The sequence below is a fragment of the Erpetoichthys calabaricus genome, chromosome 2 (assembly GCF_900747795.2).
Source record: "Erpetoichthys calabaricus chromosome 2, fErpCal1.3, whole genome shotgun sequence".
Classification (NCBI taxonomy): domain Eukaryota; kingdom Metazoa; phylum Chordata; class Cladistia; order Polypteriformes; family Polypteridae; genus Erpetoichthys; species Erpetoichthys calabaricus.
Window position 1 is genome coordinate 80,977,529 of NC_041395.2, and position 72,089 is coordinate 81,049,617.

Below are 72,089 nucleotides of genomic sequence, written 5' to 3' on the forward strand. Positions count from 1 at the left end.
TGATTTGCTTATGGCAGCAGACTCTGGACAAACTAGCATATTAATTCTGTTAGACCTCAGTGCAGCATTTGACACAGTCAGACATGACATCCTACTGTCCAGAATGGAGAACATGCTGGGTATCTCTGGCAATGCCCTCCAGTGGTTCAAGTCCTATCTGAGTGATAGGCAAGAGTTTGTTAGTCTTGGCAACAGCAGATCCAACTCCGTGCCAGTCACACAAGGAGTCCCTCAGGGCTCTGTCCTTGGTCCTCTGCTTTTCTGTATTTATATGCTTCCCCTTGGCCATATTATCCGTAGTTATGGATTGGGTTATCATTTTTATGCAGATGATACCCAGCTCTACTTCAGTGTTAAAAGTGGAACTTCATCAGAGCTTTCTCAGCTCACAACCTGCCTTAGTGAAATTAAAACCTGGATGGAGCAGAACTCTTTAAAATTAAATTGCAATAAAACTGAACTCCTGCAAATTGGGACTAAAATGCAACTTAATAAAATGAGCTCCTTCCCAGTCCATCTTGGCAGTGATCTCATCAGACCTGCCTCTACTGTAAAAAATCTTGGTGTCATTTTTGATTCCTCCCTCACTTATTCCACCCACATAAATCACATTAAGAAACTTTCTTACTTTCACCTCCGTAACATATCCCGTGTTCGCTCCTTCCTCTCCTTCTCTAATGCTGAGAAACTTGTCCATGCTTTTATCACATCCCGCATCGATTATTGTAATTCCCTACTGGCAGGTGCCCCTTCTAATCTTATATCACAGCTCCAGCTTATTCAAAACTCAGCTGCAAGAGTCCTTACTCGAACCAGCAGCAGTGAACACATCACACCATCCTGCTCCGCCTTCACTGGCTCCCTGTGTCCTACAGAATCGAATATAAAATCCTACTAATAACCTACAAAGCTTTAAATAACCTCGCACCAAACTACATCAGTGACCTCCTCCATCACTATATGCCTGCCCGCCCACTAAGGTCCTCTGATTCTGGTAATCTTGTTGTGCCCCTCACTAATCTACACTCTATGGGTGACAGGGCCTTCAGCTGTATAGCGCCCAGACTCTGGAATGACCTACCAAAATGAATCAGGTCAGCTGACTCCATGAATTCCTTTAAAAAACAACTCAAAACTCATCTGTTCAGGAAGGCTTTTAGCTCTATTTGACTTTATTACCTTTCTCTCAGTTTACATCTCTGTCAAGATGCCAATGTAACCTGTATGTGTGTGCTAGACCATCAATTATGTTGTCTGTTTTTTTTTTTTCAGAATTTACTGTCTTAATCTTCTTTATTTATTTATCTGGTTTGTACAATGCTATATACTGTATATTCTGCCGCTCTTTATTATATTCTGTAAGTGCCTTGAGCATGGGAAAGGCGCTATATAAATAAAATGTATTATTATTATTATTATTTACCACTGTGACCACAGATCCATGATCTTTGCAGCTATGCGCAGGGAAAACTGTACAGCCAACCCAAACAAAATGATCAAAGTCTGGAATCAAACAAGATAAAAAGAAACTGTTAATTCTGATGATGCTAACAATCATCTGTACTTTAGATGCGGAGCTCCATCATATTCCAAAGTAGATCAATGAGTATCAAAACCTTATTGAGAAGTGGCTTACAGTAAGTATTCTTTAGCCTGGAAGTGGCTGGACAGAACAGCGATCGTACCAGACGTGATGGGAACCATGTTCCAGCTGCTTCTTTTCCACACTAGAGGAAACGGAAACCATGTTAATTTTAGTGCATTGCTCTTTTTCTTATTCCCTAGACAACCCGAACCATTACTTATTACCCTAATATGACAAAGTATATACATAAAACATAAAAATAACTACTTCAAATTCATTTAAATATTTTTTCAGATTCACTTAAAAAATAATGGAAAAATGTACCCTTTTATTGTATTATTTATCCAAAAACAAAATTTCTTGTCAAGAAATACATTTGATAATCATTTATACAAAATATAAGACTTATTCATAAGAACCAGAGCAGATCATTATCAACATTTTAGTCATCTCTAAAATGAGTCACTAGCGTTCTCATTATTTAGGGTTGTTAAGATAATGAATATTTTTCTATAACTGCACTTTCCTTTTCAAGTTGGTGACGTGGGAGTCCCTGTCTTGCACCCCATAACACAAGGCTGAGTCTCAGTACTTTAGCAAAACCAAGTTTATTCACCCTGAAACAGGAACAGCACGGTTATTTATTATATGGGATCTACCACTCTCCTATACACGGACACAGTAATCAGGCAGCGTCCTGTTCAGGTTAATGGCTAAGTAATACTGTTCCCTGCAGTTATAATGTTCCTTGCATCACCCATGGATGGCAGGTGATCATAGAGTGACCGCAAACTTTTCAGATTTGTTTTTGCAGCCAGCTGCCAAAGTGGTGGGAGCCCGTGGTTGTCCCGGCAACTGACAAGTTATCTTCCATAGATGCGGCGATCAAATTTTGGGATGCTTTTTGGCATGTCGTTCCGTTGAGGGGAGCCTCAAAGGAGTTTAGAAACCTTACAAAGTGATGACTTTTTTCGTGATGATTTCTTGTTCTGTGACTTTACCATCCATCATTCCTTTACATACCTGTACATTTAAGTAGCTCCAAATAAGTCGCTATCTCAGGTTAACAAAACATGGGGTCGGATGTCAACAAAATCAGAAACAGCAAAAACACAACTTTCCTAAGAACTTAATTTGTATTTCTTGAAAACTAGACTCATTTCATTTATGTTTTTAATGATTACAAAGGAACTGTCTCTGCAGCATAAGACACAAAAAAGACTTTAACAGCACTCATGCTGCACAAATACAGAGACCAGATACAGAGGTTGTTATCTCATAGAAACTACAGTACTAACCTTCTTCATCAACCTAATGGTGCTTTAATTTGTGGTTATTATTTTTCTCAGCTGAGGTATTATTGAAAATTAAACATTTATCTCGAGTCATGGCATTGCACAAAACTATAGCCCCATTTACCCGAGATGATCTCACTTGGAAGGAGACTGCACTGTTGAAATCTTTCATAGATCCCTTTGAATATTGTTAAAGATGGAAACTTAAAAACTGAATTTTAATAATATTTAAAAAAGAGGAGTAAAGTGCCATACATTGAGGAACCCCTTCAAACTCACTTCCCCCTCAGTTCCTCCAGTTGACCTACTCATGGATGAACCTACACTTATTATTCCTTTTATGTGGTCATCTATATTAACACTAGCAAAACAAATTAACTTGACTTTGCCTTTTTCTAAATGACTTGTAAGTCTTTCAGACAGAAATTCTCAACATTTTACTTGTAGCACAAAGCGGAAGAGGAGTATATAGCTCTAACCATAACACTGTCACCTTTTTACACATGAAGCTTGAGAAATTCCCAGGTTAACCACTTCAGGATTTGTTTGGTTACACATTTCTGGATGACATGGCATTTTCTTGTGACAATCCCAGGCATTGGTGCTGGAGTTCTGGAAAGTACACAGTAGTCTTATTGCCAAACTGAGCATCAACAGCCAAGTGCTTTATTATTTATATTTCTGCACTTTCAACAAGGCTTTGTTTTCAAAGCTTAAACAACACTGTGGATGGAAAAGACAAAAATCCAAAGAAGTCAAGTTCCAATGTTTTAAGCTACTACATTTTTAAAACTTCTGAAAGCTTTGCAAAACTCAGTTTCCATGTGACATGACAGTTTTCATCCCTGCTTCCCTGCCACAGGACCACACGGCTCTTCTTGCTGAAACAAAGTGCTTCCAATTTACTAACATGAAGCTGTTTTGAAGTGGAGAAAGCACAGCTGCATGCAGTAGTTCTCTCTGATTGGAAATTCAAAATATATTTGTTTCTGTTCAAATTACCAGTAGACAACTAAACATGAGTCAAGTCAGTTATATACCATTATATATCGCCTGAGTGATTGGTTCATTTGCATTATTAACTATGTGTTTTGCTTGTGTTTATTTGCTTGACCCCAATGACTTCGAGGGATTTGTTCCTGAGTACCAATCAATTCCTGGATTAGACTACATGTGTAAAATGGCTATTAAGCTTAAACAAAGCACACTGCCAGCCCACAAGAACTGAGGGATTCCACTCAACTGATTGTGCTTCATTGAGGAAGTTACACAGCCATATTAAGGCTGCAAGTAATCTGAAAGTAATAGAACTGCCTATTAAGATACTGACCTAAAAACACCTGGGGCCTCATGTATAAATGGTGCATACGCACAAAAATGTTGCGTACGCCCGTTTCCATACTCACATCACGATGTATAAAAACTAAACTTGGCGTAAAGCCACGCACATTTTCACGCCAGCTAAATCCTTAGCATACGCAAGTTCTCTGCTCAGTTTTGCAAACTGGCGGCACCCAGCGTCAAAGCAGTGCTTTTGTTCAAGTGTGGTTTCCCTTTCTTTTTTAGATGCACATCCCTGACGGCTTTATCAAATACACTGAAATTAACCACATATCGTTTATTAGTTTAAGGCATCCGATTGTGATTAACCTGTAACAATATAATGGTTCATAGAATGGCCAAACTATTCCAAATACCATAGCCGCTTTAGCGTTGTTACTCTCAAGTATTTATCCCACTGTATCTGAGTGTGGAATCACAGCTCTCAAGCAGCTGATCGGAAAGAGAATTATCGGTATACAGCATCAAGCGCACGCTGCCTCGCCCAATCGCTATTTGAACTGCTTCCATACTGCAAATGCTTTAAAGCCTTTCCTATAGGGACCTTGCGGTTTAGAAGCAGTTTCATCCCAAGAGCTCTAAACACACTTAATCAGTCCATCAAGTGCTCCTTACAGAACTGTTTGTACCTATAAGTACAATTACCTCACTGTAAACTTGCGATATTGTGCATATATATAAATATGATGATGATATCATTTTTAAGATGAAATGCAGCAAAATATATTTTTTACATTATACAAATATGTTAATAATTAAACATGCAAGGACTCAGTGTCGCAGCACTAGTGACAAGCTGGCACCCTGTTCAGGGATTGTTCCTGCCTCACGCTGTATTCTTTCTGGGGCTGGCGCGACACTGGATGGATAGAGTGACAGAATAATTAAACATGTACTACGGAGATATTTCAATGTTCCTTAAAAGTTTTGAAGAATCAATGTTCTAAGCTTACAGATGGCTTGACATCTATTACAAAGCTGACTGTGTGGTGATTGGGTACTTGGAGAAAGAAAAGGAAGGACAGGAATTGGGGGTTACTACGTTTGAAAGAGGCAGTACTGCTGCAATAAATTATTTCATCGAAGGTCACGCACAGTGCAGCAAGCATCTTGTGGGAGGCAGGAACAATTTCTAGACAAGGCGCCAGCTCGTCACTATCACTGTGCCACCGTGTTCACATTTTTAATAACATGCTTTAATTCCTACCATCATGAAAATGATATCAAGTATACATCTCAGTATTTAAATTATTCAGAGAGCTGTAATATCAGGATTCTGTGTCCTGTCGGATGAAGAGAAAGCCCGTTTAATAAAGCACGTAGTGATTCACACACATAGAGCACATGGAAGAACACATACAAAACAAAGCATTTAACATGCTACTTTAGTTATGATGGTATTTGAGAAACTAGTAAATTAAAGATTTTAAGATGAAGTTTATGATGTTCTACTTTAATGACAAAATAAACTATGTGATTAAAGTGCAAATTTCGAGATTAAAGTTCCATGCTTTTTTTCCCAGTGTATGCCTATTTTTTCTTTCTTTTCACTGTACCCTAATAAGCTTCCATTTGACACTCAGACGGTGGGCTACGACTCGCCTTTTCATGGCGACTTTGATATGTGACAACTTCTTTTTTATTTTTGGCACTGTGCAACTTTGTGAACTTGGACTTTCGAGTTTCTCCGACACTCTATGTCACTCGATCAGCTTCCTTTTGTTGTTTATACCACTGTTTAAACCAACACTTGGTATTCGCTGAAATTCTTCCCCAGTGCTTTTGCCATTGTCTTTTCACAGAACGCTGAGCTTAAGGGGTATTTATATTGATTTTCAAATTCAAAGAGGCGTAATTTTTGGAGGAATATGGGAGTGATGGCAGACACGTGCACGTGCATTACTTTTCACGCTGACCGGGATTTATGTAGCGGAAGAACGTGGAAGTTCTCCGCATAGATTTATGCATCTGGATTTTTTTGTGCGTACGAACATTTCCGCTTTTGTCCATACGCCATGTTTTAGTGTGAATTCTACGTACAGTGTTATGCATGAGGCCCCTGGGCTTTTAGACTTTTGGGTTGATGATAAAATTTAAAAAATGAAAAACATGTCTCAACACCAAATAGAGAATGGTTGAACAGGCCTGCAGCAGAGTGTTGATCATTCAGGTGTTTTTTGTTTCTTATTTTGATGGTTTGCTAATTGTACATATCACCTTCATAAACATTCAATGATGTCTTAAAGAGTGCTGTCTGATTATGTCATGCATTGGTGCTTTAGAGGGGAAGCAACCAAGATAAAATTGGTGCATCATAACTTCCTGTAAATTTTACTTGAGGTAGCCCTATAAATAAAGAAGAAGGAACACAAGAGCAAGAGTTTTCATGTGTAATCAATGACAATTTTTAACACAGGGTGTTAAAGCACCAACATAGAGGAAGCCTGTCTAGATATAGAATTCCGTAATAATCAGGATAGGATTGAGCGTATAGATGTAATTAAACCAACTGGATTTAATGACCACAATATAATGCATTTCACTGTGTTTTGGTAGAGCATATATTCAAAAACTAAAATGCAATAATTATATTTAATTTTAATAGGGTAAGCTTCGAGCAGGTAAAATCCTAAATAAGATAAAGTGTGGGGACATGTTTGAGGACATGTGAGGCTGGTTTAAATATGTTTTAGATATAATGCAGGACAAGTTCATTTCAAAAAATAGAAGCAGTAAAAATTTTGAGTAAAAATTTAAATAAAAATCTAAAAAAAAAAGGTGCAAAGGAAATAAACAGCATTATGAGGCATATAAGACTAATAAATCCAGTGCTAACAGTAGGACTTATGAGACCATGTCAGTAACCATTAAAAAGAGTAATAAGGAGGCTGAAAGCCAGTCAAAGGAAAATAAGAGGAGAAAGATGATCCAAAAATATTTTAGTAGTAAAAGGTGGTTAAGGTGGAGATGAAGAATATTAGGAGTAGTAAAAGTGAATTAAAATCTTAACAGTGAAATTGTGAATGCTCTGAACTTGTATTTTTCTGATCTTTACACATGTCATTTTCCTCCTGGCTGGTGTTCACAGTTGTGTTTCTTGTCTGTTTTGTCCAAATTTGTATAATTTATTTGTATTAATGTTTTTTATTTATTATGTACATTTTTCTTTTTGGTTATGTGTTAGTGGATTAGGCCTTGATTATATCCCTTTATGTTTAGTGGGTGGATCCCCAAGGGGTGGGGCCACCTGCCAATCACCGCCAAGAACGGCTCTCCACCCTTTTAAGGGAGGACCTTCCATAGTTCCTGGCGGTTCATTCGAACACTCCAAGGAGAGGATAGTTTTGTGAGTATCTTTTTCTTTGTGGATTTTTGAACCTGTTTTGACTACGCTTCTGGATTTCATATTGAAACCTCTGCTCTGTTTTTGACTTTGCTACTGCATTCTGCATTAGGACTTTCTTTTCTGTGTATTACCTTGCCTTTCGGCCAATTCCTTTTTGCTCTTTGGTGCTTTAGTGCTTGCGCAGCCTTTGGTTAAAATAAACTTATTTCATAAAGACTTTGTAAGGCCCTTATTGGTTTCTACTCCGGGCTTTTGACAGTGCCTCTATCCCCTTCTAGTGGGCAACTTTTGAAACTGTTTTAATACCTGTGCTTTTGGGATTCCCTAGTTTCATGACAGAGAAGTTGATAGCCTCCCAAAGGTAACCCTAAAGATGTACTTAGTAATTTGGAAATTGCAGTGGGAGAAGTACTGCATTGAGTAAACTGGCTGAAATCTAACAAATTGACAGAACCAGATAACATTTATCCTCAAGTACATAAGGAAACTAGTCAGTACATAAAGTATATAAATCCTTGGTAAATATGTATGGATTATCTCTGTACACTGGAGAACATTTTAAGGACTAGAAGCTAGAAAATGTTATCTCATAATACAAAATGGGTGACCAAAGTCTCTGTAGGCCATTAAGCTTATCAAACATCACAAGTAAATTAAGGGAAGGTATTATTAAGGAAAAGATCAAACAGCACATGTCTAGAACAGGAGTGCTAGCAAATAGATAGCATGAGATCAGATGGGGAAAGGTGTTTTTCACTAATATGCTGAGTTTTATGAGGAAGCAGCAAAATCATTCGATAAGGGAGATGCATATTTGCCTTGATTTTCACAATGTTTTCAATAAGGTACCACATGAAAGGTTAGTGATCAAAGTAAAACAAGTGGGAATTCAATGAGCACTGTGTAGGTGGGAGCAGAACTGGCTCAAATGCAGGAAGCACAATGTTGAGAGGAATTGTTTCAGATTTAGGTTATGTTTAAAGTGGAGTCTCTCAGAGATCAGTGCTGTTTTTAATATAAACAATCAGGATTAAGAATATGATAAATAGGGCCAGTTGTTTTGCAGATGACACCATACTGGGTTAATAAGGTAGATGATGTAGAATCAGCTGAATTACTGTAGAGAAACCTGGACAACACACAGGCCTGGAAAGATCTGTGGCACGTGAAACCTAATGTAAGTAAATGTAATGTGTTACATGTAGATAGTAGAAATGTTAGATATGAATACACAATGGGGGGACTAACACTTAAAAGTACTACTTATGAGAAAGACCTGGGAGCCATATTGGACTCCTCACTATCTACAAAAAGACAGTGTACAAAAGTGATGAAGAAAGCTAATAGGATGTTAAGTTATAAAACACAATGTGTGGAGTACAAGTCAAAGGAGGTTATGATTTGGCTGTATAAGACAATAGTGAGGCCTCTCCTGGAGTACAGTGTTCAGTTTTGGCCTTCATATTACATAAGACACATATCAACACTAGAGAAAATGCAGTGAAAAAGCAGCTAGGCTGATTTTAGGACTGAGAGGTTTATATGAACTATAAGGAACGCCTGAAGGAGTGGAACTTTTTCAGGTAAGTGAGCAGAGAAGAGATGACGTGATGGAAGTGTATAAAAGTATGAAGGGAATTAGTTAAGTGGATCCCAGTTGTTATATTAAAATAAATTCTGTAATAAGAACACATGGATATGGTTGGAAACGTGTTAAGGGCAAATTTGCACAAATGTTACAAAGTTTTATTTCACACAAACAGCCATAGGCACATGGAATAAATTACTAGATAGTGTGATGGAGATTAAGACTTTAGGAAGCTTTAAAATTCAACTTGTTGTTATTTTGGAGAATCTAGGTGAATATGATTGGCAACCTTGTTGAGGTGAATGGCCTATTCTCACCACTACTGTTTTAGTATTCTAATGCCAAGGTAAGAACTCGCATAAGGGCTGACTTAGAAATAGTTTCTTAGGATTCTCAGTACATTTTGCACAAAAGATAAAATTTATTCTACATTTAGAGAAAATTCCTCTTCTTTGTTATAAATTCTCTGCGTATATTAGGCATATTTCTGTCTATATTAAACATCAGCACTCTTAGCCTGCAATCAGTGATGAGCACTATAAAAAAGTAAATTCAAAATGAAATATTTCTTTGCATATACAGTAGATTAATATTGACATGCTAACTGATTTATAAAGAACTTTGTGTTTATTGTGTAAAATAGTGACTGCTTTATTGTCTTCTCTAGAAAGGTACTGTGCAACAGTGATCAGTATAAAATGATTTTCTATAAAATAATGAATGGCTTTCAAATATTATTCTTGATTCCAGAAACATGAATGGTGCTCACTATGAAGGCTCATTATTGAATCGTATTAATGTCTGATAGTTGGTACAAATGATACCCATTGATCCAGTGTCCTTGGTTCAATTCCTTCACCTGCCTTTGTTTTGTGAAGTTTTGTATCTGTCTGAGTGTGTAAAGTTTTGCCTTGAAGTACTCAGGTTGTTCTCCCACATAACCATAAGATGTGTGCGTTAGGTAAACTGGAGATTCCATTCTGGGTAGTGCTCTGGTGACGTACCTTAGCTGTTCTGGCCTAACAGCAAGCCTAAAATACTGTAGATTAAGCAATGTTACTAATATCTGACAAAGCTTTTTGGTAGGATTTTATTGCTGCCAAGTCATATGTCCTGTAATACAAATTTATTCAGTTTTTTAAAAACCATAAGACTTTTTTTTTAAAACGTGTATTCACTCATGTTTGCGAAAATCCTCTCCAAATGCACTGCACTTCATAAAACACACAAAGGCCATCTGCAGGATTGTAATTAAGCATAAAGTTATAATGACTTTACCACCCCCTAGTGGTGGCAAGCATTAGCATACCAAATAGAACATTTACTGTATTTAATACAGTGTACAGCTATTCTATGTGAACTAATATCATATAGTGAATAATGAAAGAATATTATATAAAAATGCTAAAAGAGTAAATGAATTCTGATTTGTTAAATGTTTGAACAAAGTGTCCATACTAGATGATCATCTTACCAAGTCAGGTCATCTGTCACAAAGGTTTACCTGCTTTGATCCTGCTGCGATGGCTTCTGTGCCTCAGTGACCCTCAGAGCTATGCCGTGCAGGAGCCTGAAGCTTCTAGTGGTGCTAACCAAGACAGACAAATAGAGAGTAGAGAACAGACAACCTAGTCCACAGGGTTAGTGGCTGTGAAATGGACCAGCAATCCATTAACATTAAAAAAAACAGTGTTACAGATACACTTACAAATGATCAAGGCAACTCAGGCAGGACAATTATTATAGGGATGTGGAATGTAGGAACCATATTCAAAACAGAAAAGACTGCACAAGTGACAGCAGGAATGAGGAACTATAATCTAGCCCTGCTTGGGATCAGAAAGACTTGGACACAGTCAGGTTAGCAACGACTCATCTAATGAGAGATGGTGCTTTATTCAGAACATGAGGAAGACTACTCCCCACACACTCAAGGAATGGCTGTAATGCTATCAAAAACAGAACAATAAGAGCTTATCAGATGGGAAGCCCATGTACCAAGGACCACCATACCATTCTTCCAATGCAAGAATAAGAGGAACAAACTGAACAGGATACAGTGCTATACACCACCAACCAATGACAGTGAAGAAGAAGTCAAGGACCAGTTCTATAATAAACTGTGGACTGTCTTAGATACCAGTCCAAAGAAAGTCTTCAACATCCTGATTGGAAACTATAACACTAAGATTAGAAAGGACAACAATGGGCGTGAGGAAACAGTGGGGCAAGAAGGACTTGGCGAAATGCCTAATAATGGAGGCAATGCGTTTTTAGATAGATAGATAGATAGATAGATAGATAGATAGATAGATAGATAGATAGATAGATAGATAGATAGATAGATAGATCTTTATTGTCATTGTCACTTTTACAAAGGAACAACGAAATTGAAGGTGCAATCGACTCAGTGTGAGGAATAGGAGTTAAAAAGACAAAAAGACAAGAAGAGAGAAAATAATAACAAACCAAATAGTAATAAATATACAAATTGCACTTGTTGACTCAAGGTCTAATATTGCACATTGGAAGAATAATATGGAGCAGTTTTATTTTGAGTTCAGGGCCATGATTGCTTTCGGATAAAAGCTGTTTTTAAGGCGGTTTGTCCTGGTTTTCATAGCTCTGTATCTCTTGCCCGATGGCAAAAGCTGGAAGAGGCAATGACCGGGATGTGATGAGTCCTGTGAAATGTCTATTGCTTTTTTGCGGCTTCAGGAGGTGTAGATTTGTTCCAGAGTGGGGAGGGTACAACCAATTGTTCTCTCCGCTATCCTGACGACCCTGTGGAGTGCTTTCTTTTCTGAGGATGTGCAGCTGCCGTACCACACACACAGTCCGTACGTGAGCACACTTTCGATGGAACAATGATAAAAAGCAAGGAGCAGATTTTTTGGGAGGTGGTTCTTCCTGAGAATTCTCAGAAAATACAGTCTCTGCGCGCCTTCTTTAGCAGCTCCTTGGTGTTGGCGCTCCAGGTCAGGTCATCCTCCAACTCCATACTAAGAAACCTGAACACCGGAACCCTCTCCACACAGGCCCCGCCAATGATGAGTGGCTGGATGTCAGTTTTGTTTTTCCTAAAGTCAATAACAAGCTCCTTTGTTTTTTTGGTGTTGAGGAGCAGGTTATTGACTGTGCACCACTCTGACAGTCGCTCCACCTCATCCCTGTATGCTAGCTTTTCCATAGGTGGATTCAGCAGACCACTCCACCAAAAACCAGATAGACTATGTCTGCAATAGCAAGACATTTATAAGATCCTTACAGGATTTAAAAGTAAGAAGAGAAGCAGATGTACTTTCAGACCACCATCTGGTAGTGGAATTACTAAAGCTGAAATTAATTAATGATTGGACATGAGCATCATCTGAACATTGGAAAATTGACACTAGAATTCTGAAGGATGAATTGAATTTTCAAGACTTTAGAGTGGCAGTAAGTAGCAAGTTTCAAGTGCTTAAAGAACTTATGAAAAAAGAAGTCACAACAGACATTTTGTGGACCAGAGTTAAAGAGACAATTGTTTAATCATATCAGTAAGTGCTTGACCATAAGAAGCACTATCACAAGGAGTGTATTTTGGCAGATACACTGTTCAAAATACAATAGAGAAGGGGGAAGAATGCAGTGGTGAACAATAGCTGAATATGTGCAGAAAAGGCAAAGTCACGGGCAGAGTATGCTGAAGCAAAGCAAAATTTGCAAAGCATTAGAGCAGACAAAAGGCACTAAATAGATTGACTGGCAGCAGAGGAAGAAAATGCAGCAAGACTAGAAAATATGAAGGACTTGTACCATCATTTATTGTATATTTACATAATGCCAAATGTAAAAATGTTATTTTCTTCTCGAGTGGGTTTTTAAGTTGCAAAATGTGAAATCACTTGTTTAAATTGCAAATATTTAACTTAAAAAATGGTAAATTCCTCTGCTAAATGCTCAATTTACATTAAATGCTAAATACCCATCTTAAATGCTGAATTTCCCTGCTAATAATAAATGTCCAATTTTAATGCTAAATGTCTCTGCTAAATGCTATATGTCACACTTAAAAGCCAAATGTTGCATTTAAATCCGAAATTTCCAACTTAAATGCTAAATATCCAACTTACCTGGTAAATATCTCTGCTAAATACTAAATGTCCAAGTTATATACTAAATATCCAATTTAAATGCTAAAAGTCTCTGCTAAATGTCCAAGTTAAATTTTAAATGTCTTTGCAAAACGGTAAAGGTCACATTTAAATGCTAATTGTCCACCTTAAATCTTAAAGGTTGTGCTTAAATGCCAAATATCCAACGTTAATGCTAAATATCCAACTTAAATGGCTAAATGTCTTATTTAAATGTTTAAATGTTACAGTTAAATGCTATATGTCACACTTGGATAAATATTCAACTTAAATGGCTAAATGTCATACTGAAATCCTTAATGGCATATTTAAATGGCTAAATGTTCAACTTAAATGCTAAATGTCACACCTAAATGCTAAATTATGCACTTAAATGGCTAAATATCACACTTAAATGCTAAATATCCAACTTAAATGGTTAAATGATGTTCTTAAATGCTAAATATCCTAATTAAATTCTAAATGTTGCATTTAAATGTCTAAATGTCACTCAAATGCCAAATTCCATATTTAAATGGCTAAAGGTCCAACTTAAATGGCTAAATGTACAACTTAAATGGCTAAATGTCACACTCAAATGGCTAAATGTTGCACTTAAATGCCAAATGTCACATGTAAATGACTACATTTTACACTTAAATGCATAAATATCAAACTTAAATGTTAAATATTTAAACTTAAATACCCAACTTAATTTTTCTATATAAATGACAAGTTTACTGTGTTAATATTTCCTGTGGTACATAAACATTTCTGATTATTACAGTATATACAAATTAGTGTCGCACTCACTCTTCTATGTCTGCATATTCACTTAGAAAATGTGTGACAATAATGAAAAAAGATTATGCTCAAATCTAAACAGAGTACACAATATTCAGAGGTATCATGACAGATGTGGAAAAATTAACAGAAGTTATGCTGCTAGCTCAGTCTAATGCTGGACTATGTCACTTGAAAGTCTCGCATTGTGATGTTTCGTTAATGCTATCAAAGCATCCAATGAGGTTTTTAACCATTTTTCCTGTCTGTCGTTTTCCCTGTCACTTCCTTTTCAAATTGTGAGCTTTTATACCATATCAGTTTAAGCATTCAGATCATGAAAAGTGACTTTAAAAAAGCCATTAACTAAATCTCACTTTAAAACACATCTTGTTAGAAGATTCCCATTCAAACTGAGTCAATGAGTGAACTGTCGTGGTGGAGCAAGGTAGGCAATGCGCACATGAGCTGATACCATGTCTACTTCTACTATTGACACCAGTTTCATTAAAGCCCCACTGTGGCTGATAATTGTATTTCTGTTTTTCTTTATAAGTGCCTCGGCTCTTATAGCAAATGAGCTTATACTTAAGTGTGACATTTACCATTTAAGTTGGATATTTAGCATACATTACGACATGTAGCCATTTAAGTTGGATATTTAGTATTTAAGTTACTTGTTTAACCATTTATTTTGGACATTAATCATTTAAGTGCAAAATTCAGCCACAGGGGATGCACAAACCAGTGTGTTTCATCGTGCCGGTTCCAAGCCAGGATAAATGGGGAGGGTTTCATCAGGAAGGGCATCCGGTGTAAAATTTTGCCAAATCAATATGCGGACAACAATGCAAATTTCCATACCGGATCGGTCAAGCCCCGGGTTAACAACGACCGCCACCAGTACTGTTAGCCAACAGGCTGCTGGCCAAAATTGGGCTTCTGTTGGCCGAAGAAGAAGAAGAAGAAGGAGAAGAAGAGGGGGGAGATGTGTCTAGAGGCAGGAGGAGAGGAGGGAAAGTAAAGAGAGTGGAACTGAGGATAGGAACTTTGAATGTTGGCAGTATGACTGGTAAGGGGAGAGAGTTAGCAGATATGATGGAGAGAAGGAAGGTTGATATATTGTGCGTGCAAGAGACTAAATGGAAGGGGAGTAAGGCCAGGTGGATTCAAATTGTTCTATCATAGTGTGGATGGGAGGAGAAATTGGTTAGGAGTTATTCTGAAGGAACAGTATGTCAAGAGTGTTTTGGAGGTGAAAAGAGTGTCAGGCAGAGTAATGATTATGAAGCTGGAAATTGGAGGTGTGATGATGAATGTTGTTCGTGCATATGCACCGCAAGTTAGGTGTGTAATGGGCAAGAAAGAAGATTTTTGGAGTGAGTTGGATGAAGTGATGAACAGTGTACCCAAGGGACAGAAAGTGGTGATTGGAGCGGATTTCAATGAGCATGTTGGTGGAGGGAACAGTGGAGATGAGGAGGTTATGGATAGGTATGGTGTCAAGGAGAGGAATGAAGAAGGTCAGAGGACAGTGGATTTGCCAAAAGGATGAACTTGGCTGTAGTAAATACGTATTTTAAGAAGAGGGAGGAACATAGGGTTACGTACAAGAGTAGAGGAAGATGCACACAGGTGGATTACATCCTATGCGGAAGAATTGATCTGAAGGAGATTGAAGACTACAAAGTGGTGGCAGGGGAAAGTGTAGTTAAGCAGAATAGGATGGTGGTCTGTAGGATGAAGTTGGGGATCAAAAAGAGGAAAAGAGTGAGGGCAGAGGCAAGGATCAAATGGTGGAAGTTGAAAAAGGAAGACTGCAAGGTTGAGTTTGGGGAGGAGGTGAGACAGGCACTGGGTGGCAGTGAATAGTTACCAGACAGCTGGGAAACTACAGCAGATGTAGTAAGGGTGACAGCAAGAAGGGTACTTGGTGTGACATCTGGACAGAGGAAGGAGGAAAAGGAAACCTGGTGGTGGAATTGGGAAGTACAGGAGAGTATACAGAGGAAGAGGATGGTAAAGAAGAAGTGGGATAGTCAGAGAGAATGCAGAAAGTAGACAAGAGTATAAGGAGATAAGGCGTAAGGTGAAGAGAGGGGTTGCGAAGGCACTAAGGAGGGAGAAAAGGTCCTGTACCAATTGGCTAGACAGAGGGACCGAGCTGGGAAAGATGTGCAGCAGGTTAGGGTGATAGAGGATAAAGATGGAAACGTACTCACAAGCGAGGAGAGTGTGTTGAGCAGATGTAAAGAGAACTTTGAGAGGCTGATGAAAGAAGAGAACGAGAGAGAGAAGAGGTTGGATGATGTGGAGATAGTGAATCAGAAAGTGCAACGGATTAGCAAGGAGGAAGTAAGGACAGCTATGAAGAGGATTAAAAATGGAAAGGCCGTTGGTCCAGATGACATACCTATGGAAGCATGGAGGTGTTATGAGAGATGGCAGTGGAGTTTTTAACCAGATTGTTTAATGGAATCTTGGAAAGTGAGAGGATGCCTGAGGAGTGGAGAAGAAGTGTACTGGTGCCGATATTTAAGAATATGCAGGACTGCAGTAACTACAGGGGAATAAAATTGATGAGCCACAGCATGAAGTTATGGGAAAGAGTAGTGGAAGCTAGGTTAAAAAGCGAGGTGATGATTAGTGAGCAGCAGTATGGTTTCATGCCAAGAAAGAGCACCACAGATGCAATGTTTGCTCTGAGGATGTTGATGGAGAAGTTTAGAGAAGGTCAGAAGGAGTTGCATTGTGTCTTAGTGGAACTGGAGAAAGCATATGACAGGGTGCCTTGAGAGGAGCTGTGGTATTGTATGAGGAAGTCAGGAGTGGCAGAGAAGTACGTAAGAGCTGTACAGGATATGTACGAGGGAAGTGTGTCAGTGATGAGGTCTGCGGAAGGAGTGACAGATGCATTCAAGTTGGAGGTGGCATTACATCAGGGATCGGCTCTGAGCCCTTTCTTATTTGCAATGGTGATGGACAGGTTGACAGGCGAGATTAGACAGGAGTCCCTGTGGACTATGATGTTTGCTAATGACATTGTGATCTGTAGCAATAGTAGGGAACAGGTTGAGGAGACCCTGGAGAAGGTGGAGATATGCTCTAGAGAGGAGAGGAATGAAGGTCAGTAGGAACAAGACAGAATACATGTGTGTAAATGAGAGTGAGGTCAGTGGAATGGTAATGAATTATTATTATTATTATTATTAATGGTGTGGATGCAGGAAGTAGAGTTGGCGAAGGTGGATGAGTTTAAATACTTGGGATCAACAGTACAGAGTAATGGGGATTGTGGAAGAGAGGTGAGAAAGAGAGTGCAGGCAGGGTGGAATGGGTGGAGAAGAGTGTCAGGAGTAATTTGTGACAGACGGGTATCAGCAAGAGTGAAAGAGAAGGTCTACAGGACGGTAGTGAGACCAGCTATGTTATTTGGGTTGGAGATGGTGGCATTGACCAGAAAGCAGGAGACAGAGCTGGATGTAGCAGAGTTAAAGATGCTAAGATTTGCACTGGGTGTGACGAGGATGGATAGGATTGGAAATTAATACATTAGAGGGTCATCTCAAGTTGGACGGTTGGGAGACAAAGTCAGAGAGGCGAAATTGCGTTGGTTTGGACATGTGCAGAGGAGAGATGCTGGGTATATTGGGAGAAGGATGCTAAGGATAGAGCTGCCAGGGAAGAGGAAAAGAGGAAGGCCTAAGCGGAGGTTTATGGATGTGATGAGAGAGGACATGCAGGTGATGGGTGTAACAGAACAAGATGCAGAGGACAGAAAGATATGGAGAAGATGATCCGCTGTGGCAACCCCAAATGGGAGCACCCGAAAGGAGAAAAAGTAGTGTGTTATTTATCAATTTAAGTGAGACATTTAGCCATTTGAGTGCAACATTTAGTATTTAAGTGTAACAATTGGTCATTAAATTAGGATATTTAGCCATTTAATTGTGAAATTTAGCATTTAGGTTGCATATTTAGCATTTAAGTGAAACATTGAGCCATTTATGTTGGATATGTCTGTCCCTGTTGTTTGTCTTGGAGAGAAGTGGCTTCTTTGCTGCCCTTCTTGACACCAGGCCATCCTCCAAAAGTCTTCGCCTCACTGTGGATTAAGTTAATTTTCATGGCAAAAAGGGACTTTGCAATTAATTGCAATTAATCTGATCACTCTTCACAACATTCTGGAGTATAAGCAAATTGCCATCCTAAAAACTGAGGCAGAAAAACTTTGTGAAAATTAATATTTGTGTCATTCTTAAAACTTTTGCCCACGACTGTACAGGACAGTTATGTCTTATGTCCATGAGACAGAACAACTGCTCTAAATGTGACCAATGATGTATAGCAACATAATTTATTTTAAAAAGAAAGTCACCGCTATCTCGCCATTTTGCAGTAGAAGTCTAGAGTCACTGCAGATGAAAGGCGGGATCAGGGCCAAAGTAGTCAATAAACTGGACCATTACACCATAAGATTCTCAGATGCATCCACTAACTGAGCCAGAGAAAACAAGAAAACTACATGACCATTATGTCCTTCACTAAGATACTTTGCAATTCCAGTTCCTGACCTATGACCCCAAAAATGTATCTGTAGTTTATTTTAATTAGCCACTGTGAAATTTGAATTTTGAACATAGCCTATTAATTGTACTTTGTAACGACCTGCCTTGGAGAACAGAAATGTAAGGGAGATGGAGCTTATGTTGGCATCTTTGAGCATGTTCAACAAGATTGCATGCTTAATAAAATAATAAAGGACTGCCATTGCATCATTCAGGTGGATGCTGCACACTGGTAGTAGTTGAAGTGGCTCACTAGGTAAAGTGTTTTGAGTAGTGAGAAAGAGTGCTATAGAAATGTAAACAATTATTATTATTTTTATTCCAGTCCTTTACCATGTTAAGTGGGTAATATTGTAGCAAAGATAAGAAGTAAATTTGTTGGATGAATCAGTACAATGGTGTCACCACTCAAGGCTGAGTGATTAAAGATTCTAGAGATTCAGGAATGTTCTTGTAGCTTATCATGCTTCAGGCCAAGTTCAGATAGACTGCTTCATTGATGTTCCCAAGTCATAAAATGAAAGCAGACATGATAGGTCATGACATTGCTTTTAAATTTCTTGTCTGAGCCTGATTTCAACCATATACTGTATGGAAAGAGAATATGTATATAGCAGATATCTCATACGTACAGTTTTTTTAGTATACTTCAGCATTATTTTGGTTGGTTTTGTTTATCTGTTAAACTATTAAATGTGCTTAACTAAAGCATTAAGGAACACTATCACAAATCATTAAGTTTGTTTCATGTGCAAGTTTTTGTGTATGGCTTTCATTAGATGTGCAACTTAAAAGGAAAAATCAGGTAACATATGTAGGAGGAGGAACAAAGCCAGGCAAATAAAAGGAGGAAAGGGTAGAGTAGAAACCAACTAAAGCACACAATTACCTTCTCTACAGCTGCTTTCGTCCATGGTATGTTATAACTTACTACCTCTTTCACAGTTCCTTGGAGTCTGCTGCCTCTGCAGTGATGAGGTTGACCTATGTAATGAAGCACTCGGTAACAAGAGTTTCTTTATTGATTGAGGATACCCTTCTCATATTATGGACAGGGCCCTAAGTCAAACCAAGAATAAACCTTGTAACGTTCTATCTAAGAGGTTTAATCTATCCCCAATAAGGAAACCCTCGACCCGCTGGTCCTCTCATTCCATCTCAACACTTTATCTCTCCCACAGGTCGTCAAATAAAATGTCCTAATTCCACAGACTGATCTTTCCACAGAAGCCTTTTTCCTAATCCTCCCTTGATCTCCTTCCGTTGACCTTTTTATCCTCTGCTTACTTTACAAAGGAGTGCCACATTCCCCAACAGACACCTTGAGTTGCAACAGGAGCCACTGTGTCACTTGCAAATATGTCACCATCAATATTACATCTGATCCCTCTGGTAAATCCAATAATAAACTACGGGTCTCTTACCAGTCTAAAAATTTTATTTACTGCATTTCTTGTAGAAAGTGTCCAAGAATCTACACAGCTGAATCAGTGAGACGATTAGCAGACTGTTTCAGGGAGCATTTTCGAGATGTTAAGATCAAGGGCCTCACAAAGCTTATAGTAGAACACTTCACATCCCTTGATCATAGCCACACTGATCTGTCTATTTGTGGTTTTTCACAGTTCTTCAAAGACACTTTCAAAACAAAAACAGGCAAAGTTAAGCTCATTCTCAAACTGGAATCACAGATTTATTCAGGCCTTAATGGTGTCTTAATAAAGCTTTGGAATCTCAAAGAAATGTTCATGTTTTACATGAAAATGTTTTCATTTATACATTTTAATAAATATTACTAATGTTGCAAATAGCAATTACTACTTGAAATGACAAATTTTACATTTATTTTTCACAAATCACTGCAAAGCCCCATTCTTAGCAGCCATTATTGTATTGACCAAATGGTAAACTCTCTTAGCTCATTCATAATTAACCATGTTTAAATGCTATTGTTTATTAAAGAAACCTTTGTAGATGTGTTAACAGAGTTAAAACCTGTAATTCTACTCAATTAATTAAGCAAATCGTCTTTCCTTTGCATGCAAACATTCCAAAATGTCCACAATGAAAGACTTCTCAAGAAAAATGTCAGTCTTTTGTTGTTTTGTGAAATGGAGATTTTTATCTGTAACAAATTTAAAAAAACTGAGGATTTCAAACAAAATTGTCTTTTACTGTCCTGAGAGAAGATGGAAAACTGGATCTGAATAGTATAGAAAACAAAGGGAGCTGCCCCGATGGACAACTGCACAAAAGGATGAGTACATGTAAGATGAGGCCGACTACTTGTGTACTGGACCCCATCCCCACCACACTACTTAAATCCTGCCTTCATGCCATAATCCCGACTGTTACAACAATAATAAACTCATCCCTTGACACTGGCTCCGTGCCGCTCACTTTTAAAATTGCTTCTGTAACCCCAATGTTAAAAAAGTCTGGCCTTGATGCTGACAATCTTAACAATTTCCGGCCTATTTCCCACTTACCTTTCCTGTCAAAAGTTCTTGAGCGTGTTGTAGCTTCCCAACTCACCAATTACCTAACCTCTAATAATTTGATGGAACCCTTTCAGTCTGGATTCAGGGCGCGGCACAGCTGTGAAACTGCTCTGCTACGGGTAACCAATGATTTGCTTATGGCAGCAGACTCTGGACAAACTAGCATATTAATTCTGTTAGACCTCAGTGCAGCATTTGACACTGTTAGACATGACATCCTACTGTCCAGAATGGATAACATGCTGGGTATCTCTGGCACTGCCCTCCAGTGGTTCAAGTCCTATCTGACTGATAGGCAAGAGTTTGTTAGTCTTGGCAACAGCAGATCCAACTCCGTGCCAGTCACACAAGGAGTCCCTCAGGGCTGTGTCCTTGGTACTCTGCTTTTCTGTATTTATATGCTTCCCCTTGGCCATATCATCCGTAGTTATGGATTGGGTTATCATTTTTATGCAGATGATACTCAGCTCTACTTCAATGTTAAAAGTGGAACTTCATCAGAGCTTTCTCAGCTACAAAGCTTTAAATAACCTCGCACCAAACTACATCAGTGACCTCCTCCATCACTATGTGCCTGCCCGCCCACTAAGGTCCTCTGATTCTGGTAATCTTGTTGTGCCCCTCACTAATCTACACTCTATGGGTGACAGGGCCTTCAGCTGTATAGCGCCCAGACTCTGGAATGACCTACCAAAATGAATCAGGTCAGCTGACTCCATGAATTCTTTTAAAAAACAACTCAAAACTCATCTGTTCAGGAAGGCTTTTAGCTCTACTTGACTTTATTACCTTTCTCTCACTTTACTTCTCTGTCAAGATGCCAACGTAACCTGTATGTGTGTGCTAGACCATCAATTATGTTGTCTGTTTTTTTTCAGAATTTACTGTCTTAATCTTCTTTATTTATTTATCTGGTTTGTATAATGCTATATACTGTATATTCTGCCGTTCTTTATTATATTCTGCAAGTGCCTTGAACATGGGAAAGGCGCTATATAAATAAAATGTATTATTATTATTATTACATCCAAGCTTGTAGTTTGAGAAGTTGGCTTCTTCCCTAAAAACACACAGTGTCGCCCAAGACAGTGAAAAGTTTAAATAGGCAAAGGAAAACAGACATTGAATTGTGGATTTCTTGGTGACTCCATTTTAAATTTTCCTTATTATTTGCCAGTTTCAGATATGGATTTTTCTTTGAAACTCAGTCACTCAGGCCAGAATCCTAAAGTCACCTTTAACTGATGTAACACACTGAAGGACCCTTTGCTCATCAAAAATTCTTGGCTGGTTGATCAGCCTTCCATATATTAAAATCATACAATTAATTATGCAAATATTTTTTCAAACTGCATGGAAAAGTAAAAAGGTTCCTATTTGTTAAATTTTTATAAGAAAAAAGGCACTAACCACACAAGCAACAAGAATGATAAATTAATTTTCAAAACTATCATTTACAACTAAACAAAGAGCTATTGTTGTTATCATTACATGAAATGCCTTTTACCTGACATTGCCTTGTGGGTTTGATAGGCAAGAATGACATTTTCCACTTTCAAGATGTGGAAGTGTCAACTCAAAATTCTAAAAAACCTTAACTGTAATATAAAATAGCCCACCAGAGGGAGCCAGACACTGTCTTATTAATGACTTTGCTCACAAACAGATTGGCCTGAACTTTCCTCTTAAGTACAGGAGCACAGCTGACGGCATGTGACAGTTCTCTGATGTCTGCCACCTCTGAAATGTTAATGTTCTCTGACTCAGCTGGAAATGAGAAGCCATCTTTTCACTAACCTCTTGATATTTGTTGACATACTTTAATGTCTGAAAATGGTTAACTAAAAATGTGTGTGTGGCATATGCTGTTTGAATAAAGAGTCTTCAGTTATGATTCATGAGCTTTCATTTTATTAGAAGTATTAGCGTGAAAAGCTTGATTCATCAAACTTCAGACCTGAGCATTCTTACAAACTGGTAGAGTTACAGAATAATAAATGTAGTACACGGAGTTTGTAATCTTCAGACTGAATTAATATGACTAGCAGAACATCAATTTTTAAATCTGCACAGGGTAACAACTTAGACAAACAAACAAATTTTTTAGGCTTTGAGTCATAGTGGTCAGCGCTGCTGCTTCCAGGATTTCAGTTTCAAATCCACCAAATATACTTGGGGAATTCCATTTTTCCTTGGACATCTTGAACACCTGTGTATTATATTACTATGGCAATTCATAATTGCTTCTGTGAGAGTCTGACTTACAATACACTGGCGCCCAGTCTAGGGTTGGCTCCTGGTTTGTGTCCGATGGCAAAATACGCTCAATGACACTAAACTGTATTAAAGTGATTTGAGAATGTCATGTTTCAGTACATAACTAAACTGGCGCACCATGGTGATACTTCGATACTTTGTATCATGGTCCAAGGGTTTTGAGTCCAACAGCCACTTTAAATCAATCATGTGTGAGTGTATGTGAGAACTAGCATTCCATCCAGGGTTGATTTTTACCATGTGACTGTGTACTGGTGGGATGGACATCAGTATCTACTGAATTTATAGTTGATGCACAAAATAAATTATGAGGTTTTTTTGGTTGTGCTTCATTTACACACACACACATATATATATATATACAGTATATATATATATATATATATATATATATATATATATATATGTAGGCAAAATTTTGAATCTAGGTTTTGAAAATATATGTGTGCTGTTCTGAGACTCCTATTTAATGTATGACAAATATTAAAAAATGCCATGTGTTCACTTTTCAGAATTAGGCTGATCTTATTTTAGGTTTTAGTTAAAAACAAAATAAAACTGCTTGTCTTTACTGGGGATTTCCATGCCACAATACAATGATGTCCATGAAATGTTGATGTTGTTGATCAAACACATTTCTAATAATCTCATCCATTTCACAGCTATGGGAATCAAGTAATTATCAGGGCAACATCCAGCACAAGGAGGTACCAACTCTGGATAGGGAGCTAGCCCAGTTTGTGTTTAACATCAGTTATACAAATTTAAAATGAAAAAAAAAAACTCTTTAACTGTTTTTTCTTTACAGATTGCCTAAGGGAAGTTATGATGAATCTTTGGTAAATGCTCAGCAGCAGAGTGCAGTGACAGATTTGGCTTTGAGGTTTGCATCAGCTCATGCAGTCGAGTATCAACCTCAGCATCGAAAGGTCTTCACATTGTTGGATAAGAAGCCCAACAGCTTATTCCACAATTGTTGTTTCGATTTCGGGCCATTTTAATGTATCCTTTATTTCCCCAGCGAGTACCCCAACTGCAAAGTAAAAAGTAAAACATAAATTTACAATATACTATATGTAAAGAATTTTGGAGAGCAGTGGGGCAAGCAGGCATCCCCATTCAATGTAAGCAGACAAGCATTTAAATGTAACAATTTTGTACAGTGAGGTGGGGGTCCCCTTTCCAATTTTGTAGATATGAATGTACTGTATATTACAATGGAGTAGCTCATGTAACTGTTAAGTTTAATCTTACACTCTCTGTCCCCCCTTGCCTTAAATCTGAGGACACCATACTTCTCTCTCTAGCAAAGCAACACCAACACTCACAGCTACAGCACTGGAACTTGAGGTTTACAGCACACTCACTGTATTAACCACTGAACTTTGCAACATCCTTGAGCTTTACCGTACTTTGTCTTTCTATTTAATATCTCACTGTATATGGCAAATGTGATCACGTCTCTTATTTCCTGTCCACAGTACAGCCCCTTCTTCAGTCATGTGTTCACACTGTTGGTCAGTGCTGTCAATCACCTCTTCTGCATCCTTTACTTGCATCAAGCCACCTCCAAATGCACCTCACAGGATGTAAGTTAGCATAATATTAATAGATATTGCTGAATAAAACAAATAAAAATGCACTTGATCATCTAATTTTCCTTTTCCTATAACGTCACCAAGTATCAATTAAATTAGCTGAAGCATTTTTCAGATTTTGGGGTAAATAGTTTTCCTATTGTAGAAGGATTTTTTACTGCTAAATATTGATATATCAAAATGTGCTTTTTAAACACACATTCTGTCCTACATGTAAAATCCTGCCAAAGTTCAGCTTTTTAACTAAATGGGAAAAAGTGCTTTTGTTGGTCAGTGAGTGAGTGAGTCAGTGAGTCATCTTTGCATTTTGTAGTGACACAGTACTCCAGGTGAAGTGTCACTAGTGTATTATATAAGTGTAAGCCTTGACTTTAGCTCCACATCTCATGATAGATAGATAGATAGATAGATAGATAGATAGATAGATAGATAGATAGATAGATAGATAGATAGATAGATAGATAGATAGATAGATAGATAGATAGATAGATAGATACTTTATTAATCCCAAGGGGAAATTCACATACTCCAGCAGCAGCATACTGATAAAGAACAATATTAAATTAAAGAGTGATTACATATTAACATATGATGTATAACCTAACATATTACTGGCCTTCTTCAATGCTTCTGTTCACTTTGTGGATGTACACAGTGATGTCCACTATGACTCCTAGGTCCCTCTCATAGGGAGAACTTTCAAGTCTAAGCCCTCCCATTGTGTATTCAAATGTAACATTTCTACTTCCTATAGATAGTATTTTACATTTACTTACATTAAATTTCATCTGACACAAATCTGCCCATTCCTGATTGCTACCTAAGTCCCTCTGTAGTAATTTAGCTGATTCTGCATCATCTGCCCTTTCACCTAGTATGGTATCATCTACAAACTTTGGGAGACAATCTTTTTAATTTTATCTTAGTTGTTATTTCATTATCTTCTTTAAGTTTCTTTTACAGTATTTGTTTAATCATGTTCTCTCTATTTTATGTTAACCAAATATATTAGTGTGTTTTATGGAGCCAGGGCGATTCACACAACAGACTATAACATAAATCCACTTTGGGGTCCTTTCATGAGTTGTAGGGTCCCCCAGTGTTGGCAGTAACTTAAAGCTTACCATGGATTGGCATACATTTTTGGGTAGATTTTTATCATGTGCCGGAACTACTGAAATTATAGATTCAGCTTCCCCTAACCTAACTGCATACAGTAAGACTTTTTTGCAATAGATGGGTGGATGTACCTGTTCTTAACCAACCAGTAGTCAAAGCCTTTCATTTGATCATATCCCACCAGCAAAACAGCATGGTTTATCTTTCGACTGCTGCATAATGGCTCATAGTAGATACCTGTTAAGTAAACAGAGAGAAAATGTAATATCAATTGTCACTTCACCCCACTATTTTAATTTTTTGCAATCTTTTTTATGTACATATCGCATCTAAGAGCAACTATGGTTTCATCTCATACCAAATGTAACCTCTAAATACCTAATTTACGAGGAAACCCATTTTCCTCTCATCTAACCAGCAGTAGACCAGTACACCTCTGCTGCTGTAGGATGAAGAAATCCATCCATCCATCCATTGTCCAACCCGCTGAATCCGAACACAGGGTCACGGGGGTCTGCTGGAGCCAATCCCAGCCAACACAGGGCACAAGGCAGGAACCAAACCCGAGCAGGGTGCCAACCCACCGCAGAGGATGAAGAAATGCCACTGATATTTCAACTAGTGTTCTGAACTGATGCAAAAACAACCTAATTTATGCTTGAGAGGTATAAATTATTGTTTAGATGAGAGAAAGCACAATAAATTTGTCTTCCACTTAAAGTCCATATGGATATAAATGTGGAGAAGTAGCAAATGCAATGTAGATTCAATGCGCCTGTATGTCACAGTCAATTTAATAGAAAGCCATGAATAGATTTAAATTAAAATTTACAAGAAGGGACATGTTATGTACCAGGGTGATTCCAAAAGCAGGTATTACTAAACAAAAAGAAAGGAGAATACTGAATTTTTCCAATCACTGAAAATATATCAAGGGAAATGGTACCACCAGAATGGCACTTGGCAGAGAAAAGGTTTGCTCATGCCAATGTACCTGTAGATACACAGGGGAAACAGGGGTCAGAGGTACCAGTACAACAAAGAAAAAATTGTTTTCCTGGCTGGAAACAACTGTAGATGGCAGATGACCCAGCTGTTAACAGGAATGCCTGTCCATGCAAAAGACTGGGGGAGAGCAGGAAGGCATGGTAAGAGTTTGTCGGACCACCTAACAGACAAGTAGCATCACATGGCCATTAGCTGGGGAAACTGAGGCCAATACCCATTCCATGTGCTACGAAGTTAACAAGACACCTAGTACTCCAGTTGCTCCAAAAGCTTGATGAACACCAAAAACACTGTCAAGATTACTCGTACTGAGCACAGAGACTCGCATGCAGGGTAGGGTACATGGCTGAAAAAACACAAGGCACACAGACAATGATACCTACCTCCAGGGAGGAAAAGACAGTTTCACCAGAGAGACACCGGGTCCAGTGAGAGAGGGATGAGTCACAAGAGGACTGAGTGAAACCGACAGATAAGAAGCAACACTTCTGTTGGAAAACAGGCATTCGGAGAACAGCGTGCTTCAGTAGGACACTTAGGACATTAATTGTTGTGGTAACAGCGCACAACTTGGACTTCGCACCACCAAAGGTTTTATCCTCCACTGTTATGTTTTAATGAACTTCTAGAGTGTGGACTGTGTGCTTTCTTTTAAAGGATTTTGGTTCCTGATATTTTTAGACTCTTATTTACTTTTATCTTCATGGTGTATTTTATATTGTCTTGTCTTGTGTTACTATTATTTCTCTTGAAATTTCTGCCATGTCTTTCATTGTGTTTTTACTTATCGCCCAAAATAAAGAAACCTGTGCACTATTACCTTTAAACTGCAAGAGTTCCCAGATTCTTAATAAAACTTGGTGGTGTAGTTGGATATTTTAACTGTGTTTATGTTAGATTATCTATAAGAGTGACCTAGACACCCGCTACATACACATTAACACTCCCTTATCATATTGGGCCAGTTTAGAGCTGCTTATTAACCTAATGCACAAATTTTGGTTGGGCAAGAATACACATTCAAAAACACAGACACAGGAAACATGTGCAAACTCCATGCAGACAGTGGCCAACCTGGAATTTGAACACAGAAGTCAGATGCTGTAGCTGTTATGCTATTCAGAGAGTTTTTAGAGGGCATGTTCAAGAAACTAAAAGGTGACCCTCCTTGTCTAAATTGAAACTGCCCTGCTGTTTAGAATGCAGCTTTCATCTCAGAAAATGCTTTCAAATGCAACAGGCACTGCTGCTTTCAGAGAGGGTGCATCCAAAGCAATGTGTTGTCCTGTCAAGTTTGGAGGTCTTGAAGGGACGCAATAGACTCACTACTACTAATCACATACGTATATTTTTTAATTAAATATTAAGTTCATTGAAGGACATAAAAGACTATTATGAAGAGGCTATAATGTTTAGGACCAGAAACAGAACAAGTACAATTAGGATAACAATAAGTAGTCTTAAAATATTTTAAAAATGTATGTAAAGTATCCAGCATAAAAAATGGCAGCCTTATTGCTGACAAACAAAATGAGGTGTTATGCACGCCACTTATGTAATGCAGTGGTTCTCATGGTGAAACACCATGTAACTGCAGGATTTTGTTCCAAACACCTTCTGTTTTAACTTGAACTCTTAGCCTAATAAAGCAAAATGTTAGTTCCTGGTTTCTATGTTTTGACATTAACTTTGCAACAATAAAACTAAGCTTGGTAAATTTTAATTAAAATCTACCAAGCATTTATGGGGGTAATTTAATGTATTTTTAACATGGTTTTTAAGATTTATATCATTATCATAATTTTCATTTTTCTTTTCCTGGTGTTCTGATTATTTTAAAATATGTTTCCTAATGAGCACATTCATGGGTTTACTACTGAAATGTTGTTTGCACGGTGTCTGTTCATCCCATTTTTGTTGTGATTAGTGGAACACAATTAAGGGAGCAAAGTACACAGAAAAATCTTGAATTATTGCAAAAAAACAACAAAAGAGAGCATTTAAAGCTATAGCAAAAAATACAAATATTTCTCAATGTCTTACAAATGTAAAAATCCCACTGCTGTCTTTCTCTAAGTACAGAATAACAGAAGAGAAAAAAACCACAAATTGATTGTGAAACAGATTGGAAAAAAGTCTTCAGCCACATAGGAGTCCCAGGTATGAGTCTTAGAGCCACTGATTTGATGTATTTGTCTGTTCCTTCCACCATCAAGATGTCTGGCCCAGGCTAAGAACAGTAATCCCTTCATTGACAGTCAACTGTCTGAAAGGAAAAAAATCTCCCTGTTCCACTGTACATTATCTTTAACCAGATGAAAACATCTGCTGACAAAAGCAACTGTATTAATCACTGCTGGTGATGTGCTAATATACTCTTCAAAACAAGTCATCTTAAAATAAACAGGGTTTGCCCATCTGAGACCCCAGCTCTTCTCTACAACTATCAACTAGAAGTTCAAGTTGTTGTAAACAAATAAGTCAAACTTAACAAAACTAAATTTAATGGAACCCCTACCCATGAGAAAGACATGAAGGCCAATAGCCAATATAGAAGCTTATTCCAAAATGCGATTGATTAGATCCTGCCAGGTTTTAAAAAACTTTTGAACAGATCCTCGAAGTGAAAATTAGTTTTTTCCAATTTCAAATAGTATTTAACATCAGTTACCCACAGACTTAAAAGGGATGGCCTAGGATTTTTCCAGTTGAGCAAGATAGGTCTACGTGCTAATAGTGAAGTAAAGGCAATTACAGTTTGTTTGTCCTTCTGCACTTTAAACCCATCTGACAGGACACCAAACACAGCTGTTAATGGATTAGGAGTGATTGTGACACTAAGGCTGTCTGATAGGCATTTAAAGATTTTGGTCCAGAATGATGTTGATTTAGTACACGCCCAAAACATGTGACCCAGTGAGGCTGGTGCTCGAATGCAACATTGGCAGGTTGGATCTTGAACTGGAAACATTTTTGACAATTTTAAACAAGATAGCTGTGCTCAATAAATGATTTTAAGTTGAATAACTGAATGCTTTGTGCATAAAGAGCTAGAGTGAATTCTGTGCATGGCTGCCTTCCATTCCTTTTCTGAATTTTGAATACTTGATCCTTTGCACACAGTACTCTGGGATGTTTGGAATCCAAATAAATGAGGTTATGAGTGAATCCAATTTCTTTAAAATGATTTGTTAATGTATATGGGGATCCTTTGAAACAGAAAAAAAGCTTAGGAAGGATATTTATCTTCACAGTGTTAATTCTCCCTGCTAAAGTAAGATGGAGGGTAGACCATCTATGCACTTCTTTCTTAAGTTTTTCCATGCAGAGAGCAAAATTTTGTTGAAAAAGAGCCGTATGTTTACTTGTGATGTTTGGTATGTTTGGTAATGTGGGTATTTAAACTGATCTACAAAGATAAAAGGGAAGATTTCTAATCTAATGTTGTGTGCTAGAGAGTTCACTGCAAAAAACACACTTTTATTCAAATTAATTTTGAATTCAGATATCTTTCGAAATTCTGCTAGAGCTGTTAGGACTTCACGCACAGTATTTTATAGTTCTGATATATATAGTACCATATCATCTGCATTTATTGATATTTTCTGTTCAAGTTCTTCTCTGATAATACCCTTTATCTCAGAAGCATTTCGAAAGTGAACTGCCAATGGCTCAAAGGCGATTGCAAATAGCAGTGATGACAGGGGACATCCTTGTCTAGTACCACATTCTAGTTTGAAGTAGTCTGAAATAATGCTGTTTATACAACCTGAAGCTGCAAGACTGGTATACAATAGTTTGATCCATGCACATGTGTTCGTTCCAAACTCAGATTTGTGCAATGTAGTGAATAGGTCCCATTCAACCATCAAATGCTTTTTCAGGCATCCAACGATAATAAGATCTAAGCAGTTTTAGACTTTATGGGAAAATATATTACATTAAACAGGTGTTGAAGATTGAAAGTTAAGTGGGAGCCTTTAATAAATCCAGTTTGGTCTTGTAATATTACCGAAGGAAGCACTTTTTCAATTCTTCTAGCTAAACTTTGGAGAGTATCTTAACATCATTATTCAGAAGTGAGATTGGTCAGTATGATGAACATTGTACTAAGTACTTAATTTTCTTAAGAAAGATAGTAATTAATGCTTGGCAAAAACTTTGAGGTTGAATTTTATTGTTTCTGATTTCTTTAAATGTTGGCAATAGAAAGGGGAGCTAACTTAATTGAATTTTGTTTTTATAAAATTCTTCAGGGTAGCCATCAGGGCCTGCTCCTTTCCCACTCTGAAGTGAATTTAAAGTGTCTAGTAAGTCTGAGAATATCAGAGGTTTATCCAGTTTCTCTGCACTGAGAGTATCTAGCTGTAACATCTGTAATGCATCGAACAAAGAGCCTGTGAGAAAAGCAACACCTCTCTCCACTGACCAGGTACTCTGTCTCTCCATAACTGACGTGAAGAGGATTCTATCCAGAGTCAATCCACACAAGGCTGCAGGACCTGACAACATACCTGGTCATGTGCTCAATGAATTTGCCAGTGAACTGGCTGGTGTCCTTACAGACATCTTCACCACATCTCTGAGCCAGTCGTCAGTCTCAGAATGCTTCAAGTCGACCACCATCATACCACTGCCAAAGAAGTCATCAGTGACATGCTTGAATGGCTGCCGACCAGTTGCACTCACGACAATCATCATGAAGTGCTTTGAAAGGTTAGTCATGTCATACATAAAGACTAATCTCCCTTCCTCCCTTAACCCTCTTCAGTTTGCATACCGCTCAAACAGGTCAACTGAGGATGCCATATGCTCTGCCCTTCACCTCTCCCTGACACATCTGGATAAAAAAGACACATGTCAGGATGCTATTCATAGACTTTAGCTTCAACACAATCATCCCTCAAAAGCTGGTTGTAATACTGAGCAGGTTGGGCCTGAATACCCGCTCTGCAATTGGATCCTGGACTTCTTGACAGAGAGGCCCCAGTCAGTTCAGATGGGCTGCAACACTTCCAGCATCATCACACTGAGCACTGGTGCACCACAGGACTGTGTGCTTAGTCCATTACTCTTCACCCTGCTGACTCATGACTGCACAGCCACGCACAACACCAACCACATCATGAAAGTTTGTGGATGATATGACGGTGCTGGGACTTATAAGCAGGGATGATGAAACAGCATACAGAGATGAGGTGGAATGGCTGTCTACATGGTGTGAAGACAACAATCTATCTCTCAATGTCGACAAGACAAAAGAGATAATCGTGGACTTCAGAAAATCACATCCTGCCCACATCCCACTCAGCATCAATGGTTTAGATGTGGACACTGTTAGGAGTACCAAGTTCCTTGGTGTGCACATAACAGGAACTTACATGGATGCATAACACCTCATCACTAGTCAAGAAAGCCCAGCAGAGACTACACTTCCTGAGGTGGCTGAAGCGAGCAATTCTTCCCCCTTCCATCGTCACCATGTTCTACAGAGGCACCATTGACAGTGTTCTGACCAGCTGCATCAGTGTCTGGTATGGCAACTGCAACATATCCAGCTGCAAGCGCCTGCAAAGGATAGTGAAGACAGCAGAGAACCTTTCGGGTGCCTCTCCCTTCACTACAGGACATATTTTACAAATGCAGTGTCCGCAAGGCCTGCAGCATTGTGCAGGACCCCTTACAACCCTCACAACGACTGCCATCCAAGAGAAGAAACTGCAGCATCAAAGCCAGATCTGCCAGGTTGCAGGATAGTTTTTGCCCCCAAACTGTCAGATTCCTTAACACCATGCTGCCACCTGGGATCTTCCACACTACTTCAATCACCTTTAAAAACAGAACTTTTATACATGCAAGCCACTTTCCTGCAAAGACGAGTGTGCATGTAGAAAAGAACTGAAAATCTCATACTGACCTTTAAGTATTTTGACATTCTTGATATCCTTCTGCTGTCAAACATTCTGACCTGTCATTGTTTACACGTCTTAAACAACTATTATCATACACTGATAATTTCTGTATTTGATATATCTATTATTTATTTATTTATTTTATTACATATCTATTGACTTTATTTATGTATATAGATTGCAAATACGATACATTGCATCAATGTTCATATTGCTTACTACATGTCAATATTGCTGCTGCTTCTTTCTCTTGTCTTTGCACAATGTCTTGTCTTGTTTGTGTTTTAATTTTAAATTTAAATTTTATTTTTAATTTATTATTTGCACTTCATGTTGTTACACTGTGGACCCTGAGCTTCGCAGTTTTGTCTATCTGTATACTTGTATGTGGTTACGATAACAACAAAGTTCGCTTTGACTTTGAAAATGCATTATATTGTGCTATGATGCATGAGTTGCTGCCTTGCACCCAAAAGACGATGCTGAGTCTAAGGACTTCAGGAAAACCAGCTTTATTCGACTTGAAACAGGAGCAGCAAGGTTATTTATTGCAGCAGGAGCTGCCACTCTACTACACACAGACACAGGAAATGGGCAGGGATTGGGCCAGGTCAGTGGCAAAATTAAAATGTTACCTGCATCACACATCAGGTGATAGACACGTTGTACGTGGAGGTGGTGGGCTTGCAGTTGCCTCTGTGATGCTGCAAACCTGCACTGTGAACCTGTGGTTGCCTTGGCGATGGACAAGCAGCCCTTGATGGATGTGTCAATCACGTTTCAGCGTGTCACCCCATTGGAGAGGGTCTCAAAAAAGTTCAAAACTATCACAGTGTCTTGTCTTCTTTAAACTGAGTAGAATATAAGGACTTATAGTAGTCTCTAAATGTGTGCATTATATTTTTATTATCAATGATTTTGGATTTGTTCTGTGTTGGTAAGTACTGATATTGCTTTGTGAACTTCCTGCTTATGGAGTTAAGATCTTGTTAGCCTTCTCTCCATATTCATAGCAATGATGTCGCAATTTAAAAATTAGTTGTTCTGGTTTTTTTATGGTCAAGAGGCTGAGTTCTAAACGCAAAGTTTGTCTTTTCCTAAAGTGTCTCATTTGGTAACCTGGCGTGTTCATCTATTCTTGTAATTTCACTGATCAACTCTGATACCGTCTTGGTTTCTGATATATTTTTGTGGGAGAGATTTGAAATAATCTGTCCTGTTAAAAATGCCATCAGAGTTTCCCAGAGTATTCCCGCAGAGACCTCTGAGGAGGTATTTGCCTCTAAAAAAATCAGTTTGTTTGAATATAAACTCTGTACAGTTCTCGTCACCTAATAAACGTGGGTTAAGATGCCAGCTGCAAGATTAGTATGTGAGGCATAATGATTTCAGCTACATGATCAGAGGGGTGTGGTAACAATAGCACTGTACTTGCAAGATTTTATCGTGTGCAAAAAATTGTTATCTATAAAGAAATAATCAATTTTTGAGTAATAATGATGTACTGTTGAGAAGAAGGAATATGCTCTTGAGTTTGGATTTTGAAACCTCCAAGGGTCTGATAAATTGTGATCAATTAAAAACTTTGAAATATGTTTTTGCAGTGTTAGATGTTATTGTCCCTGTGGCTGAAGAACTACCCAAGCCTGGATTTAAAACACATTAAAGTCTCTGGCCATTATCATTTTATGAGTGTTCACATTACGAATGGAAGCAAATGCAGTTGGTTGAAGTATCTATTATTCACATTGGGTGCGTAGATAATTATCAAAATCACTTAACAATCAAATAAATTACCCATAATGATCACATACTGCCCTTCAGAATCAGATACTACATCTGATACTACAAATGAAATTGTTCTGTGTATTAAAATTCCACACCTCTAGTTTTCTTTGTATAGCTGGAGTGGAATATTTGGCCAGTCCAATCTCTTTGCAGCCGAAACTGATTCTTGTTTAATAAGTGGGTCTCCTGTAAAAATGCTATCTTGACGTTTAGTCCTGTTAGGTAAGAGAATGTTTTCTTTCTCTTTAATTCGTGATTGAGACCTTTGACATTCCAGTGTCAAAGTTCACTGTTGACATTTTGTAGTCTTAAATTAAGGTAATCATTTTGGCACAGCTATTAAACCACAATGTCTTCCAACTATTTTTATGTAAATCAGAATACATAAATTTGATATTATGCAGTTCACTAATTAAAACTAGCTTGGGGAACATTTATGGACATTCTGTCACAGGAAAGATTCCATATCTCATGAAATAGTCCAAATGAACATAGTGGTAATCTAAATTAACAGGACAATGTTTGCAAAATGAATATACAGTATAGGTCATGTAACAAGAGAATACAAGATAAAAAAATGTGTGTAAATTTTAAAAATTTCCAGACAGCATCAGCTGTTTAAGTTTGTCCTGTGGAAAATCATAAGCTATGTCATCTCCGATTGAATTCATTTAGGGAAAGCAGTATTAAGACATAGATACAGGCAGAACTTTTTACTTAAGGAGATTACCAACATACAGACTTCACTACTCAAACACAATACGGAAAAGGACACTCTGTGCATGTTAAAGAAAAAAAATTACTTATGTGAGTATTTATGTTATTTCTCAAAGAATATTGGATGGTTATTGTTGATAATTATATCTACCTAATTATATTGCTTTATATGTTGATGTAATTAGACTAGTATAGTTGGGTTTCTTACCTTTTTTATAGTAATGAAAGGAAGACTGACTGGCATCAATGCCTACACTCACAGGACCAACTCTAGCCACTGCTCTTTGAAGAGCCTTCTCATTGCCCCACGGTATGGTTTTGTATGACTTGCATGTTGCTGCTCTTCCCCGAAGACAGTATCGACATCTTCCTTCCTGAAAGTCATAGACACCATTAAATGTTTTACATTCAGACTTTCAGATTTTTGTTTATAAATAAATTGTTCACTTTAATTAATGGAATTATTGAAAAATATATAAATCACGCAATAATAAAGTATTGCTGTTTCATGCTAATTAAAACTTGCATTTAGAAATGTATTGTTTGTGTTAAAGCCAACAATTCATTAGTGCTTTATAGATAGTACACTAAGAATGTGGGGTAAAGAACAGAAATATATCTTGCACAGATGAATGAATTTCAATTTTATAATAATGGAGAAAAAAATTAAAAATTTAAACTTAATAATATATTTGTTAATGACATATATTTCCTGAGATTTTTTACTTTTTGTTAAAGTAAAGAAGAGAGAAATTTCAAGAAAAGTTTGTTATGCTCACTTGTCATGGTGCTGGACAGTGACAACATGTTGCATACTGATTACTAAATGCAAGTAAGAATTTCACTTTACTCTGAACATGTAACAATAATGACCCTATAAACTATTTACATTTACATAAATGTCTAAAAGCACGAAGGAACCACAATTACTCCCCTTTGATTTACTATACAGGTTAACCTTTGAGGTCAGTGTGATGTGTGGGTATCTTGCCAGGACATAATAACTTACAGGCCTAATAACGAGACTGAAAAGACAGAAGATTAAATAACAAAAGTGGCAAAAAAATTTATGGCTGAAGGGCAGAAGGGGTCAATGTAGCATAGAAACAAACCAAACCACACAATGAGATCAAAATGTAAAGTCAGGAATAAAGTCAGAAAAACATGGTCCCTATCTATTCTAAAACATGTGTTTGTTATTTGTAGAGTTTGTGGACAAAACTAGGACACTGTGAGCCAGATGCCAGCACCTTGTATAGGAAAAAGGAACTAACTGTTGTATCATTGAGTCACTTAAACTGCAACAGCCATAGCAATCATAAAAAAGTAGACTTCACTCATGACAAGCTCACACAAAATGAAGTTGCCTATGAACAAAACAAAAACCCAAACTAAAATCATAGTGCAAGAGACTCATGCACTCATGACTCATGCAAATGAGAAGTTTGCTTTATATATGACAATAATGAATCTATCAACCCATAAACATCAAGAAAAAACAAAAGCAACACATGCCACAATTGCAAAACTGATTCCTATAAACAAAAACATAAAAAACTGTAGAAAAAAGGCATAAAATCATAATAAAGTTGTGAACCATCTTACTTACACCATCAACTACTTTGCTTTCATCTTACATCTATTTGTTAATGTATTCTTTTCCTGATACAGCACAGAACATGTTCAAGCATTAATGAATGAAGTGCTCTCAGAATAACTTTCAGGTCACATCACTTAACTGCAACATTTATTAATCATTTCTACACTATTCTGTAGGGCAAGGCAACCTGATATCACAGGGCCATGATCTATGATCAGTACCTTCAGTAGCACGTAAATTTAAAGGCCAGGTTGCCCAGAATTCCCTTAGTGACAGATATTCACCATAGACAGCAAAGTGGGGCTCCCTGGTCCCATCTGTTAGATTGAATAGATGGGGTTTGACTAACAATAGATGACTTCCAACTTAATTCCCCAATCTACCCAAAAAAGTAATTTCCACATAAGGTATTATCATAATAACTCATATAAACATTTATATTCCTTAAATTGGAAAAAATATATGAATAATTTACAAATAAGATAATTTTTATTTTACAAAAAACATGCAGAATTTTATCTTATTTATGTATTTTAATCATGTTATCATCTTGCCCAACTGCTTATTTTTGGCTCTGTATGTTGGCTGTTCTCTTCACCAAAATATAGGGTAAATGTCTAAAATGTAAAATGGTCATAGTTTTACAGTTTGGAAATTTAAGAAAATATTTCCAAAACTTAACATGGTCAGTTTATTGTTTATTTATCTACATGTTATAAACATCATATATTTTGCAGGGAAAATATTTTCTAAAGATCAATTCCATAGTGAAACAAAGACTTTTCATCTCATTACCTTGTGTTCATAAGGGTAGCTCTTTTCAGAGTCAATGCCATTATTCAACTTCACATACTTGAATGATGTGGTAAGGTATCCTCCATTACAACCATGGTTTCCAAAGTCTGAGGAGCAGTCCATCAAGTTCTGGGGGCTTAGTGCCACCAATCTGCCCGTGGTCCTCTTGAGTAGGCCTTCAAGAGCACCCGTGGCACTGAAAGCCCAGCAGGAGCCACAATGCCCCTACATTTAAAAAGCAGATTAGTAAAAAATATGTCTTTTTATTTAGGCATAACATACATTACATGAATTGGGACACACTTGAGACGGAAACAGGGAATACATGTAGAAAAATCTAACAACTAATATACTGATGTGGATATTGTGCATTGAACTGAAGGACTACAGTAACAACAAATGAACAGTGACATTTTGTTACCCAAATTATGACATCTTCTAGCTCTGAATAGTATTAATACTCTCAATTTTAGGAGCCAGTGACTAGGAACTGCTTGCATGGAAAGTGCTATTTTGCAGTCATCGTATGGTATGATCTCAACCGTAAGTTTTGTTTTTTTGTATTTTTCTACTTTGGCATTACTGTATATTTTCCTTTGAGTTAGTAAGTTAAAAATGCTCAGAAGTCTGACATTTGGATAAGGCTTTTACTGGTTTTAGATTCAGAAGGAAAGGAGCTGAACACTCTGAACTGTGTTTAATGCTCACCCGCCAAACCAAATTGTGCTTTGGAGAGTAGTAAGATTTGTTTTGTACTAGTACCAACAAATTTAAAAATAGCAAACTGTGTGTAAAGTCATTTGTCCTTATGATTTTGAGACAGCTAAAAGGGTTATTGCAGCTTTCTCAGTAATTTGTTGACATGGCTGTAATTAAGGTAGATTTGACATTTATGTATGAATACAGCTTCTAAAGGCAATCCAAAGTATAACTCAGCATAATTTTGTGTTCTTATTTAATTCTCAGCAGTTTCATCATATAAGGGGCACGGTGAATCATCTTTGATGTATGTGTGTTAATCTGGGACATGAAACCAAGTGAAACTTGTTGTCTGAAGTCAAGCGATCACTTTCAGTAAACAAAAATGAGTGTGTATGTGAAAATGACATGTATACATTAAAAATTGTCATTTTGCAATGGTATATCCTTTGTTATCAGATTTGAAATTACTGCACCGTGGATTTGGGCAGTCTCCGTAATTTGTTAATTTGTGGAAACAGGTTTAAAAAGCAGTCTGGCACATAGCTTTAATGTGTGTATAACAAACATATACCCTTGAGCTGCACTGGCACTGGCACTTTCTATAATTTCACCTTTATATGTCTACTTTGTGTTGCATATCTAAATCCACGTGGTATCCCCTGCAAAAATTCATTTGCAGTTGGCATACAGGTGTATGTGTTAGCTACTACAAAACTGGCAAATGTCAAGCTGGAATTCTAGTCCTGGTTATTAAAGAACTCAAGACTCAAATGCTAGTGATTTTGGGTGGGGGGGGGGGGGGGGGGGGGGGTACATTTGTCAGCACACTTTGGTCCTGCTTTAAAATGTAATGTACTAGCTACAAACTAGAAGATAGAACAGAGCTGAAAGTGAAAAACACAATCTTTTATGAAACCAAAACTTTTTACAGTGTTCTGATTAAGGAGAAAAAAGGGAAGAAGGGACTCATAGAGTAGTTCATTGTGTATTGAACTAATTCTTGTAATCAAGACTTCAGTAAGGTGACAAAAGGAGCAACAACAACCTGACTTTTCTCCTAACCAAGCCATCTGAACACTACGGAAGCGTACTAGGTATTAGGGCCACGGAGAAGAAGAAAAAAAAATATGGACACAGTGAAGAAAAAAAAAATATGTCGAGAATAAACTCGACATGTCGACTTTATTCTCGACATTTCCACTTTATTCTCGCCGATTATGTTGAGATTAAAGTCATCCATTCCACTTTATTCTTGACATTTCCACTTTATTCTCGCCATTTAAATCGAGATTAAAGTCGATAGTTCAACTTCAATCTCAACGTTTATGTCGAGATTAAAGTCGACATGTTGACTTTATTCTCATAGTTTATTTTTTGATTAAAGTAGAATGTCATAAACTTCATCTTAAAATCAATGTTTAATTACTAGATTTTCTCAAATCCCGTCATAACTAATGTAGCACATTAAATACTTCGTATTAAGTGTTCCCCGAGCCATGTTAAACGCTACATGCTTCTTAAACGGACTTCCTCATGCACTGAGAGGAGACGCAGGCAGCAATCACCACACATAATACATTACAGTAATTTCATGATATTCCTGCTCTCAGAACATTTAGAATGTAAAGATAAATACTTGATATCATTTTCATGATGAAATGCATTAAAGCAAGTACTGTATTAAACACATGGGGGCAGGGTGGCGTGGAGGTTGCGCTGCTGCCTCGCAGCAAGTGGGTCCAGGGTGTTCCCTGCCTTGAGGTTGCATGTTTTTCTGGTGGGTTTACTCGGCGTGCTTCAGTTTTCTTTCAAAGTCATGTATGATGTAGGTTTTTTTTTATTGCTAAACTGACCCAAGTGTGTGTGTGTGCTCGTATTCACCCTGCAATGTGGTGGTGCCCCGTTCAAGAATTGTTACTGCCTTGTGTACGATGCTTGCTGGAATGACGCAATCCTGAATGGATGGTGTAATTAAACGTGTATAACGAAGATTTTTCAAAGTATATATATCCTAAGTTTTTAGCTAGCATTACTTTCACAAAGATGTTTATCGTGTGGTGATTGGTGATGAAAGAAAAAAGAACGATAGGAACTGGGTGTTTGGCACTTAAGATAGAGACAGTACAAATGCAATAAAGACACCCGCTCAGAAGAACATTCATTGAATTCTGTGTTCATGTCGCCGACCACCAGTTTACGAACCCAACATTTACACAATATTTCACTTTACTCAAAAGCTCTCCATTTGCGCTGTTTGTATTCCTTCATTTTAACTAACCCTTATGCTGTCACCCTCTTAACTGTTCTACTTTCCTGACTAATAAGAACTGTTCAATCGAGAAAAACTCACTTACTGAATATCCGCAGCTAACTAATTTTTTTCCTGCCTTGTCTGTTCCTACTTCCTCTTCTGCTCGATCGGTGCCTTAATGCTGAGCACCTGCCTGTGTACCACACAGCCCTTCTCTTTACCGCTTTGAAGTCAGCAGATCTCTTTTATTTCCCACTAAGGAATCGTTTGTTACTTACTGCAACACCGGTTATTTACTCATACAGATGCCTGTGTCAACTACTGCTGCATACTGCCCCCTGCCTTGTTGGCGCTAGTTTGAAAAGTACAAGTAACTTTTCAAAATTTTCCCCTAAACACTTAGCTACTTTTGCTCCTGTGGGGGTGAAAAAAAGTAAAAACCCTACTAAAGAGGAAAAAAAGCTTTAAAAATTGCTCCAATTGTTCCTTAACGGCAACCAAAACACAAAGGTTTTAGGAGCAAAATGTATTTTTATAATAACTGTCACACCACAAAATCCAAAAACTCTCAGCTGCTTCTCCTTCATTTGCAAACATGACGTCAGCACATCAGTACCAAGGAGGAAGTCTCGGTTCTCCCAAGGAGGAAATCTTGGTTCAGTTATAATGCTTTAATCGGCAGTGAGTAGACTTACTGAGCTTTATATTTCCCAATTCAGAGGTTTTGGTGTTAGTTATTGCCAGCAAAGATTTGAAGAAAACCACAATCTCAGTCACCTGGGTTAAACAACAAGGATCATTAAAAGTTTAAAGAGGCAGCTAGCTGCAGATTACAGCTACGGTGATTACAAAAGGAATGAAGGACTGTTCCTAATCCAGAGTTAGTTCCAGCTTTCAAGACAAGGCACTGTGTCCTCACTGCATGGGACTGAATAAACAGGCAGGCTAATTTATAAAATAGATAAAGCTAATGATAAGGAAAAGTTGCTCTGTATGTTATTCTGGAATCTCCAGAAGCGTGCGACTTTATTTGTGCTAAATTTGTCCACAAGAGATGAGTTCTAAACTAGACCATTGACCACAGGAGCATTTGTCTTTTGAGAAAATAGATATAATGATGACAATATGAACACAATGCAACTCATAAAAAATAGGTGTTTTTAGGACAGCCCACAGATATCGCTAGGATGTTAAAACATTCTTAAATAGTATTCAGTGTAAGGGACCTTTGAGAAAAACATCTGCCTCCGTTACATCTGGCATGCATTTTTGATAATTCTTTATTAAATAAATAGCACTTGAATACGTTAAAATACAGGACCAAATGCCTGTATGATCCGATATCTCAGATCACAGTCATAGGTGGTCGGATAGCAACAATATTCAACAAAATATAAGTTTTCATACTGCATATATCAACCATATAAGAGAAAACTAAATTGAATTTTACACAGTGAAGGAGACACCTGACCTCTACCTGGATACAATGTATAGAAAGCACATTATTGCCAAGGTAAAGGGATCTTTATAGCATTGAATTTTTCAGTTGGATTTTCATATAGATAGCATTAGGACTACACAGTGCTTCCTCCTAATATCAATACATATTGGAGAGATTCAGTGAGTTTTGGTTGTTGCCTTACTGTGCCAGTCATGTATTGTTCTTAAATATATTGTATCATAAAATTAATGTACACGGGCTCTGAATCAAGTTGTACTACATCCGTTACACATTTTATGACATTCCACAGTAATTCATGAGCCTATTTATGCATGTAATCAAAATGATTGCACAATTTAGCTTTTCCTTATTTTGAAACACACCTAATGTACTTGAAAGTGAGAACATACCTGGTTTCGGACTTTAGTGACATACCCCCTGTTGACCCAATTTACTCTCTTTGAACACTGATCATCTGAAGGTTCTGAAGGTTCAGCATATGTAGCATCAGTAAAGTTGTTTCTGTTGTCTTCAGGTATTCTGAGTCCATTGAGCATGGAATTAATTTCTTCATTGGTCTGTATGGGAGAACCAATTTAACAGAGGTTATCAAGTCAACACAGTCAGTTAAAACTGCACACTCATTACCTTTCATTTAGTGTTCCTTCAAGCCATTTTACTACAGTTTCTTCCTTTCCCCATGACCTGAAGTCTTCTCTTAATATGTCTGCTAAATATATGTCCATCTACAAACACACACACATGCTGCAGGCTGCATTGTTCGATGGAACAATAATTGGGTTGAAATTTGTTTGAGTGTTATTAAGAAAAAGCAATGTCAAATTTTATGTGGTTTGTAGAGTTAGTGTCAGAAAAAGGATTTTTTTAGATTTAGTATCCAGTAAACTGAAAGAAGAATGCAAAGAGGAAAAGGTACAGAAAAATGTATTATGTATAATTTATCACTTAAAAACAAATAAATGTTTAATTGTATATGCATTACACATATAATAAAAAAATACTATTGTTTCACAATTTCAGTTTTTTTCAAAGTTTTATAAGATAAGGTAAATAGCATGTTAGCCTGCTGCCATGATAAAACTGAATTATAAAATACTTTACTACAGAAAGAGAGACAAGGAAAAATCCCTATCGATTAATCAAGCCTGATGTTTTTTTTTTCTACTTGTTCCTCCATGGACAAATGTAAGTACCTATGTGGAATTAATTAAATCTAAATGTAAATGGACTGAATTTCAAAAACACAGATATTAAAGTAAAAAGATTTCAAGATCAGGTGATATTAGCTTGCTTGAAGGCTTCAATTTCTTGTATTAGAAATCTGTTAGTTTTTGCATACCCGTTGGGGTCAGAGTGCAGGGTCAGCCATTGTACAGTACCCCTGGAGCAATTACAGGTTAAGGGTCTTGCTTAAGGGCCCAGCAGAGTAGGATCTCTTTTGGCAGTGACAGGGATTCAAACCAGCAACCTTCTGGATACCAGCACAGATCCTTAGCCTCACAGCCACCACTCCACACTATATGGCTACTCAAGAGACAATTTCATATACATAATTTGGTCATGTTGAAAATGACGGCCATCTGGGATCTCTCAAAGTATGGAAAATAACCAACTCAACAATCTAAAATGAGCAACCAAGAAAAAAAAATCATGAGAATGTTTCTCCATTTTATAGATTTTTAGGGTCATTATTGTCACATGTACAGTGAAATTCGTACTTGCATGTGCAAATCAGCATGTCACCACTCTGCGGTACAAAGATTAGTGAGTACAACTACCTTACCTGCTTTAAAACTTCTTCCTTAACTGAAAATCTCATGTGGTATGACTTTCAAGATAGACAAGTTTGAAAATCACAAATTTGTATAGCAGAATTTAGTTGATATACTGTATCTCAACAATCCTGACAAATACGTGTCCCAAATTTCAACAAAATCAATCAACTGGAAGCCGTTATTTCATACTGACAGACAGACATGATAATGACAGTAGTTGCTTACATATGAACGCACCTAAGAAATTTAGTTGTGCTTGAAATTTTTGTGGGAGTGGTGGTTTAACGTTTTTTAAAGCAAATAGGAGTCAGATTCCGTATTATATTTTACAGGGGAAAAATGAACTTGGGATTGGCTCCAGCAGACCCCTGTGACCCTGTGTTCGGATTCAGCGGGTTGGAAAATGGATGGTTGGATGGAAAATGAACTTGGCTTTGATAGTTTCTTTTTGTGGCTGTCAAGGTTCATTTGAAAAAAAAAATACACTCATGACCAAAGGTGTGTACTTATTATAAGACATTCTTTTTCAGTTCTTATTAAAGCAGAAACTCCAATGGCGACATGTTTGCCTAACATGGCAAAAAGTAGGAGGGGACTCCAAACTCACCATTAAAAAATTCAACATTATATGGTTGTACTGTATTAGAAAATGGTGAAACAAGCAAAACTTAAAAAAAATAAAATAAGATTTATAGATTTAAATTGTAAAACAGTGGGATGTGCAAACGTTTTAGTTTTTTTTTCTCTTTAAAAATGTTGTGCTACAGTATACAAAGTTACCAATGAGAAAAGCTAAAGTCAGTTTGTTAATATTTGTTTTAAAGTAATGTTTTTTGTTTTAAATAAATGTATGAGTTTTTTTCAATAAGAATTGCAAAATCAAGGCTTACTGAAACATGCAGTAGTCTGAATCCGAATGGCAGGTCAATATAATGTGATAATGTGACAAAAGATGCTAAAGGTACAGAATCCAGCAGTGATCCTCTGCTGGAAATACAGTAATGGACTGTACTGTACCTGCCAGTGATGAGTAACAAAGATGTTCCAGTTCTCCTGGGAAGTGTCAATGACATTTAAAAAAGCATTGATTTAAATGGAAAATGGAGTGAGGCTAAGGCCTCTAGCATGGGAAAGATTTAGCATAATAGATGAAAAAATATTTCTTGACCATCCTCTGAATGAAAGTGTTTTTTGTGCTTGAACTAAGTACTATGTGTATGTGCCTGTATCTGTTTGGCTATGGTTATACTGTATTTCAAGGAGTTATGTTGACAGAATCAATAGCATTTATTTAGAGTATATGGTACATTTTCATAAAAAATGTATATAGATAGATAGATAGATAGATAGATAGATAGATAGATAGATAGATAGATAGATTATTTGTTTTTGGAGGAAATTTGACATATTTCATACATACATACATACATAAATATTATTATATTATGACAGAAAACAACCCCCCTGTCAAATACACATGAGAATGACTAAAAAAAATTAATGAAATAAAAATCTTAGACTAAAAAGACAGTGAAGACTAGATTTAAGTTGGAAGAAAAACAATCTTGCACATTGGGTGGATGTTTCACGAAAAGCCTCAAAAGAAAAAATACTTTTGATAATATAATATAATATAATATAATATAATATAATATAATATAATATAATATAATATAATATAATATAATATAGGCGGCACGGTGGCGCAGTGGGTAGCGCTGCTGCCTCGCAGTTGGGAGATCTGGGGACCTGGGTTCGATTCCCGGGTCCTCCCTGCGTGGAGTTTGCATGTTCTCCCCGTGTCTGTGTGGGTTTCCTCCGGGCGCTCCGGTTTCCTCCCACATTCCAAAGACATGCAGGTTAGGTGGATTGGCGATTCTAAATTGGCCCTAGTGTGTGCTTGGTGTGTGGGTGTGTTTGTGTGTGTCCTGCGGTGGGTTGGCACCCTGCCCGGGATTGGTTCCCTGCCTTGTGCCCTGTGTTGGCTGGGATTGGCTCCAGCAGACCCCCGTGACCCTGTGTTCGGATTCAGCGGGTTGGAAAATGGATGGATGGATAATATAATATAATATAATATAAAAGTAGAGAAAAGCCAAGCAAAATGACACCTTTTATTGGCTAACTAAAAAGATTACAATATGCAAGCTTTCGAGGCAACTCAGGCCCCTTCTTCAGGCAAGATGTAATCATTTAGCCAATAAAAGGTGTCATTTTGCTTGGTTTTTCTCTACATTTATAATGGCTAAAACGGTACAACACCCTAGTACTACATATAATATAAAAGAAAATTTAAACAAAAAAGATTAAGATAAAACATGATTGAAGTGTTTAAAATTATGAAGGAAATTAGTACAATGGCTTGAGACTGTCATTTTAAAATTAGTTTAACAAGAACACAAAGACACAGTTGGAAACTTCTTAAGGGTAAAGTTTTGTTTTTCTTTACACCGAGAACCATAGATACATGGAATAAGCTACCAAGTAGTGTGGTAGACATAAGACTTTAGGGATTTTTAAAAGTAGACTTGATGTTATTTTTGAACGAATTAAGTAGATAGAACTGTTGTTCTTTGTTTGACTGAATTGTCTGTTCTCGTCAAGATGGTTCTAATGTTCTGTTGTTGTAATAATACAAAGGCATGGACCTGCATTACATAAAAACATTCTTTTTCAGAACTGAGAAGGAAATAATGTCAACAAAAGAGAACAACGTGAGTTCAAAAGACATACAACTATCACTAAACTTAAGAACAATATGGCTGAATTATCAAAACAAGTCTTACAATCTATATAGTACTTTCCTTAAATTCAATCCTAATCAAGGAGGTAAACTTGCATGACAAAGGTTTTTGCCAGTAGAAGAAATTGGGGAGTCCAAGCCTGACAATGTATAATAACAAGATGACTATTTACCATGTCCCCAAGGTGGTTCATTCCCATCTCAAAAGTTGATTGTCCTTTGGAAAACTTAAGGTTATGTCTCTCAATCATGCGGAAATTCTTTTCCCAAATAAGCCTCCTTGAAAGCTCATATCCCTGTAGTAATACAAGAATGAAAAAAAATCAATCTTTTGGATGATCAGATTTTGTTTTTGTTAAAATGGCAAAAACAGAAAGAGAAAAAAAACTAAAGATGTTTAGTCAAGCTACTCAGCACAATGAAAGTTTATCAGAAGAGTGCAATGTCAAGGCTAAACTAACATGTTTCCAAAGCTGATGACATGCGTGTAGGTTGGTCCACAAAGGCAATGTAAAAAATAGAGCTAAATAATAATGTTCAAAGTTAAGAAAAAAAAACTTGATGAACAAGCACTATGAGAAGAGCAAAGGTGTGTCATAAATTTTATTTCTGATTATTTTGTACTCATTTATTTAATTTTGATTACTTGATTTTTTTGTGCTGACCTTGCCTGGTCCCGGCCATACGGCTTACAGTTTCTATGTCCATTGTGGATCACCTAATTAAAAAGGCACATGATATGTTTTGGTACCAGGCCTGCCTATAAAAGATGGACAGATAGGTCAGTATTCAAGTTTTAGAATAATTTAGAAAAACTACTTGTGCATAAAAAATATTTTGGCTAGGTCAATCACCTTTATAATGCAGCTTTGTTGATGTTTTGTATTGTTTTTTGACATTCCTTTTTGGTATTTTGTTTGTTACAGTTGGATAATGGATGGATGGATGGATGCTATTCTTTTTGTCTTCTGGTTCTGGCTCTTGTTTATTTTGTTTTGTTTTTTTTGGATTGGTCTGAGGTGATCCACTCCACACTGCTAGCAGGGTCATGGTTTCAGGAGGAATAGCACAAATCACAGCCATGATAGTAGCTGTCCCTCAAAGAATGAAATTAGTGTCAGAAAAGAAGGGGCATTGCAATTGCAACACAGCAGATGTGCCATTCTCCATGGAATCACAGTCACCAAAGTAAGAGAGAAAGTTGTCAGAGTCGTAACATTTTTTGAAGACAACAACACACTAGGGATTCATGGATGGCACACTGAGGACTGAAATAAAGTAACAAAGAGAAAAATATGTGACACAAAATTTAAATATCAAAGCTTTTTTTCATAACAAATGACATGTTAGAATTATTTAGGGACAAGATAAACAATAATGATTTATCAACCTTTGCCATGTACCTTATCAAGATTGTTTGGGGTTTCAGGTTTTGTTTTGTCCATTCTTATTTTCTTAACCCCTGTTTGTATTACAATGTTTATTTTGTTTTCTCCTACCATTGTCTGGTTATTTTCACTACACTGTTGGCATGATAGCAGTCTTAGAGCAGATCACAATATGCTAACTCATTTCTCATTATTCAGACAGCATGTTGCTAAACTTTCATTAAGTCCTGAAGTCTTCAAGCAGTATTTCCTGCATGGATATGTGATTGGTTTTTTGTAATCTGCTATAAAATGAGATTCTTGACAAAGATGATGTAGTCATGATGACGATATGACTTTTCTTTCTAGCCCATCTATGATTAAGTAATGTTCTTCAAAAAATGTCACAGCACATACTTGAATTGTTCTGTAAGCAGCACTTGAGGTGGGCTGGTATTCAGTATGGCACCTCTTCCAATTTCAAAATAGAGTTCTGGCAGCTTTTGTTAGTGTACAAGTAAGCACTGACACCTTTTCATGAATCTTCATGGGTACCCCTCTCCCCCCTCCATGCTCCTTGATTGAATGTTGATGGAGTTTGAAGCTTCAGCCACCCAAACTCTTTGATCCACTGTCCCCGTATCACCATAAAAAGAGTACCACCAAGTTACAGTATTTGGTTCTACTTCATCAAAAATTATTTTGGTTCCTCTGAGGTAAAACATAAGAACTGTGGCTACAATTTAGTTAAAGACTGCATATAGTAGCACAACAGACTCCAGGGTCTCTTGCTTCCACAGTTCTGTTGTGCGCAAGTTCAGTATATGAATATTAATAATAGCTGACTGATGACTCGGTGATCGTGGTATAGGACTAAAATTCTGAAAAGGGAAAAACATAGGCTCTCCTTTTAATAAGAATCACTTAGAATTGTTAATCTGTCTGGTTTTGACCATGAGCATTTTGAGACTTCCCTTATACATAGAAGAGCATGTCTTTGAACTAATTTGAGATACTGCATCTGTCTCGACATTCAAATAAAGACGGATGACTGGAGTTTTAAATTGCTGTCCCTTTATCTACAAGAAAGTAAGTGATTGTATTGTTATTGCCTTGACATAATCTGCCAGCCTTTAAAGTTCTATCTGGAATTGTGCAGTTTATCTTATCACTTTGTATTTAGTTTTATAGTTTTGTTCTGTATAATAGCTTAATATGTGTACCTCTGTTTTTGTAAAACAATGGAACTATATAAAAAAGGGCAGAATAATGCCGCTGCGCCACTGTGTGTATTGGAGAAGGGGTTGTTGTTTATCATCATAATATGTATTTATTTGTTTATTGAGCTTCAGTAAAAAGCTAAATGCCCCCCTGGGGACAAATAAAGTGCTATCTATCTATCTATCTATCTATCTATCTATCTATCTATCTATCTATCTATCTATCTATCTATCTATCTATCTATCTATCTATCTATCTATCTATCTATCTATCTATCTATCTATCTATCTATCTATCTTTTGTGTTAGTTTGTCTTTATCCCGTTTTATAATTTTACACCATACTGCTAGCTATCCTGGATGTATGCAGCTCATCCTTTACATGTGCTGCATAAAATCTGTCCATTATGCTTCTAAAGTCTTCCTGGTGTCTACACATGGTACACTTCTTGTATCTGCTCTGTGTCTTACTTATCACATTCGTCAGCTATTATATATGACACTGTATTATAATCTTGTTGGCCCCTAAATTTGTCCTGTGATGGCATATGCTATTATTGGCACTACATCTATAACAATGACTGATGGATCGATTAAGCTTATAGAAAATTTCACACACTTCTTTTCCTGGAGTTTTTAGATTTGCGAACCAAGGGAAGTTGTCTAGGCCAAAACCACCTGATCTAAACCAGCCCTGTCTAGCCAATGCTGAAACGGTGAAAATCGGTAAATCACTCCATTCTTGTGCCTGGTGGTTACAATAGTTTTTAACTGTGCGTTAAACTAGTCTTACACTGTACATGCAGTAAACCGAGTATGAGCACTGATTTCTGTGGAAACATTGAAGAAACTTGTTAAAATGGAAATAAAATTTCAAAATTTTCAATTGCATGTTGCTGTCTGATTCCCCTTCTTACAGGTTCAAAAAAAATACAGTATATGTAAATTAACCTGAAGTTTTTTTCTGAAAACCAATGTGACTTGGCTATTAATTTTGAGTAATGTATACAGTAAATCCAGTTAAGAAAACACAGAACTTAAAATACAGGTGGGTTTGACATTTGTATTGCAAGAGCACAGCTCTGCAGGCTTGGTTCATTTTAACAAGCAAAGCAAAGGAATGGAGCACTGGTAGGTATGGAAAAGTAAAAATTAAAAAGATGAGAAAATTATTAAAATGTCTGACTCTATTTATTTTGATACGTAAATATCCTTATACATGTTGTACTCTGCCTTTTTGCTCTTTATGCATGTTCACCTTGGTTTCATTATATGCCAGTTCTTTGTCAGGCACTTTACAGTATTTCAACATGGGAATACCATCTGGAAATTGGTATAAGAAACACATGAGGCGGGGAGGGCCTCCAGATCCAAATAGCTCGTTTATTGGATCTACACAAAGCCATACACAAAAAATATATATTAAATAGTAGCATCCAAAAATAAATATTTTTTTGTATTCTTAGAATAAACAAAACAGTGAGGACCTGATGTGTTGTGTTGCATGAACTCATAAATTACTCATTGCCCATTACTGAGTTTGCAGAAAAATATTGCAACAGAGTGCAGATGAAATGAGATGAGATGAATAAATTGGAATCACACTCATCTGTTCTATTTTTTTTTCTATTTAGTTGTTCAATAAAGAAGCCTATTATTGGGCCAATGTTGTGGCAGTGCTACAGAAAGGACTTCAATTCCCAGGGGTTATTAGGATGGTGCTGGTCAGCATTTACTTTAAAAGAAGCTGGTGTTCAATTTTCAAGTTGCAGCAGTCTTTGACAAATAGTGTTTCAATTACACGTGTTATGAAAAGGCACTTTTCCATGTAATTCTGGCATGTTTTATGTTTGCAGTCTGAGTCTTTACCAACAATGCAATTTGTAATCCTAAGATATGCATATTCTAACTGATAGCATACTCTGTCGATCATGTAATACATAGAACAAGAGTATATTTTCAGTGTTCAGCCAGTGGAACTCCCCTGTTGGTGTTGTACATATTCACTGATTTGGGTGTTTTGAGTACTAAAATCTGTATTTCCTGAGGCTCTTCATTATCAGCTATTTTAAAAGCAGCCCCTTTCACCTCCTTTTGACAGGTGTGACACATTGTTTACTTTGAATGCATAACAGGCACTTCATATTTTCACAAACATACAGTTAAGTCCATAAATATTTGGACAGAGACAACTTTTTTCTAATTTTGGTTCTGTACAGTACATTACCACAATGAATTTTAAATGAAACAACTCAGTTGCAGTTGAAGTGCAGACTTTCAGCTTTAATTCAGTGGGGTGAACAAAACGATTGCATAAAAATGTGAGGCAACTAAAGCATTTTTTAACACAATCCCTTCATTTCAGGGGCTCAAAAGTAATTGGACAATTGACTCAAAGGCTATTTCATGGGCAGGTGTGGGCAAGTCCGTTGTTATGTCATTATCAATTAAGCAGATAAAAGGCCTGGAGTTGATTTGAGGTGTGGTGCTTGCGTGTTGAAGATTTTGCTGTGAACAGACAACATGCGGTCAAAGGAGCTCTCCATATTGATATCCAAGTCTACCATAAAGAGAAGACTGCATGAAAGTAAATACAGAGGGTGCACTGCAAGGTGCAAGCCACTCATAAGCCTCAAGAATAGAAAGGTTAGATTGGACTTTGCTAAAGAACATCTAAAAAAGCCAGCACAGTTCTGGAAAAACATTCTTTGGACAGATGAAACCAAAATCAACCTCTACCAGAATGATGGCAAGAAAAAAGTATGGAGAAGGCGTGGAACAGCTTATTATCCAAAGCATACCACATCATCTGTGGAGGCAGTGTGATGGCTAGGGCATGCATGGCTGCCAGTGGCACTGGGACACTAGTGTTTATTGATGATGTGACACAGGACAGAAGCAGCCGAATGAATTCTGAGGTGTTCAGAGACATACTGTCTGCTCAAATCCAGCAAAATGCAGTCAAATTGATTGGGCGGCATTTCATGATACAGATGGACAATGACCCAAAACATACAGCCAAAGCAACCCAGGAGTTTATTAAAGCAGAGAAGTGGAAAATTCTTGAATGGCCAAGTCAGTCACCTGATCTTAACCCAATTGAGCATGCATTTCACTTGTTGAAGACTAACTTTGGACAGAAAGGCCCACAAATAAACAGCAACTGAAAGCCGCTGCAGTAAAGGCCTTACAGAGCATTAAAAAGGAGGAAACCCTGCATCTGGTGATGTCCATGAGTTCATTACTTCAGGCTGTCATTGCCAGCAAAGGGTTTTCAACCAAGTATTAGAAATGAACATTTTATTTCCAGTTATTTACTTTGTCCAATTACTTTTGAGCCCCTGAAATAAAGGAATTGTGTTAAAAAAATGTTTTAGTTGTCTCACATTTTTATGTAATCGTTTTGTTCACCCCACTGAATTAAAGTTGAAAGTCTGCACTTCAACTGCATCTGAGTTGTTTCATTTAAAATTTATGGTGGTAATGTACAGAACCAAAATTAGAAAAAAGTTGTCTTTGTCCAAATATTTATGGACCTAACTGTAGCTGCCAATTCTTTGAACCTTACATAGCCTTCAATGCTATCATCGTAAGTGAACAAAAGAGCATGCACAGCACATATTGTTCACTTTTACCAAGAGTCCATTGATGTTTCCAAATGTCATTGAATAATCTGATGTTACAGAAAGGATTTTCTCTTGTAACAGGTGTGATGGATGCCCCTGGAATAGAAGGATGGGGAAGGAAGCTACTTGCTGACACTGCTTCCCCCAAACGCTAGATGGCAGCTTCTCTGGAGTGCAGGGCACTATGGGACATGGAGTTTTGACACCCAGTGGGTGCTACCAGGAGGAGCTGTCAAAGGACCTGGTGACATATTGTTTCATTGTAGCCCAGAAGTACGAGGTAGTCATGAGGACGGAAGCCCCGAAGTACTTCTGGGCTGAAGAAAATCCCTGTACTTTATTAGACCTGGAAGTGCCAGCCAGTCACGTGGTCGGAAGGACAGAAGCACTTTTGGGTCAAAGACTATTTAAAGGACTGATGGGGACCCAGCAGGTGAGCCGGAGTTGGGAGGGAGTGTGACAGAGCTTGCTGGGAGGTAGAGGAGAGTATTGTGTTTAATTATTGTGAGTTTATTTCTGTTTAATGTGGCTGGGGTGCTTTGGAGGCACTATCTCAGAGAAAAGAAGAAATGAAATTACTTCTTAGTGCTTTTAACCTGTGTCCATTGAGTTTGTCTATTGAGGAAAAGATGAGTAATAGTGCCACCAAGCGTCCACTCATGTACACAGGTTATGTTTATTTTTAACACATACAATATGCTCTATGTACGTGTGAGACACATTTATATGTTTAGGAGTCTTTTCAAACTGTAGACAGCTAATTATGATCAGAAGCTTGCTCTCTGTCAGACCAAGCAAACAAGAGCTCCATTACTCTTTGCAGCTCAAAATTATCACCCCAACTTTGAGCGCTGCCTTCATGAGGCATTGAAATGATTTAGAAATAGGGCACAGTGTGAGCCATTTTATTGTTCCCACTAAGTTCTAAGTAAAATTTATTCATGGTTGTCTCCCGACGTTTATGTTATACATCTAGCTGTGCAAGATTAGCCTCTGTGAAACTAAAGGTCCTTTTAAAGACCTCCTTCCCTCCCTCTGCACCTCCTTTTTTGAGTTTCTTTACATACTGCCAGACAGCTACATGTCTACCACACCAGTAGAAATCTTCAGCACTAGTCTATAACTATACTGATTCAACTAAACCAATGTTCTCAATGATATTTAATATCTCCTTAACCCATTCTGTGTTACCAACATGCTTCAAAAGATCCACCATTTTCTCTGTACCTAAGAAACCACAACTTGCTTTTCTTAATGAATCCCATCTTGTTGCACTAACATCTATAGCAATGAAGTATTTTGAGGGGCTAGTCAAGTATTATATATGCACTTCACTGTCAAAAGAACTGATCCATTACAGTTTGCATATCACTCCAGGAGATCCACGGATGATGTCACCACCTTGATCCTACATATAGACACTGGCCCACCCAGATAGTAAGAGGGAGAATTATGTGCAAATTCTATTTATAGAGTATAGTATGGTATTTAATACAATAAACCCCTCTAAGCTCATCATTAAGCTCAGAGTACTGTGTCTGAACATCTCACTGTGCAGATGGGTTTTTACCTTCTTTACAGAGAGACCCCAGGCAGTTTGAGAGGGTTGCCACACTTCAATATCCTACACACTCAACACAGAGGATATACAAAACTGTATTCTAAGTCTTCTGCTATACTCCTTTTATACATATAACTGTTTGGGTGATCATGACTCTTCAATCAGTGTCACGTTTTCTGATGACACCTCTGTGCTGCGCCTGATCTCCAACAACAATGAGCTGGCTTACCTGGATGAAGCGGAGAGTCTGTCACACTGGTGTCAGGACAACAGTCTTCTCCTGATTGTCAGCAAGGCAAAGGAACCGATTGTGGAGTTTGAAAGAAAACAGCAGGGGTGCTATCACCTCCACAGAAGAACTCAAGTGGAGATGGTGGGCAGTTTTAGACAACTCAGTGTCCATATCACAGAGGACTCAACCTGGTTCAAGCACATTGAAACCTTGGTGAAGAAGGCATGACAACATCTTCACCACCTCAGACACTGCAGGGATTTTTAGGCTTTCCTCCCAGTTACTAAAGAATGTCTACATATCCTCCATCAAAAGTAACTTAACAGGAAGTATTATTGCCTAATTTGAAAACAGGAAGCAGCAAGATCGGAAATATCTGCAGAAAATGGTGCAGTCAGATGAATGCATCACTGGGTGTGCACTCTCTAATTTACATCAAGTGATGTAGGACCAAAAAAAATTATCAAAGGTAAAGGTCATCCCAAAAATGACCTCTTCTCTGGGCTGCAGTCAGGTAAACGCTACCGCTGCCTGAAGACCATTTCACAGGGATTGAGGTGGGAACTTCTTTCCACAGTCCATAGGCATCCTCAACAAGGACAGAGCTGTCTAGAGCTACATGAAGTCAACTATCTTATATCGTTATTTAAGTTTAAATTATTGTTTTTTATTATTTATTTAAGATATATTTTCACATTATAAATATAATAATACTATTACTGTCATTTACCTAATGATTTTTTATTGATATTTATAAAAATGATCTGTCAATGTTTATTGTCCTTAATGCACAGTCTTGGTGTTTAGCAACTAAGCATTTCACTTTCTGAATGTAGAATTGTGACAAATAAAATTTGACTTGATTTGATTTAATTTGACTATTTCCATGTAAAAATTGCAGGTCATTTTCAGTTATTTTTATTTAAAAACTGTTCAAGGAAATTTAAATACAATCTTCAAAACTGCAATTATTTTGTAAGAACATGAACTTTGCCAAGAGTGTGGTTGCCCCAGTTTGAAAACCGCCGAGTTATTCTAATGCACATGTCTTTGGGATGTTGGAGAAAATCTAAATAATAAGATAAAACCCATGCAGACATGGCAAAAAAGTTTAGAATCCTTGCTGATTGTGACCAAAAAAATAATAATTAAACCCACTTATGAACATGCTACTCTACCATAAATGTAAAATCAACTGCGCATAAAAATGCCTTTTGTTTTTGTGAGAATTTTACACAGCTAAGTCAGTGTCAAGTTTGTTCATATTTACTGAGTACCTTATCCTTGTATGTTTTCTGGTAGCTTTCCTTCCAGGACTCCCAGTGGTCATCCAGTGAGGGGTCTTGAATGAGATGACCTGAGGCTACAAACAGTAGCATTAGGAAGAAAATGTGGTGCTCCATCCTAGAATAATGAAATCAGATCTAATTTAGTGGTTTGCAGATTCCTTACCTTAAATCTAAAATGCCCTTTAATATATAGTACAGTATAACGGACAAATTTAATTATCTCTCCCTATTTTGATTATAATTCCATGCCTTTACTTAATGGCTTAACACAAGTTCAGAGAAAAGTATTTCAAAAGAGTTGTTCATGGAGTTGTTTCTTCTTAATGACATTGAATGCTTTAGTGTATGTGTTCTTTATTTAAAGCTGATCTCCCCATAATGAGCATACTACTGCTGGGTCTGTGGTTTGGGGCTCTCTGGCGCTGCCTTGTGGCTACACCTTGCAATTGGGTCTGTTTGCTCAATTCTTATTGGTGAAACTTTGAGGGGTTGCCCAGCTTCTTTACTCTTTAAGCATTATACAGGTATAAAGCTAATTTCACAAATAAAGAAAAACAAAATATTTATCAACCTATATTCTAGATATTACTCATTTTTTACACTCTGCTACACCCACAATTAAAGTGTGGTGTTTCCTGGGGAGGACTGCTGATGCTAGTGGACAATCAGTTGCAACCTTAACCGCTATCGCTACATCCACTATTAACTGGCTTGATCCAGTTCAAGAGCTTTGACCTCAAAGCCTAACCATTGAAAGCAGCAGCTGCTCATTTGACTTCAGGGTGTGTGTGCGTTGCTGCACTCATAAACATTCTAGTTCTTTAATGGCACTTTATGGTTCTGTAGTGGGTTATGTGGTTCCTTGTTGAACCTTTGCCTGACAAAACACAATTTAATTCTGGGAAGAGTTCTTCTCATATGAAGTTGGTTCTTTGTGTTTTGAAAAGCTTTCTAAGATGTAGAAAATAACAAGAAAACCTGGAGGATGACAGCCTGTGTTATTGTATGTAACAAGAGTACTTTATAAATCAGGAACCCTTTCGGAATTCACAGATCTGTTACAATCTGTTCATGTTTTTATTGTATGGAGCTTGTTACAGTAAAGGTTCTTTCTAGAACCTTCATGTGTGTGGGTCTTTTGGGATGGTATTGTGCTGAAGAACTACTCTGGCATGTTATTTTTAAGAGTGTGGATGAGTTGCTGTTCATATCTATTGGGTTTATTCACAATTACATCTAATATGACATCACGTATTAACAGACTAAAATTCTGTAAGGGATTGTCTGTACCTAATAAATCTGTCTTCCAACCATGTAGATCACTGAAGGGCATCTTTCTAAATGGCTCAGAGATGTTGTCGCACTGCGCGCACATTCAGAGATGGCGTCAGAGTTTACCGTTGATGAAAAGTCATCTCCTTTTCTGAAGACTTCATTATCACAAGAATTAGAATCTATTATGGTTATTCCTGCAGAAGTGCCGCTATTATTAACACTACGAATCTCTTTCTCCTGCTCGCACAATATGCTGCTGCAGCAGCCGTCCTCCGTCACGCTCTGTAGCTGTCGAATTAAAGTTAGTTTGACACAACTTGTTAACAATGTCCGTTTTTTTTTTTGTAAGAAATCAAAAATAGCAATAAAAGTCTGAAATCGATCCGTAAAGGGTACACAATTCACATAAAATCGGTGTCAAAAGCACGGAATACTACTTGAAGTCTGTGACAGACATTTTTTTTTAAAACAATACATTACACTAATGTAAAGCCATCAATCCACATTTTATATTTTTGAAAGTCAATGCCTTTTACAACTCATATTTTGCCTTTTAATCCATTGGAAGACCCTTACAATGACAGGTTATCATTGGTAGCATTTAATATGAAATTCATACCTACAAGTGGAGCACCGAGACTATAGCACAAGGCTGCGCAAATTCGGGGGTCTTTTCCGTGTCATATCTTCGATTGAAAAAAACCAAAAACAATTATGAGCTGTAAAATTCGCAATTAGGTATTGACCTTAAAAAAATTAATTTGGTCCGATTCTTGTTTTAGCTTTTTACGCAGTTGACTTTATATTGGTGTAAGTTATGCGTTATTAAAAATATTAAAATTATCGTTAATGTTCACAAAAAAATCTAACAAAATGTACAGCTAGCATTCTATACATTGGTGCCCAGTTTATGTGTATTTTGCACCCTTTGCGGACCGATTTTGGACTTTTGCGTTTTGAGAGCTGTTTTTGTTTCTTACAAAAAATTGGGACATATGGAAAAAAAGGAACGCTTGTCAAGAAATTGTGAGACAACGTGAATTTTTCCATAGTTGCTTTTAATGACATGGCTGTTTTTCATTTGGGAGATATGAAGCTTCAAAGTCTGAATGTGAGAAGGATGTGGAAGTCCAGCTAACTTTACTTCGGTGGAGAGGACGCATAAACTCGAGGATGCGCTCAAGTGTGCTAACATCGCTGAAGATCTGTAAATGTTCAGTTTTAGTCATTCAAGGTCTACAAAGAATAGATTACATATTCAACACATTAACTGAACAACCACTTTTATATTTTTCCGAATAATATTTTGGTAACCAAACACTGACTTTATAATACAGAATTAATTTCTTATATTCAGCGCCCTTTCTCTCTCTCTTTATATATTCGTATATCTCTCTCTCGTCCTGCGGTGGGTTGGCACCCTGCCCAGGATTGGTTCCTGCCTTGTGCCCTGTGTTGGCTGGGATTGGCTCCAGCAGACCCCCGTGACCCTGTGTTCGGATTCAGCGGGTTGGAAAATGGATGGATGGATATCTCTCTCTCTTCGTACATATCTATTCTCGCAAGTCCTCCATTAAAGGGTTAAAACTTTCTAAATGGGATACTAAATTACCCAAAATGATTTTGTTTGTATTTCTATTGCTCCTGTATCCGATAGCCTGAAAACCAAAATAACCAGCGCCCCCGTTTAGGAATATAAACAAGAACAAGTTGTAATACTTGCCTTTTCCCAACCTTTTGATCGGCACAGTCGATGGCGGTGATGCAGTAACTCAGATAAAGCTGCTAAATCTGAAAATGCGTCGACTCGCCCATTTCACAGTTTTATAACCCCGTGGAGCTGGTGGTTTAATGTCGTCAGTCCCCTTGCCTCAGAGAAGTTCAAGATGGTGTAAGATTTCTAAAAGAATGAAAATAATCTGTTTATCTGCATGTTCTTCACGTTCAGCTCTTGTGAACAATCTCATGTGCAAAAACTAACAACTCCCACAGTGGAGCTGTGGCTTCATAGGTCAAGTCTTTTAATGTTGCCCTTCCATTATGTCCACTTCTAGAACTGACCGGTTTCACAAATTAAAAAAGTGAGATCTGCAGTAAGTAGGCTGCAATTCAATTGAGCAGAACAGTAAAATTGTATTTCCTCCCAAACCATAGGGTACTCCATGGATAGATTGATTTTTCCAAAGTGCTCCATGAACTAACCCTGGTGGACAGACCTCATATTTAGAGTTGATTCAAGAAAGACTTAGCTGTCTGCAGTTCTGCAATGACAAAGATGCATGAAGAAACTGAATTAAAACTCCAGAAAAATGGGGTTCAACTCCTAGTTGAGTCGTTCAATGTGCAGAGATTGCATGTGCACTCCAATTTTCCCCTACACCTAAAGATATTATAATAATCTTTTTTATATTATTTTTTATTATTATTTATGATGTATATTGACTATATCAAAACATGAATGTAAATGGTAAATGGTCATTTCTAAATTAGCTTGCAAGTATAAATACAGTAGATGTGTTCCAGAATGTTTTTGTTGTGAAGAACTGGCACCTCATTCTTAAAAATAATGATTCTCTAATGGCATTTTATGGTTCTTTAATGTGTTGTGTGGTTCCTGGTAGAGCTATTGCTTGACAAAGCACCATTTCATTCTGGGGAGTTTTTTCTGCATATGAAGTTGGTTCTTTGTAGATTGAAAAACTTCTCATATGTAGGATAAAAAGGTAAATCTTTATTGTATAGTACTACTTAGCAGGACATTAACAGGTTAAGAAAACCTAAACTTAGCTTGTGTTATCTATGCTGCAATAGTCTTTTTTTTAATTAGGAACCCATTGGTATTTCACATATCTGTTACCATGTATTCATGGTCATTTACTATATAGAGCTAGTTACAGATCTAAATAAATGAGGGGATCAGTCTTTTGGGAGCCAAAAATGGTTCCCCATTTGGCATTGCTCTGAAGAACCACTGTGGCAACTTTATTTTTAAGAGTGCAGGGCTGGTTTTTGATTTCCAACTATTTTTTTAGGCTGCAGTCAACACCAGATAATCATAAATAATAATATGCTTTTTCTAGGTACTTGACTGGCATTTTGCCGGCCCTCAGTTTGCACCATGTGGGTAAGCAGACGTGGTGTCTCAATGCAGGTCATCACCAGAACTGAATCCAGGAGTGAATCCTAGTATATGTTTTCCCAGACAGTCTTTAAGATTCATTTATACATATCATGCAACTCATGTTTTTTTGTTGTTGTTTGTCTGGAACCTTTCTTTAGACCCATTCACAATAGATAACTATTTGATGAGCACCTAAGTCCAACAAGATAGAGTTTAGGATTACTGAGGCAGCATTCCCCCACCATAGCCAGTTCAAAATCCTAGAAAAATAAGATTGTGAAACAGCTCAAGTGTCAAAACTAACAGAAAATTTTGAAAATATTGTGAAATATGCTGATAACAATACTTGGATAACTGTCCATGTTCTTCCCTAATTAAAAACTGAGGTATGAAGGGGTAGTACCAATCAAAGATGCAGAGAGTGTGTCCAGCAGGAAAAAGAATTGTGCTTCTACTGTTTCCATTGTGGTCAGAAAAACAGAAATATAGTTGAGGACAGGTTGGCCTGGTCTGTCCTCACTTGGAAAAGTGAACTGAAAGTGAAATATAAAGGGGTCAGCAAAGATAGACAGATGGGACACAGAGCAGTTGGTTGTACCAAGAGGTGGGAATTGGGAAACAGGAGTAACAGGTCCCCTCAGACCCACAACGACTTACCTTTTGAACGAACAAACTTTTTTTGTCCCAAGGGGAAATTTAGCTTTTACAAAAGCTCAAGAAAAGCACAAATATCGCAAACAAGAATGGCAATCCCCCTCTGACACTCAAAAGAATTAGAGAAAGAAGAAGAAAAAACGGACGTTCCCATTTACACATACTGTACTGTAGCGCATGCAAATAACAACAAATATATCAGTCCAATTCCTGTAAAACAAACAAAAATTTTTTTTAGCTTTTTTTTTGCACCAACTTTACCTATCAAGGGCAGTTTTGGGACAGGATTTAGTTCTATGATTTGCCTAAGTATCCATTTTTCTACAAGTGCTTTCTCCACCACAGAGTGTCCAGGTTATCCAGTATCATATACGTAATAAGAAGCAACTGAGATGGATCACCAGTCAATGGAAGCATAAAGTCATATACTCATTCTCTTGTACTAAGCCAATGTGGAGTCTCCAATTAATCTCACACACATGTCTTTGAGATGTAGAAGCAAATTAGAATATACAGACAAAGTTCACTGTGACACAGGTAGAGCATGTAAACTCCACACAGACTGTGGCCAGTTATTGTGTCAAAGTTAGAGCTATGAAGAACAACACTCACCACTGTGCTGCCAAATATTCATGAAGTGATTATAAAACGTCTGAGATCTGTTTTCTGTCTCTCTAATGCATTTGTAATTTAGTTCATACTATCAAGTTCACACATCATTCAGAGTAAATGTTTTAATTTCAAAGGTTCTCCAAGACTTTGTGCTAAGGAATGTTTTCAAAATGAAAAGCTTGAAAATGACTGTATCATTTTATTGGTGTTTTATAAACAGTATAGTGTTTTACATTATGACTGATGCATTAAATACCATGGATGAACATTTATTTTTTAGGATATATGTAAAAATGGAATGGCATGGATGATAATGTCAATTCATTTATATAGCACATTTAAAACAACATCAGTAATGCTTCACAATAAAATATACAATAAGCATAAATAAAATAAATAGAATAAAATACAATTAAAACATAATACAAAGCAGCAGTAATTTGAAACAAACAAATGACCAAGAGGAAGGAACCGCCAGTATCACTGAAGGTCACGGAAAGCTAGAGAATAGAAATGCGTCTTCAACCCTGTTTTAAACATTTCAGTTGAAGGTGACACCTTAATGTAATTAGGTAATGAATTCCACAGACAAGGTGCAGCAGCTGCAAAAGCTCTGTGCCCCTTAGTTTTACACTTAGTACAGTGGACAACAAGAGACAACTGACCGGTAGATCTAAGTTCTCTGGATGGCTGGTGTATAACGTACAATTCAGAAAAAAGGTGGAAGCATACTCATGTATTGATTTAAAAAACAGCAGCAAAATTTTAAAATCAATTCTGAAGCTAACAGGTAGCCAGTGTAAAAAGGCTAAAATTAGAGAAACAGAATCAAACTTTCTTGCCCCGGCCAAAAAATGGGCAGCAGCATTCTGGACCAGCTACACCCTGCACATCAGGGATTTGCTGATCCCAGAATGCAATGAGTAACGTTTCCAAGATATCTAGGAGATATAAAAGGTTTCACCTTGGCTAAAAGACGAAGCTGGAAAAAGCAACTCTTCACCACAGAATTTATCTGTTTCTCAAAAGAGAGTTTACTATCAAAAATAACCCCAAGATTCCAAACATGGGGTTTGCAAAAGTCCGCGAAAGAGCCCAGGAGTTCAAAACTACAGTAGTTTAAACTTTGGCAGGAGGATCAGATATCAGCACTTCCATTGTATTTTGATTAAGATCGAGAAAATTGTCAGCCATCCAGGATCCTAGTTCTACGAGACAGTTGTGCAGCCAATTCATTGCAGAGTTAGACTTGCGTGTCATCAACATAACAATGAAAAGAAACATTAAATGCTGTTGTTCACAATACCACAACAAATCGAGCTTTAATAATGCTTTGCCATAGCTCTTATGGATGGGGGATGTCTTTGACATAGCCAGTCCTCTTACTTATCAAGGTTTCTAAAAACACTGATTCCTCCATTTTCAAACTTAATTTTCAGCAAGTGTATGAGGAGTGTTAAATTACCTATATGTCAAGAGTCAGCCGAGTGTGAAATCAGATATGTTTTAGAAAGGTTATTAAAATCAAAATATATAAAAGCCATATGTAATAAAAATGCAAAATGAAATTTTAATTAGGAGGTTTAGTCTGAGGGAAAATAAACTTGTGTTTTTCTGCTAACATTTAAACTGCAATATAGGATGAATTGAGGCACAGACATTCATTTTTTTATGATTTACAGTTCTACAATTCTATAGTGGTTGATGGAGCTTTCCATTCAAGCTAGGTATTTAATTTAGGGTAAATGTTTCAATCACTCAGTTAATCTGGGCTCAATGTTTATATCAGTTACTATTAATTAAATGTGGTAAAATGCTGAGAGACCAGCAAAAACAATGGGCGTTACAAATTTTTATTTTTATTTTGAGGACCAGAGAAAAACCAGGAGGTTAAGTAAATTAGTAGGTAAAAGGACAGGCAAAAAGATAATAAAATACAAGAAAATCGACCGAAACACCAGAAAAACAGAGAAAAACACAAAAACAGTGGCTGACAAAAGGAGTTTTCAAACCAGAGTGCCTAATACTCACTTGAGATTCTTCCTCCTAACTAATATTACCAGAGTTTTTATTTGCCATCTTATGCACAGTGAATTCAGAAAGGATTCAGACCCCTTCATTTTTCTGCACACTTTATTTTGTTGTAGATTTAATTTTAAATGAATAATATTGCCATTTTTGGGCATTGATCTACACTCAATAACCCATACACCTGACAGCATGGTGGGATTTCGCTCCTCCACCAGTATCATGTAACCTGGTGCAACCTGCCACATGGTTGAGAGGTTGGTGAATAAAACAACCCTGTAGCACTGATTCTTGGAGGAGAGTGTGCTAGAAACCCTGTCCGGATGAAAAACAAATCCCATCAAAGGCAGCTCACTGTTTGAGGTGCCATACAGTTACCGTCTGCGTCACCTGGAAGTGTGTATGACATATTCAAGTAACATCAGTAAGCAGGGAAAAAGCTCAGCATCATCAGTGAATGGACAAAGTCTAACACCATCCTCAGACAAAAAGGATTCCAGTGCAGTCATCCGCTCCCTTCGTTGTTGGGATTCAGTCCTGCCATGGATAATGGGGCTGGGTTGATCAAGGCATGGTGTGACTGAGGAAGCTGTGCCTCAGTACAACTGAAATAAAAACATGTTTCTCCCCTTCTCCCTCTATCTTCTTCTTCAAGTCCAACGGTGATGGGGAACAGGCGACGGGTGCAATGGATGACTTGTCCTGGAAGCATCCAGTCCAGAACCTGGACGTTGACAGCTTATGCAAGAAAATCATTCACTAAATGAAACGGTGTCGTTGGAATTTGACAGATACACAAGTATCGAAGCAGCCCTATTGAGGGAAGCACTGCTTCCTCCTCGCCAGGGAAAGGGCCTAGAAAAGGTGGCCTAAGCAAAACCCGTCTAGTTCAATCTGCCTGGATATCCGTATTCAGGAAGAATGGTCCCCTCTGCTGTTGGAATTGTACACATAAGAAACTGACATCCTTTCAGCCACTTCTTGTCGGATCCTGGAATGTCAGAACTTTACTTGATTCAAAAACAAACAATTGCTCTGAAAGACGAACTGCCCTTGTCGTTCATGAACTTCAATGGTATAATACTGATGTTGTCCATCTCACTGTCTCTCATTGGAATTAATGACTGTTGGAAAGATCATAGATCTCCTTCTGTTCAGACCTCTCCTGAAAATACATCTGAAAACAAGATCCAATGAAACCTCTGAGACACCATGACATGCCCAAATTACAAAATCCAATGATTCTGAATAAGTACCAAAGAAGAATGTCGAAAGAGTTGGAATCCTATTCAGTGGCAACCCCTAGCCTGGAAGAAGAATGGACAAGTCTGAAGAACTTGATCATTACAGCAATAGAAACAGTGGGTATAACTTCTCCAGTCCAGTGGGTATAAGTTCTCCAGAAATCTCCAGTCTCATTGATTCACTCATTCAGGACAAAGGTAAGATCCTAGAAAGATCGAAGGAGCACTTTGTGACACTGCTCAGTCATTTCATCAGACCCAGGCCCAATACACTAGATATCATTCAGCAATTCCCAATTCGCCTAGAACTTGACCGCTACCCCAGAATGAGGGAACTAGACCTGGCACTGAAAACTGAAACAGAACAAGTCCCTGGGTCCAGACGGCATTCCTGCAGAACTCCTGAAACATACCAGGTAGGCAGTTAAGTCTCGCATTTACCATCTTCTGCTGTGAATGTAGGAACAAGGCTATGTTCCTGGTGACCTCAAAAATGCTCTCATTGTCAGCATTGGAATTTCCTCCTTATCGACCATGGAAAGAATTTGTGCTCTAATTCTATTTAATCAATTGATACCTATAGCTGAATCAATTCTAACTGAATTCTGGTGTGGATATAAGGCCAGTAGAGGCACAATTGATTTGATTTTCACTATTTGTCAGATCCACGAAAAGTCTTGTGAACAGTGGCAGCCTCTTGGAATACTCTTTTATGACATAGTAAAAGTGTTTGATTTAGTTCCTTGTGAATTGCTATAGAAGGTTCTCCAATGATTTGGCTTCCCTCCACATTTCATTCAGATGGTAGCAGCCCTCAATTTGGACATGACGGTGGTATAGCGGGTCCACGGCTCAGAAAAGCTCATTTTAATGAACAAATAATTAACTGGCCACCTCACTCTTCGTGGGTGTGCATGTTCACGCAGCTGCATGGAAGTGGGGGAGTAATTTGGGTGAGACTCACCTGCACTTGAGGGTGCGGTCTGTCTCAATTGCTTCATCAGCTTCCTGTGGTGCACGACTGAGATGCTGCGCCTGCGGAGGCATATAAGAAAGAGCTGGCATGAGAAAAGGGAAAAAATGGACATCTGAGAATGAAAAGGAAGAGAAAGAAAAGGAGGTTAAAGGAGGGAGAGAGAAGGCAGGAGTGTCAGAGAGGCGGGGGAGCCAAAGAAGTAGGTTAATGAAGGAGGTTAAAGGAGGGAGAGAGAAGGCAGGAAGGACAGAGAACTGGTGTGAGTGGACAAGACAGAGGGGTATAAGCCTAGGAGCAGTTGCAGAATGTGGGCCGATCTGCCGATATGTCATCTTCTTAGTGGCAAGGACCCGTTTGGGTTAAGCTGGGGAGACAGTTGTTTTAAGTTTTCTTAGGAACAGTTTCTGCCATGCTTATACCCTTGTTTTAATGGATTATTTAGTTGCTTGATCCTGTGACTAGTGATGGGTGGAGTGAAGCCTCATGAAGCACCAAAACATTTGAAGCAATTGTGTCGAAGCTTCAAAGCATTTGACGCTAACGTCTTTAGTGACCTCTCCTGGCCATTTGCATTAATGTTACACAAACTTATAATCAAGTTCAATGACATCTGTTAAATTTTTATTTTTCGCTGATATCAATTGGCAATGAAGAGAAAGGTTCGCCAGCAACTTCCAGTGTCTGATGTCTAAAAAAATAGATATAACTATCGCAGACAGACGGAATGTACTATATGATAAGCAAGAGTTTTACTAAAAACAAATAAGACACCTCACTCATGGTGCCCCAACTCTTTTAAATAAATTTTCCCCTTTTACATTGTACCATTATCATTGCTCCTGTTATTAGTATTAGGCTGAATTCGCTCTGCTGGACTTCACATTGTCACATACACACACACAGACACACATAGACAGGATACTCCAAGGTGAGCACTGTCAGTATTAAGTGATCCACACTCTATTTTGTAACAGCCTGGAAAAGAAATTACCACCGAGTCAGTGTGTCCTAAATGCCATGCAAATGGGGTTGCCCAGAGTGGCACATATGACACTCTTAAATAAAGCAGCCACCAGGGTGACTGTGGGTGGGAAATTGTTAAGGAAATTCCATTATTTTTATTTTTTATTTGTGCAAAAAGAAAAAAAAAGGTAAGGAGCGGTGTAAAAAATGAGTCTGAGATGTGGTTGTTCTTTGCTTTTTTTTGGGGGGCGCCGTTGTTTATTTTCTGAGTTTGCGTTATCCAGTTAATCAGAGAATCATTTCCTTCACGATCTCATAGTCCTTTAGATGCTGTTTTTTTAAATTCTGTCCTAAATGTCCGATTGATGGAGTGCCGCTGAGATGGTTGTCCTTCTGACAGGTTCTCTCATCTCACTAGATGACTTCTGAAGCTCTGTTAGAGTGACCATTGAGTTGTCGGTCACCTCTCTAATCAAAGCCCTTCTTGATTCAGTTCTGACTGGAGGCGAACTCTAGAAAAAGTATTGGTGTTCCCAGAGTCTTTGCAAGCATGGTTTGCAAACATGGTCATTATTTGGTAGCACATTTAGTTGTGAACAGATCTTTTCACAAATAAAAAATAAGTAAAGCAAGCATAATAGATACTTATCTTGCAATGAATTAAATGTTGTAACAAACAACATCTCATTTCATGCAAAATGTTTCAGCAGAAGTAAACAGTTTCCTGTTCATGACTAGAACAGTGCCATCACTTAATTAAAAAAAAATGCTCTCTTAGTGGTGTTTGAGCATTTCTCCTACTAACATTCAATCAAAAGTTTTTTAATTAAACCAAAGTTCTTGGAGCAACTATTTTTAAGTACCTATTGGAAGCTAGCTACTCTATCATAAATGCCTGATTGAAGGAGTGCTGCTGAGATGGCAGTGTGGTGAAGTAGGCAAACAGTGTGGTGTAGCAGTTGGGCTTTGGACTTCAAACCCTGAGGTGTTGGGTTCAAATCCCACGACTGACACTGTGTGACCCTAAGCAAGTCACTTGACCTGCCTGTGCTCCAATTAGAAAACCAAAAGTAATGTAACCAATGGTATCATAAATATTCTAAGTCGCCTTGGATAAAAGTGTCAGCCATATATATAAATGTAAATGAGATGGCTGTCCTTCTAAGAGGTTCTCCCATCTCAGCAGAGGACTTCTGAAGCTCTATGGAAGTGACCATTAGATTGTGGGTCACCTTTTTGACCAAAGCCCTTCTTGCTTCAGTTTGGATGGAAGACCAACTCAGGAAAGAATCCTGATAGTTCCAAACTTCTTCCATTTCACAATTATTAATGCAGCAGTTCTCCTGGAAACACTCAAAGGTTTACAGATGGTTTTTTACCCTTGTCTTGATCTATACCTCACTGCAATTTTATTGCTCAGGTCTAATTATAGTACCATGGAATTCATTACTTGGTTTTTGTCCTGACATGCAATGTGAACTGTGGAACCTTATATAAACAGGTGTTTGTCTTTCTAAACTGTGTCCAGTCATTTTTACCACAGGTGGACTCCAATCAAGTTCTAGACACATCGTATGGATTATTAAAGCAAACAGGATTCTCCTGACCATAATCTGGACTGCAAAGCAAAAGATCTGAATACTTATATGAATGAGAGATTTCAAGTTTCTAATTTTTCATTAATCTGCAAAATGTTCTGAAAATGTGTTTTCAGTTTTCCATGATGGACAACAATGACAAATTTCATCCATCCATCCATTTTCCAACCCGCTGAATCCGAACACAGGGTCACGGGGGTCTGCTGGAGCCAATCCCAGCGCACGGAACCAATCCTGGGCAGGGTGCGAACCCACCGCAGGACACACACAAACACCCCCACACACCAAGCACACACTAGGGCCAATTTAGAATCGCCAATCCACCTAACTTGCATGTCTTTGGACTGTGGGAGGAAACCGGAGCGCCCGGAGGAAACCCACGCAGACACGGGGAGAACATGCAAACTCCACGCAGGGTGGACCCGGGAAGCGAACCCGGGTCTCCTAACTGCGAGGCAGCAGCGCTACCACTGCGTCACCGTGCCGCCCATAATGGCAAATTTATCAATTTAAAATAAAATATACAATAAATGAAATCCTGAAGAAAGTTAAGAGATCTGAATTGTTTGTGAATCCACTGTGGGTTGAACATGATAATGTCATATGTCAAATAGCCTTCTGGTTACATGACTGTGAGTGGGTGCTAATGCAACATTAATCGAACTCTATGTAGACCTCAACAAAAAAAATAAATAAGTAAAAATAAAAAAAATGTTGGGAGATATACAGTAGATCAGGACAAGGGTATAAAACCATTTCTAAATCTTTGAGTGTTTCCAGGAGAACTGCGCCCTCAATAATTGTGAAATGGAAGATGTTGGTCTTCCATCCGAAATAAGTCAAGAAGGGTTTTGGTCAAAGAGGTGACCCACAACCCAATGGTCACTCTCTCAGAGCTTCAGAAGTCCTCTGCTGAGATGGGAGAACCAGTCAGAAGGACAACCATGCCAGTAGCACACCATCAGTCATGCATTTATGATAGAGTGGTGTCTGACAAACAGCATTTAAAGGACTCTGAGAGCCTGAAGGAAAAGATTCTCTGATCTCTAATGTTCTGATTCCTATTGCACTCCTGAAGGTGGAACATTGTGAATGACTCTGGTATGTGCATAAATCAGTATAAAGAACACTGTTTTTAAATTTGAAAAAATCAGGTTAGAATAAGAACAGCTTTCTGGTAACAGATCACTGAAAAATGATTATTCCTATACTTCAACCTGTGTGTCTAATGACACAAGAAGTCAAATTCAACCTGACTGAGCCTTAAGGCAATTAGTGTATTTTTCTACAACACTGTGCCCTAGGAGGACGGTTATGCTTTCCAGGTGAGCTCATTTCAATTTTGGTGCGGTGGTGAAAATTTATCTTTCCTTCATTCTATAAATTTCGTAATAATTTGAGTCAGCAGCACCAAAGAAAAATCCATTTGTTTTTGGAATTTAAGAAATCAGTGTTCAGGGAGAAGTAGAGTACTTCACCAGATATGCAATACAGTTTATCATTCCTGAAAATGAATTTCACTATCGGGATTTTTAGTGCTGCAATTTTGCAGTATTTTCATCTCTTTTTCATTTTATTTTGCTGCTAATGTGGACAATGTTCCAGATGTCCTGCAACTGAAAGCAACTGAATTTCAGAGCAGTTGTGACCTAAAAAATAAATATAACAAAGTTCCTATGCTTGATTTCTTCCAACTGTAAATTACTCAGGATTTGTTTCTAAGACTTTGCAAGTGTGCTGTTCGCAGGGCAACATTATCTTCTTGCAAATGCAGTTGAGCAGATCTTTTCACAAATACAAATTACTAAAATCAAGCATTACAGATACATATCTTTGGATTTATTTAATTGTTGCGACAACCAACTTCTCAGTTGACATTTACAGTTTCAGCAGAAGTAACTAAGCTTCCTGTTCTTGACTAGAGCAGAGTCATCACTTTAGTTAAAAATTGCTGCCTCATCCATGTTTGAGCATTTTTCTTAATAACAGTTATTAAGAAGTTATACTGTATAATTAAACCAAATTCTTGGAAGAACTATTTTTAAAGTTAATGTTTGTTAATAGCACATGTAATTGATTACCTGGGTTCATAGTGACACTATGACCCACTGAGTGTGTTATTAACATTTTAGCCCACCACCATAAAAGTCTGTCGATTCCTGCTTTAGTTGATTGATTATTTCCTTATTTTTTGCTAAATAAACATCTGTGGTTTTACTTATTTTTGCCTTTTTTTGGTTAACAGTAGTTTCCATGCTATGCGTCTTGTTTAGTTTTTGGAAGCAATTATTTTCCTGATTTACTGTATTTCTTTAAATTCCTTTTACTTCCTTGGCTGTTTTGAATATATTAAATTAATTCATTCTTTAATTAGAAACAAATTATAATTAATTACATACGTAGACAAATTTGTTGGTACCCTTACAACTCATTGAAAAAGTGTATGCCTCCTGAACAGTGATTAAATGAAAAGCAATTGTCTCACATATACCTGCATGTCTTTGATGCGTCATCGAGTAAAGCAAAGCAAGCGTGAAAAGAGATCAAGTATTGCTTATTCTAGAAAGATGTTCCAAAATGGTCTGGACACATTTGTTGACACCCCATTTGGTATTACCCTGAGAAAAGTTACAGTGATTTTTCGTAGTAGCTGTTTTCTTTAATTAGTATCACGCATGTCTCCAATCGTGCAATCAGCCTTTCAGCCTATTTAAACGGAGAAAAGTAGTCACTCTTCTGTTTTGTATTGTCAAGTGTCTCTCACTGAACGTGGATCACAGAGAGCAAAGGAGAAAGTTGTCTGAGGAGATTAGAAAGAAAATTATAGACAGGCATGTTCAAGGCAAAGGCTTGATGATCCTGTGAGTAGTGATGGATGGAGTGAAGCCTCATGAAGCACCAAAACATTTGAAGCAATTGTCTTGAAGTTTCAAAGCATTTGACGCTAACTTCTTTAATGACATCTCCTGGCCATTTGCATTAATGTTACACAAACTCATAATTAAGTTCAATGACATCTGTTAAATTTTTATTTTCGCTGATACAGATTGGCAATGAAGACAAAGGCTCGCCAGCAACTTCCAGTGTCTGATGTCTAAAAAAATAGATATAACTATCGCAGAGAGATGGAATGTACTACAGTATATGATAAGCAAGAGTTTTACTAAAAACAAATAAGACACCTCACTCGTGGTGCCCCAACTCTTTTCAATAAATTTTCCCCTTTTACATTGTACCATTATCATTGCTCCTGTTATTAGTATTAGGCTGAATTCGCTCTGCTGGACTGCACATTGTCACACACACACACACACACACACGCACACACACACACACACACACACACACACACACACACATAGACAGGATACTCCAAGGTGAGCACTGTCAGTATTAAGTGATCCACACTCTATTTTGTAACAGTCTGGAAAAGAAATTACCACCAAGGCAGTGTGTT

The 72,089-nt window shown here is 37.6% G+C and overlaps 1 protein-coding gene across 1 annotated transcript; it reads right to left on the minus strand.

The window, feature by feature from the left end:
• Window positions 1-23,812: 23,812 nt before the first annotated feature.
• On the minus strand, window positions 23,813-56,272 carry LOC114642143 (procathepsin L-like). Its single transcript, XM_028791126.2, has 7 exons — window positions 56,150-56,272; window positions 47,040-47,162; window positions 42,741-42,908; window positions 37,937-38,161; window positions 35,750-35,915; window positions 26,248-26,353; window positions 23,813-24,432 (listed from the first exon to the last, which is right to left on the minus strand). Exons 1-7 carry the CDS (start codon window positions 56,249-56,251, stop codon window positions 24,333-24,335), a joined length of 990 nt encoding a protein of 329 aa, XP_028646959.2. The 5' UTR covers window positions 56,252-56,272; the 3' UTR covers window positions 23,813-24,332.
• Between the last annotated feature and the right edge of the window lie 15,817 nt (window positions 56,273-72,089).

Bases quoted from the DNA above. Each gene is read 5' to 3' on its own strand.
- LOC114642143 (XM_028791126.2), bottom strand. From the start codon at position 56,251: ATGCTACTGTTTGTAGCCTCAGGTCATCTCATTCAAGACCCCTCACTG. The intron at 42,909-47,039 runs GTAAATAGTCAT...TCTCCCATACAG, and splicing joins TGAACCACCTTGGGGACATG to ACCAATGAAGAAATTAATTC. The intron at 26,354-35,749 runs GTAAGAAACCCA...TTTACTTAACAG, and splicing joins CTTTCATTACTATAAAAAAG to GTATCTACTATGAGCCATTA.